This window comes from Fundulus heteroclitus, chromosome 11, assembly GCF_011125445.2.
Source record: "Fundulus heteroclitus isolate FHET01 chromosome 11, MU-UCD_Fhet_4.1, whole genome shotgun sequence".
Taxonomy (NCBI): Eukaryota; Metazoa; Chordata; class Actinopteri; order Cyprinodontiformes; family Fundulidae; genus Fundulus; species Fundulus heteroclitus.
Window position 1 is genome coordinate 168,606 of NC_046371.1, and position 70,189 is coordinate 238,794.

Below are 70,189 nucleotides of genomic sequence, written 5' to 3' on the forward strand. Positions count from 1 at the left end.
CTGGATGAGGTGAGCAGCAGAAACAAAGGTAAACAGGAAAACAGAACGAACCGACGAGGAATGACAGACTGCAGTGAGCTTAAGTAGTGAGGCTGACAGGTGTGCTGAATGCTGGCTGATTAGTAGCTGACAGGTGTGGATGATTACTGAACTGGAGACTGGAGCTGTATGGAAGGTGGAAAGTGTCTAGAGTCTGTGCATGATGCAGCAGACAGGCTGAATCATGACAGAGATGCACACAGAACACCACTACGGCCTGTGTATGATGGCCCTTTCAGAGTCCTTGAACCAGGTCCTAAACATTTTCTTTTAGATTTGGGAGGACGTAAAGAAACTGTCTGTGTTAATAAGCTCAAATCCGGTCATGTCCTGGCGGACGATCAGGTGGTAACAGCCCAAGATCCTCGCAGAGGAAGACCTCCCTCCACCGTTTTAATGGACCGCTATCCTCCCTCCAGAGATCCTCATCTGTCGGAGCTCGACCCGTCTTCAGCCCCTCCTTGTCGCCCTCGTCCTCAGGCACAGATGTCCCAGGATCATTCTGCAGGGTCCAAGTTCAGCCATTTTGGACGTTTGTTGAAACCAAGGAATCGGGCTTAATTTTTTGACCCTACTGAGTGTTCGGGGGGTGGGCATATGTGGCGGACCACTAGGGGGCTCCACTCTCACTCAGTGTAGAGGATGTAGCGATTTTAAAATATGTTTCTTCGCTGTTGCTCTCCCAGTGAGTTCTGCCACCTGTGAGAGGAGTTTTTCCAAGCTAAAATGAGTGAAAACCTACCTCCGGTCTACTATTACTGATGGACGTCTTAGCAGTTGAGGGATGCTAAGCATTGAAACCAGATGGGCAAAGGCTTTGGGCCTTGATGCATTTGTGGACTATTTTGCAAGAAACCACAAACACAGAATACTATTATAGAAGTGTTACAGGATTTGGTATTGCCAGTGCAAGAGCATGAGAGATTGCTGAAATGAAAATGTGACTGTAGGTCTCGTAGTATAACACTCCATGTACAACAACATAAACATATACCTACACAGATAATAAAATCTTATTACATCCAAGTGAAAGAAATGTTAGTGTACAAAAACTGTTACTGATGGTTTATTGTTCTCATGTGCAGTATGTGAAATATTTTGAATAGAAATAATTTTTGTTTCATTGGTGCTCTAAATAAACAAAATTGTCATTTTTTTCATTCTTCTTTCTGTGCCCCCGTGAAAAAACAGTGGCTCCACCTTGACCCCCTGGAAGTTTTTTCCTAGAACTGCCCCTGATTAAAACCAAACCACATCAGTATTTCATTATTAAAGCCTAAATGTTAATGATAATAATCTTACAGAGTCTCATATTTTTCACTATTATTCAGATGTAGACTTTATGATCACATAACCATCACTGCTTACGACAAACCCAATAAGTGGTTACATCCCTGATTTTCCCCCCTAACTTGCTGGTTCACCTGAATTTCTCCACTGTGTGAAAATATTTTTTTTTTCAGTTTTTACTATGTAAATGTGTAAATATCATAAGTGACCTTAGGAACATGAACTCTGTTGAGAGTTTAACAAATCCGCATTGCGTTAAAACTGCTTCATGGATGTGGTAGCATCCTCTTCAGTTTGGACAAGAGCTTCTTGATTTCTGTGGACTGAACACCATAAATGATGGGGTTCAGGCTGCCAGGGATAATGTGGAAGAAGATGGTGCAGAGTTTTCTGAAGTCTGAGTACTGAGGGAAGCGGTGCAGAGTGATGATAGACATCCCGTTGAACACCATAATGAGAAACACCACCAGGTGGGTGCTGCAGGTCTTCAGGGCTTTGCTGTTCAGAGACTTGTTCCTGCTGGTCAGACAGACAACAGTGATCCTGGTGTAGGTGAGGACGATGCTGCCTATAGACGATGTGAACAGAACCACGGTGAAGGTCAGGCCGTAGATGTTATTGATGACCACGCTCTCACAGGACAGCTTGAACAGTGAGGCGTTGTCACAGTACGGGTTAGAGATCAGAGTCCTGCATCGGTTCAGCCGTACGGTCAGACCCAGCAGAATCCCGACCAGAACAAAGGCCACCCCCCAGGCAGAGACGGTCAGCTTCAGCACCATTCTGTTGCTCATTATTGCAGAGTAACGCAGAGGATTACAGATGGCCACGTATCGGTCAAAGGCCATGATCATGAGCACCGTGTGGGAAGCGGTGCCAAAAATGTGTGTAGTAAAAGCCTGAGCCACGCATTCATAGTAACTGATGAGACGCTCAGAGGGAGGTCGTAAAATATCTGCAAGAACACGCGGCACCATGATGGAGTTACCTAGAACATCATTAAATGGCAGGTTACAGAATAGCAGGTACATAGGCTGATGGAGGCTATTATCAAAGATAATCATAAAAGCAATTCCCACATTTGCAACTATAATAAAAACATACGAGAATAAGAGAAAGACAAACATGAGTTGTGGTGAATCATTAGAGATGCTTAAGCCCTCCAGTTGGAGAGTCAAGCTGTTGTACGTGATGTTTTCCATGAATATGAAAGTTCAGGCACCATAAGGGAACCCTTCAAGCTACAAACCGTCCTCTATTCTGAACACAGGTGCTGTCGGTCATCCATCCTGTTAGAAACAATCCTGACACGAGTGACGAAACATTTTCAGTATGTCAAATCTCAGCTTCAGTATGACTCCCTTTAATGTCCCTGCTCAATGCTGACAGAGTTCTCACACCCAGATGATTCAGTGATTTATAGACAGAACTGCAGCTACAAAGACGTAATCATGCATGAAGCAATTATGATGCAATGTAAATGAAGCACAATGAAAACAGTATGTAAAATGCTGCTTTTAATTTATTACACACACAATGATTTATTGTCGTGTATTCTGTTAGATGACAAAGCTGCTTTTACAAAGTTTTACATCAATGTAGCAGAATAAGAGCCATATATTTTCTTATACTATGAATGAGGTGCAGTGGATGTAAAATAGTCTACCCCATCCTGTTGAAATGTCAGGTTGTGTTATGCAAAAAATGGGACCATAATAAATTATTTTATCAATGTGACTCATATTCTATCCACTTTATTTTCGAACGCGTAAGTAAATATGGGTCCAACTTCCGTTCTTTTGTGCGCCACTTCCATTTTAGCGCTTCCCTAGGCCAACTACCATTAGCCTGACTGAAATGATAAACTGTCGCAGCAACATTTCCAAAAATTGCAGAGCAGTTGAAGTGACAGGTCAGGGCCACAGCCTCAAACTATTTATGACTGAGATGATGACATGAAGAAGTGGCCTCATATAACGTACGAGGACATTTTAAACCATTTTGGGTTGTCACTTTGTGCAGACGGCTCTGCAGTGCGACTTTACCGAGGCCAACCTCCACAATGGAAAAGTTGGATCGGTGTTAATAAATCACACCATCGATGACCTGTTATTCATGAAGGCTGATGTTTGTTCATGCCATTGCCAATCTGACCTTCACTCTGCTGGATCCTGACTACATCAACCGGCTCTACCGAGACGGCTGGAGTGCTCTGGTGTTGCGGCTCCAGGGGAAGTCCTTCAGTTATGCAGCGGTGATCTTATGGAAGGTAGAATAATTAATCAGAACTTGTTATGATTAGATTGCTGGTCAGTTAAAATGACAAAGATAGTAGTGCTAAATTTTTGGGATTGAACCTGAGGTTATAATTGGATATCCAAACGTTCAAACGACTGGCTTGAAGTTTATTGTGGTCTCAAAGCTGTTGTCCCTGTCCCTGAATGGCTTAGCACCTAAATCCATCACAGACTTGTTATCAGGGCATCAACCCTCCAGCCTGCTCTGCAGAACCAGAACCAGAACCAGAACCAGAACCAGACATGGAGAAGCAGCATTTAGTTCCTATGCTCCACTGATCTGGAACAAACTCCCAGAAAACAGGAAAAGTGCTGAAAGCCTGAATTCCTTTAAATCAAGATTAAAACACATTTGTTCAGGATTTCCTTCAACTGTTCTAGTTAAACAACTGTTCTCTCTCTGTCTCTCTCCGAGGTCGGTCGTGTCTTTCTCTCTCTGCAGCTTTTACCCCCCCCCCCCCCCCTATCCTGCTTTGCTTTGCTATGTCTTGTCTTCTGAGCACTTTCTTCGTATCAACCGAACTCTGAAAAACATGGATCTGGTAAGCTGGTCTCTCAATACTATTGATAAATTTTTTTCGACGGGTAGGCAACGGAAGGGGGACCCGTCTGGTCCTGATTTGACTTATTTTGTGAGATACACCCTAAATTCCTGGAGGAAAACGGTGTGTCTTTCGACCTTGTCATTCCTGGACGTTTGAAATTTTCACATTGGATTAAGGATACTGGGATCTCTACTTATTGGTTTTTGTGGATTTTTGAAGTATCGGCAAATACAGCGGATGTCGGAGCCATTTGGCCTTGATCAGGCTGCCGGCTGCATGACGCGCTCACTCTGGCTGTGAACGGACAAACCTGGCAGGTGAATGGAGCCAAGCCGAAAAGCTGGCTGCGCTGGAACGCAGACTGACTTTGGGGTTGAACTCAAGGGGAGATGGGATAAAATCTGGGAGTGAAGCGCGAAAAAGCCCAATAATTTGGAAAATTGGATTTATGTGGAGCCAGCAAAAGACTTAAAAGCTGACAGGAAAGGCAGTGCAGCTTGTCTCATAACAAATAACATATTTGGATTCCCTCCCTATCTTCTCCTGGATTGTTATGACGGAGTGCCCAGAAAAGCCCCCGGCTACCCCCCTCCCCCGCTGACACCTGAGGATGCTTCTCTGAACTGTGGGTCGGCTGATAACATCAAGGACAATGGCCTCTGGAGAGTGTTCACGGAGAAAAACACTTTCGCCCATACACACACGCATAACTGATACTCATAAAAACTGATGAATTACACTCACGCGACAGGTCTCAAATGTTTACCTTCTGCATACATGTTGTCTTGTGTTTATTTGTGCTTTTGTGCTATGAGGGTTTTTTTGTGTCGGTTGTTTGTCTCTTTATAGGTGAGAGCATAAATAGGCAAACATCTGTCTCTTTTTTTTTCTCCCTCCCCTCTTTCCCCCATGTTGTTGCTCTTTCTTCGAGAGTTTTCAAGGCAGCGCCTAGGGACCCCGTGTAAAGCGGGGTCTGGGGCAGTTTGGGGAACGCACCTCACGGCTAGCGCTCATGTAGCAGCGGCCGACTGTGTGTGTTCCTGGCAACGCAAGGCCTCAGTCAATCGTTCCCCCAAAATGTTTGTTAAGTGTATGTGATGGACGGTTGTACTGGAACTGAAATTTCGATTGTAATGCAAATTGCAGTTGACTAATAAAATTGATTGATTGATTGATTGATTGATTAAAATGTTTTACTGAACCATCATTAGTTCAACTTTGTAGTCCAACTGTTTTTAATATTTGCTCTTTTGTTTGTACATTTTATTCCTACTTTTTATTTTCCTATATTTTAATCATGTAAAGCACTTTGAATTGTCTCTGTACTGAATTGTGCTATATAAATAAATTTGCCTTGCCTTGCTTTCTTGCAACATGACAGGTGCAAGCCTGTCATGTTAAAATGTAAGTTAGCTTTAGAAAGAAGAATGAAGTAGCTTTATTTATATTTTATTTGTTAGGGTAACCGTGTTAAAGAGCTGGGGAGAAGGAAGTAGGGGGCGCCTCTCATCCATAGCTCTTGTACACGGTCGATGATTAAAACACTCCTGCTCCACGTAAACATTTATTTTACACCAGTTATTATAACAACCTCTAACTGTACAAATGATCCTGGTCTTCCTCAAAGTCATAATGACGAGTCATTTGGAACAACGTGTTGTTGCATTAGCCGCTTTTCAGCTAGCTAGCCAGTGACAGGAAATGAGCGACCGGAAGTCTCGCACAAAAATCTTTTAACTCATTGTATCCATATTTCCATTGAAAATAAGGTGGATACAGTTGAATGAAAAACAAACAAACTGATCTATTAGGAATCAGTTGAAACTGTTTGCATTAATTTTCAAATGTTTCAACTAGTCATTTAGTCCCAGCATTCTGTTTTGTTGTGTTCACAGCTTCCATCAGTTACAGAAAAACAACTTTATGCCCATGATTCAGCTTAAATACCTGTTGCTCTCCTAATGGAAGGCTGATGAAAACATTTCTATAGTTTTGCTGACATAGCTTGGCAACACAGATGTGTTTTCAGGGAGGAAGGTTAGCTACTTGAACCATGTTTATCCTTTTGGTATTTACTGCTATGCTAGTGAGCAACTGTTACTGTAATTAGGCAAAAAGTCAGTCGAGCCTCCTCAAGAACCTGGTGATAGCTAGTGATAGTTTGCACCTTCTTCCAAAAGGTGGCATAGCCATGGTTGCTTTGATTTAGGGGTGGTTAACTAGGCATAAATCTGGATCCATAGGAACATTCTACGCCTTTCCTACGATTTTTTGGCCTTTTCCTTGGTTTTGCAACAAAATGATGTCTGAGCTTCTTGGACAATTCTCTTGGCTGTATTTGTGACATAGATTGTCACAAATACAGGTAATATGAAGTTAGTCCAAATGAAGGTAATATTCTTATATTAAATAACCAGCAGAACAGTTAGCTTTAACAAGTGAACTCCATCAAAAACATACCCAGTGGGTGTGCTCCAATGGCGCAAGGGTGGTGAGCATGACCCATGTATGGAGACCTTAGTCCTCTACGTGTCTTCTCCCTCTCTTAAACCTCCATTTCTGTCAGCTTACTTTGTAAAAATGAGCTACTAGTGCTACAAGAAAAAATCATGCTTAAAGTCAAAGCTCCTGGACCTGGCATGTTCATTGCAATACTCTACAAAGAATTGTGGTCACTGCTAGCCTCCATTGTACCAAAGAGATTTATGAAACCTCAACACTCCCTCTAAATATGAAGTGATCCAGCAGGGATTTTGTCCTCAGGTCTGATAAAGATCCTATACTATTGTCCACCATCACATATGAATGCATCCAATGTTTCCAATTGCATGACTGACCAGAGCATTAGGTGAACAAAGCCTGGATTAGTGAGACTGGGGCGCCCTCCAGGAGCTAAGCCTGGTTGGGTAACCTGCCGCCGAGTGCCTGGAGGTTGAGCTGTGGCTCCTGGGACTCTGCCGGACTCATCCCAAACAAACTACAGGATGGCCCCTCTATGTGGGCCCACTACCTACAGAGAGGGACATTGGGATCAGGAGCAAGGCAAGTTGGGTGTTAAGGATGGGGCATTGGGTTGTTAACCCGTGGCGGTGTCACCTCACTGATAAATAAGGAGCCAGAGCTGTTGTGTGAGCCTGAGGGGAAATAGTTGGACTCACCTCTATGTGAAGCTTGAGCTCTGAAAGTCAGCTCCTGGAGAGGGGCTGGACTCGCTCTTACTCCTGAGTTGCTCAGGGAAATAGGTGCTGGGTGGGAGTGGGGACACTCACAAGCCTCCGGATGAACTTCTTGACTTTGGAGTTTTAAGCAGTGGGCGAGATGATCACCTATTTTGACTTCAAGAGGGAAGGTTCTGCCTGTCTGTCTGTGTCTGTGCTTATGCATTGGACATTTAACATTTCCCTGCCTTCTTTGAGTGTCTAGATAGTGTCCTGGAAAGGGTGCCATCTGGGGATTCAGTAGTGCTCCTGATGTGATCAGGAGGAATGGCTTTCTTGATCTGAACTTGAGCAGTGCCTTGTGTTGTACTTCTGTGAAAAGCATGGGATATCCATATAAACACCATATTTGAGTACAAGGTAGTGCATAAGTGTACTTGGTACCGGGCCAGCTTGGATCAAAGGTTGATAATCTATTTTGGAATTGTATGATCAGATCTGGTTATTACATCTTGGACAACATTGGTAAGCGATGGACAGAGCTGTCAGCCCATCACGACCTGGAAGTGAGCTGGATCCGGTGGCAGAGGAGGCTGCTGGACAGACATTGCAAATCCAAACAAGTGGTGAGGGGGAGCTGTGAACATTGGGCTGAGGTATCTGTGCGAGCTATTTTCAATTCACACTTCACAGAGATTTTCTCTTATCTTGAAAGGGAAGGAGGGGACATGGAAACAGAAAGGCTCTTCAACCACATAAATATGCCACCTGTGTGATGCGCATGCTGTACAGAAACAGTGCATCGCACCCACACAATGGGCCAATGTGCATGATGCGACGTAAACGTTGTTTTCACATGCTCCCACGCTAATACAATTGCTTATAACCACACACAAGAAAAGACACTGTACACTGTACTTCCTATACTCCCAGGTCCAGGTACCGATACCCCAGGGGGGCGTCCAGCACCCTAGACCACCGAAGTGATCCCTAGTCATTTTAGTTAAATTTCCCTAATGTAGTAAAGAAGTTTGATTGAGTTACGTTTGACTTGAAGTTGAAATATTTCTGCTAATAAATTCTTTTGAAGAGAAGTTGTTACTGATTCATTCCATATGTGTGCATGGTTTGCTATTAGAGAATGCCAGAGCTCAAATCCCTTTTTCACCTATTGCCCAAATATCAAAGTCAAACTGGGCTGATGTTCACAAAACAAAACCTGACAGAATGAGTTTTTGAAAAATCAAATATTGAATAACTTTATTAGCAATTAATTGCAAAGTACACTTATGGGATTTTATTGTTTATGTTTTTTGATCCATTTATAATACTGAAATATGACTAAAAAGTCAGTTTAAACAAGTTTTGTGATGTTTGTTTGCTCCTCATGCTAATAGCTAATAGCTAAAGTTAAGAATAGTCACAGTTTGTTGAAACACATAATGTTCAGTTTGTTTGTTCAGCAACTGTTTAACAATGCCATGAGCAGTTGTCTAACATTAAAAAGAAACAATATTGATAATTGGTATTTTGTGGAAGATACTAATGAACTCATTGTTGTTAGCTACAAGTCACGCCAGATAAGCTTCCACTATAACTTCCTGTTCGTCGATCGTCTGTCTCTTAAAGTTTTCCTTTTGCATTTAGTTACTAATTCAAATGTATTATTTCCAGAGAAATAATTACATAATACTAATAATCAAATTTGGCTAAGCACTCTTTAAAATATTAGTTTTTCAAATAATGTAATATCTAACTATTATTATTATTATTATTATTATTATTATTATTATTATTATTATTATTATTATCTATACCTGTTGTTCTAAATTAGTGAAAGGGAATTTAATTTCACACCCATTTATTTTGGTTCTCTAAATTAAACATCTCCAATGAACTTTAAAATTATTGAATCATTTTTATGGTGAGCATTTTGAAGCACTTGAAAAAGCTTTTCGCTTATGTTTGACGGTAAATGAGTCTTTTAGTCGCTCGCCGTATCGATCACAAGTTTTAACTGACATGAAGTAAGGCTGAGGCAGCATTGTAGCAGAAATGAGAAATACTGCCAGGTGTCAGTTAGCAGTCACTTTTGTGCAAAATTTGCAATAAACTCAAAATTATGCATTGAACATTTTTGGATCTGATGATTTTGTGTTAATTTCCGCAAAATCAACAGCTCTAGAGTGACTGTTCAGATACACAATCAGCAAAACTTCCATTAGAACAATTTTAATGATAGAGAGGTTAAATGGTAGAGAGGCAACTGTGGCTTGATGGGTTGAGTAGTTGTCTTGTAAGGTTGTGGGTTTGATCCCAGCTTCCCCTTGTCACATGTCAATGTGCCCTTGGGCAAGGCACTTAACCCCAACTTGCCTACCGAGCTGCATATCGGTGTAAAAATGTATGCGTCAGTGAGTGAATGTGGTTCTAGTGTACAGTGCTTTAAATGGTCAGTATGACTGGAAAGGTGCTATATAAGTTGAGTCCATTCACCATTGTAATCAAATGTCCTTTGGAACAAGACATTTACATAAAAAAACATCTGCATTTTAAAACATTCCTTGCTTAAAACAAAGAAACCTTAGGATCCGTGCAGCAGAAGTAAAAAAGCAGGTTTAAAAAGGCATTTGAAACACCAGAACTGGTTAGTGTCATGAATAAGGACACAGTAAAAAAGAAAACAAAGCAGGTCTTCAAAAAAAGCTGTTATATAAGGCTTCCTCTTCAACAGCTTCTGAGGCTGTTAACTGCTGCAGTGGGGGGCTTGGGATTTGGATTTGTTTTGCAGCTACAGAAACGTTTCAGTCATTGAGTCACACATGAACTCCTCTGTGTCCCAAAGTAGTTTTAAATGAAAATAAAGGAATAATACTTCAAACCTTGCCAAGAGGACTCCAGATTAATGTTTCACTTGCATCAAATAGTTGTTGGATCTTCTGGTGACTTTGCTCTCCACATCTTACTGATAACATCATGTAATAAATATGAAGGCAGGAGTTTGGCTCAAACAAAATTACAAATTACAAAATACAATTTATTACAGCTTTGGAAAGGAAAGTGCTTTCATACCATCCAAGATGTCTTTAAGATGACATCAAAACTTTATTGGAATAAAACATCCTAGAAAAATATTTCCGTATCTCTTTGGACTGCATGCCATAAATGATGGGATTGAGAGCGCCAGGAATGATGTGATACAGGACAGCAGCAATTTTCTTCTCTTCTGAGTACTGAGGGTAGCGATGCAGAATAATGATGATGATTCCACTGAAAAACATGATCAGATAAACAAGCAGATGAGTGCTGCAGGTCTTCAAGGCTTTACTGTTCAACGTCTTGTTCTTGGAGGTCAGACAGACAACTGTGATCTTAGTGTAGGTGACAACCATGCTGCCTATTGATGCTGTAAAGAGGACCACAGTGAACGTGAGGCCATAGACGTTATTAACAAAAATGTTCTCACATGAGAGCAGAAACAATGCAGCGTTGTTACAGTACAGGCTTTGCATAAAAGTCCTACAACGGCTCAGCCGCACGGTCAGACCCAGCAGAATCCCGACCAGAACAAAAGCCGCTCCCCAGGCACCGGCTGTCAGCTTCAGCAGCATCTTATTGCTCATTATTGCAGAGTAACGCAGAGGATTACCGATGGCAACGTATCTGTCAAAGGCCATGATCATAAGCACGGTGTGGGAAGTTGTGTTAAACATGTGTATGATGAAAGCCTGTAGGACACACTCATAATAGCCGATGAGGCGTTCAGAGGGAGGCCTCAGGATGTCCAGAAGCAAGCGAGGAAGCACAACAGAGTTCCCTAAAACATCGTTTGCTGATAAATTACAAAACAGGAGGTACATGGGCTGATGAAGGCTCCTATCAACAAAAACCAAAACAGCAACCCCAACATTGGCAACAATAATAAACAGATAGGAGAGAATAATAAAAAGAAACACAGCGTATCTAGACTCCTCTGAGACGTTTAAACTCTCCAGCTGCAGCGTGAAGCTGTTGAAGGTGTAGATTTCCCCTGACCTGAAAGAAAAAGATTATGGATGGAGAAAATCTGCTCACAATCATAAAGATCTTTTTTCCAGTCTGGAAAAAATAAACTTGTACATAATTGTCAGAAAAGTAATTACTTGTTGTTCATGACCATCCTGGAGTCTTTGAGACCATGTGTGGGGGTGTGGTAGCAGAAGGTGTCCATCGTAGCAGGTAAAACCAGAAGACAGAAGAAAAACAGGTCTTAAAGGTAAATCAATAAACTATTTTAGTTTTGGCACATAAAAGTCATTTTACTTTCAGCTCCTTAAGATAAGATAAGATAGTCTTTATTGATCTCACAATGGAGAAATTCACTCGTCACATCGGCTCATACAAGAAGGTGCAGAGTAGGGAAGGTGCATTCAATTATATACAGTGAGTCTTCATATATACAATGGATCAGAAAGAATACCAAAAAAATACAAAAAAAAGGAAATAGGAATGGGCATATGATGTCTCATTTACATTCTTAGTGGTCTATATATATATATATATAAACATATCTATATACTTAAATATATACATATATCTATGCGCCTACTTACATACGCACCTACGCGTATGTACGTGCATATACATTGTATACATTTGTACATACATACATACATACATACATACATGTGGGCTGACTTATGTTCAGGTGATGATAGCAGCAGAAGTCACTACATCAGGATTATTGCACGGGTTGTAGGACAGTGTATTAAATAGATTATTGCACATTGGTTATTGCACGTTAATTATTACAGTTATGGTCACAGTTATAGTGCAGCATTGTAAAATCTTGTAGCAGCAGGAATAAATGACCTACGGTAGCGCTCCTTTTTACAGACAGGGTGTTTTAGTCTGGCACTAAAGGAGCTGCTCAGCTCCTCTACAGTCTGGTGCAGGGGGTGGAAGGTGTTGTCCATGATGGATGTGAGCTTGGACAACACCCTCCTCTCAGCTACTTCCTCCACAGAGTCCAGAGGGCAGCCCAGGACAGAAGTGGCCTTCCTCACCAGCTTGTTCAGTCTCTTTCTGTCCCGCTCTGCACTGCCAGGAGCCCAGCAGACCACAGCGTAGAGGAGGGCTGAGGCCACCACAGAGTCATAAAAAGTTTTTAGCAGAGGCCGGCTCACTCCAAAGGACCTCAGCCTCCTGAGGAGGTGGAGCCGGCTCTGGCCCTTTTTATACAGGGCGTCGGTGTTATGAGTCCAGTCTAGCTTATTGTTGACGTGAACACCCAGGTATTTGAAACTCTCCACAGTTTCTATGTCCTCCCCCTGGATGTTCACAGGTGAGTGTGGTGGGGGTCTTCTCCTGAAGTCGATCACCATCTCCTTGGTCTTACTGGTGTTTAAGCACAGATGGTTCTTCTCACACCAGTCCACAAAGTCCATGATGACCGACCGGTACTCCAGCTCGTTTCCCTCAGACACACAGCCCACAATGGCCGAGTCGTCAGAGAACTTCTGAAGGTGGCAGCTGTCCGTGTTGTAGGTGAAGTCCGAGGTGTAGAGGGTGAAGAGAAACGGAGACAGGACGGTGCCCTGGGGGGCCCCGGTGCTGCAAAGTGCCACCTCTGACTGACAGCCGTGCAGCCGCACGTACTGAGGGCGGTCAGTGAGGTAGTCCATGGTCCAGTCAGCCAGATGTTTGTCCACCCCAGCGTCCTCCAGCTTCCCCCTCAGTAGCACCGGTCTGATGGTGTTGAAAGCGCTGGAGAAGTCGAAGAACATGACTCTCACAGCGCTCCCGGTGGTCTCCAGGTGGGTTAGCGCCCGCTGCAGCAGGTAGATGATGGCATCCTCTACTCCGATGTTGGGCTGGTAGGCAAACTGCAGCGGGTCCAGGGTGGGGCTCACCACGGTGCGCAGGTGAGCTAGGATGAGGCGCTCCATGGTCTTCATCAGGTGGGAGGTCAGGGAGACTGGTCTGAAGTCGGCCGGTTCCCTGGCGTGCGGCGTTTTGGGAACCGGTACCACACAGGAGGTCTTCCACAGGGTGGGCACCACCCCCAGGCTGAGGCTCAGGTTGTAGATGTAGCTGAGGACCTCACAGAGCTCATCTGCACAGGTCCTCAGCAGCCTGGGGGGGATGCCGTCCGGTCCTGAGGCTTTCCTTTGTTTCAGCCTCATCAGCTGACCTCTCACCTGCATTGGTGTGATTGTGAGGGGGGAGGAAGGTAGGGCTGAAGGTGTGGATGGGTCAGTCGTTGATAGGAGTGGCGGTGGGGGGGATGGTAGGTCTCTGGAGCGCTGGTGGTTGGAGACATGTGGAGAGTTGAGGGCAAGGAGGGGGCCAGTGTGGGGGGAGTCGAACCGAGTGAAGAATGAGTTCAACTCATCTGCAGTCTTGGTGTCTCCATCTGCAGTCCTGCTGGTCCTCTGCCCGAAGCCGGAGATGTTCTTCAGACCTCTCCACACATCCCTGACGTTGTTCTGTGCCAGCTGCTCCTCCATCTTCTTCCCATAGTCCTTCTTTGCTGCCCTGATCTTCCACTGGAGCTCCCGCTGGACTCTACGCTGCTCCTCTCTGTCCCCTGAGTAGAAAGCCCTCTTCTTCTGGTTCAGGAGGACTTTCAGCTCAGGGGTCACCCAGCGGGGGTTGTTTGGAAAGCATCGTAGCCGTCGTGTAGGCACAATGCTCTCCACACAGAACTTCATGTAGTCAGTGATGCATTCAGTCAGGCTGTTGATGTCCTCTCCATGAGAGCTTTGAAACATGCTCCAGTCTGTGGTTCTGAAACAGTCCTTCAGTCTCTCACTGGCTTCATCTGACCAAACTTTCACTGACTTCTTCTGTGCCTTTTGTCTCCTCACCAGTGGAATGTAATGGGGAAGCAGATAGACGAGGTTGTGGTCTGAGCGTCCCAGAGGGGGGAGGGGGGCGGAGGTGTAAGCGTCCTTAACGTTAGCATAAAAAAGGTCCAGCGTTTTATTGTCCCTTGTTTTACACGTGACGTACTGGGTGAGCGTGGGGAGGGTGGAGCGGAGGGAGGCATGGTTGAAATCCCCTGTGATCAGCAGGAGAGCGCGGGGGTGCTGTGTTTGCAGATTGTTTACAGCGGCGTGGATCCGCTCACACGCGGCGGCGGCGTCCGCGGAGGGAGGGATGTAAACACAGAGCATGATCACATGGCCGAACTCTCTCGGCAAGTAATAAGGTCTTAAGCTCACTGCGAGAAGTTCAACATCCGAGCAGCATATCTGCTGCTTCACGTGAACATGCGCCGCGTTACACCACCTCTCATTCACAAACACCGCCAGCCCTCCCCCTCTCTTTTTTCCGCTCCCCGCAAAAGTTCTGTCCGCGCGGATAAGTTTAAAGCCGTCCGTGGAGATCACTGAGTCCGGGACAGATCCATCTAACCACGTCTCCGTGAAGCACATAATGCTAGCGTCTCTGTACTTACTCTGGAAACGGGTTAGAGCTGCGAGTTCCTCCATCTTGTTCCGTAAAGATCTAACGTTTCCCGTGACAACCGATGGTAAATAACCTTTCCTCCGCTTCGTCCTCCCGCCCCGACATCCTCTCCGCCTCCTCCGTATTTCTGCGGGGATGTATAGTTTCTCAGCGTGGTGATGAACGGGGGCCGCAGCGCGAGGAGTCACGTAGTCCGAGAAGCTGGTTCCTCGTGTAGATCAAGGGACGCTCGGAGTTGCGGACAAAGGGATCTCCACTCGCGGCATCGAAATGTGCCGAAAGTAACAAAAATATAATCAATAGAGTCCCAAAAGTTGGTTTCTTCAGGGCATCCAGGCTCAGAATACCCGATGCGGTATTCAAAAATATACATGCAATCCAGAAAACACAATAAAAAGGAGAAAGTAGGAAAAGAAGGGATACCGCCGATGTGACTGGCTGCTGCCTGCGCAGCGCCATCTTGGAAAAAAAAAAAAAAAAAAAAAAAAAAAAAAAAAAAAAAAAAAAAAAAAAAAAAAAAAAAAAAAATCAAATAAAAATAAGTTTGAAATTAACGGTGCTCTGTTATCTGTTCACTTCCTAATGTCTCTGTCAGGAATCACATCCCTGAGCTTTTATGACTGCTGAGCTTCAGAGGAAGTTGTTTTCCATTGCCCCACAGAATATTATGGGATGCATGAGGAAGGAGGAAATCTCACAACCAATCCACCGGGTGGAAACCTTTTTCACTGAAAATCATTTTTTGTAGGAGGAAATTTTAGAAAACCAAGAAAGGCTCTATTCTGCCTCAGCTTCTTAAGATGTTAGTGTCTCCCTGTTTGTTGGTACCTTTTAAAGAACACTTTTGTTTAGATTTTTACAGCTAACACAACAATTTATTGTACAAACTGAAATATATCTGATGGTTAAGGCCTGGAATACAGTGGATGTGTGATGTCCACAGTCTCTTGTTAAAATGCCCTGTTCTGGTGACTTTTCTCTCTTTCAATTACTTGCAATATGTGCACTTCAACAGAAAAAGAAAGAGTTATGTTTTAATTCATTTTCAGCATTCAGTGGGAGTTTATTCACAATATTTTCCCTCTCTGCCTGAAGAAGTTTTCAAATCTCTCGAGGACATTTCTTTTCCGCAGCTCTTTAGTTCTTTAGTTCTGAACTCTGATAGTTCATTGCAAAACGCAACTGTACTTAACGTGAAGTCAATCTTCGGCTCTCTAGCGGATAATCAATTGTGTTGGGATGGAACTGATGGTACACATATTTTCATCCCCTTTTCATAAAGTCTGAAGAAATGTAAGTCCAAAGCAGAATACTGCTACCACCATTGTTCCCTGTGGGTATGCTAATGTTTAGAGATTTTAGATCAGGTCTGGATGTTGTCAGGTGAATCACGTTCTCTGTGATTCTGGGTGAGGTTGCTGAGTTTTAAAATATTGGAAATTTGTCACATTAAAGGGAGAAAAGATCTCAAATAATTTGTGACCACCCACAGCAAAACCAAGTCTCCCATTGACTTTGAGGTATTTACAGATTCAGAAAGATTGTACTTTAAGCTATCCAACGACAAAAGAAATGGCTATTTGAAAGTTGGCACTCTGTAAAAAAGATTATGGAGAAAACAGGCCTCAAAGTTTCTTTAGAATCACCTTCAGCCAGGCGGGTTTTAACAAAAGCTGCTCGACAAGCTCTACTCAAGCCTATACATCTGAAGAATGTTCACCTTGGCAAACAGAAAACATGAGCTGGTCTTTCTCAGCACAAGGAACTCAGACTTTTAGTAAAAGGACTCCCCTCACCTGAAACCTTTTACTATTTGTCAGGGTCTGGGAGACTTTGTTCTTCTGTGTGGTAATGTTCTTCCTCCTCCACTAGATGGCGTCCAGCAAACATGGTGGCTGGGTGAGACTCAGGTGTTCTCCATCACAACCTCATTAGCAGGAGGATAAGAGGAGCCAGCTACCAGCACTTCCTTACCAAAGTGTTGACTAACAGTTGTAACTCTAGCCTCTGAAACTCCTGGTATTTGTGCCTAAGCTTTGACTCTGTTAGCCTCATGCTTTGTTTCCCATATTCTAGCCTGTGTGCTCCTGATCTGTTCCAGTTCAGTTTCCCAGTGTTCAAACCTGCCTGCAAACCTTCCAGAAGATTTCCCAGTTCTCCAGTCCCAGCTGGCACTATGTGGCCTCAATCCTCCTGCGATCGTGCCCTGCTCACTCACTCTCTCCACCGTGCTCCCCTTCTCAAGACCCTGATCCATTTCACCAGCCTACTTGAACAGACCACGCTCATTGCTCCCTGGTGGATCTCCACCTCATCCCCAGTAAGAATTTGATTCCTTCATTTCTGCAGTATTCCAACAAGTCCTTTACTGCTCATTCTTCTTTAAAGCTTCTGCTGCCCCCAGTCTGAGCTCCCATTTCTGAATTCCTTACAACTCACAATGTTTCAATAAACCTTTTAAAAACGGTGTTGATTTCCTGAGTTCTGCATGTGGGTTAAATCTTTGGCATAAACCTTGACTCTATTAACTATAAACCTTTGTCTTCATCTAGACAGTTCTTCCCATTTTCCTTGGCTGTTGTTCACATACCAATACAAGCCAGTTGGGAAAAACACGCACATCCTCTCATCATTAATGGGACATTTAACAGCACAAACCTCTCTAATGAACTTGCAAAATACAGACAGCGTAGTGTTCCAACAGATATACAAACACACTGAACCACGGATGCACCGTCTTAGATAATGTGTCACGCTGTGCCATGTGCAGCTATGGGGCTCTCTGAGGCAAAGGCAGTGGCTCAGTCAGAGGACATCAGGCCTGGTTTGATGGAACAGATTAGAGCGTTTTTGAAGCTGCAGCCACTGATCTGAATGGGCTAACTGGCTTTGCATGTATCAGTCTTTGTGAAAACATGCGTGCACAGGCCAAGACCTTTTGAACATAAAACCATAAACCAGGGTTTATTTCATGTCTAAGAAAGCTGTGTCGACCCAAGGCAGAAGCTTACAGCAGTGGAGTCCAGGAACAAAATGTCCAAGGAGAACAGGCAGCTGACTATAACTACACAGAGAAGCTAAAAAAACAGCTTCTCAGTTAATGACTCCACTAGAAACACTGTGGCCTACAAGAGGCTGTAAGCCCTAACCTGACTCTGGCAGATGACTTGAACATCTTCTGCAGGTTTGAAAAGCAGCCGTTCACACCTCCCAGAAACTCGCCCACATGTCACTCTGACACAAAAGCTCCTTGCATAATCAGAACCAGCTTTATTTGCCAGGTATGTGTACACACACAAGGAATTGGACTTTGGGTTTTACAGCGCTTACTTAGACAATAATACATCAGCACAATAATGCAGTGTTAAAATCAAACTATCTGCAGTATAGAAAACACATATGAGCAGACTATAACCAAATGGACAGATGGAGGCAGTAATGCAAAGGGTTGTGATTGAAAATTTTAATCTACTACTGTACTTGGTTATTGTTCACGAGTGATGGTAGGATGGAACGAGGGCTTCATCTGCTGTGATGCTGTTGCTGCTCTGGCCTGTTGTGGTAAAGTAAGAGCTGAGCCAAAAAGAAAAACTCTCCATTTACCACCCCGTCTACAGTCTGGCCCCTTACTTATAGTCATGAGGTCTGGATCAGGACCAAAGGAATGAGATCCCGGATACAAGCGGCTGAAATGAGCTTCCTCTGGAGAGTTGTCAGGGTGAGCCTTAAAGGGTGTGCGAGGACCTCTGTTATCCAGGGAGAGCTTAAAATGCTTCCTTGTGTCTGCTGTGGGGCTCGAAAGGCCATGTGATTTTACAATGCATCATGGGATACGGTCACCATTTTCTGGGGCAACAACTTTTGTTTACATTGCTGATTCGGACTCTGTGCTGTGAGAGATAGAGACGCAAAGTGTTAGACCGTATTATAGAGCTAAGCGATGGACTGTACTGAGAAAAGCTAGACGCGTTTCTGAACGTTTGTTATCTAGAAAACATTTCTCGGATCAGTGGGATTGATCCATATGAGCATGATAACTGGGCAAAAGATTTAGAACACAAAAGTATTTGTATATGCCGTTAAAGGTGAGCTTTGGTTGTCTCAACCCACTGTAAAACAGCTGCATTGTCCCCCAGAGCAGACACAGACTCAGAATAGACTCTGGGAGCTTTAGACACTCTGTTTTTCTGCCCCATTCATGCAACAATTAATAAAGTGGTGGGTGAGTGAAATTCCCTAATTTCCCTTCTTTAACTAAGAGCTGAAATTTTTTTCCCTTAACATAATGGAGGAGGAAATATTATTTCCATTGATGTCACTATTCTGTACATATCAGAGATAGCAGATCTTCAACAGGTCCCTGGAGTGGTGTGAGGCTCCCTCCTGCCTCGAACACTCCACCATCATCCCAGCTCCTAAGAAATGCACAACTACAGGATTAAATGACCACAGGTCTCTCGCCCTGATGTCTGCTGTCATGAAATCCTTCGAGGAACTTATTTTGAAGCATCTGAAGGAGATCACAGTCCACCTGCTTGACTCCCAGCAGATTACTTAAAGGGCGAACAGGTCAGCGGATGATCTAGTCACCCTGGAACTAAACTTCATCCTGAAACATCTCAACCATCTATCAATGTTCTCCAGGATCCTTAAGTGCAGCTTTCAACACCATCAACACAGACTTCTTTCACAAGAAGTGTTATGAAGATACGAGTGTTGGCCTTCACCTCTCAGTGGATCATATGCTTTGTGTTGTACATACAGATGTAAGGCTTATTAGGGTAAATTGTAATGACAATAAAGATTATTGGTTCTTCTTCTAAACTCTATAATCAACATTTAGAACAGAGAACTGACAATATGGAAGGAAGAGCAATGCAGTTAAATAAAGCTGTTAATTAACGTCATTACTGTTAATGAAAGGTTCCACAATATCAGCTACAGGCACTGAAACCTCTTTTTAAAGGTAGGAAGAGAAAATAATATAAACTTTAAATATAAAAGTTTAACAAACAATAAGCTGAGAAAGGGAAAGTCCTACAATTATGCTCCCAGTGAGATATTATATGTTCTCTTAAATATTTTGACTGTTTATCAAGAAGCCCATAACAATTTTAAATATGGCATCTTGAAGATTTATCTGTTTTTATTGATTGTGAATAAAAACAATTACAATATTGTCTTATCATGAGCTACCTCGTCACCATTTTTCACAAATAAAGTGATTTTAATAAACAGATTTACTCTGGCAGAGAGAGTCAGTTCTTGCGGCAGGTTCTGGTAGAAAACTGCTGAAAGATGCTGGTCCGTAAGTCCCTACTGACCAGCCCATAGATGATAGGGTTGATAGCTGGGGGGATGATGATGAACAGGATGCTGAGGAACTTCTTCATGTTTTGGGAGGCAGAAGGAAATCGGTAACTAACAATTATGACTAATGAAGCTATTTGATAAAACACATAAACAACAAGGTGGGATGTGCATGTCTGGAAGGCCTTTGAACGGATGCTGCTGTCGGATTGGCCTTGTTTAAGACAAGCACTGAGTATTCTGAAATAGGAAAACGCGATGATGATGAACATGCCCGTGCTCACGGTCCAGGTCATGGATAAACCTATAAAACAGAGAAAGGGATGATCTCACAGATGGTAAATAAATGTCCTATTAGTGACAGAGATCGAAGGTGCATCAGAGCATGTTTTCATGTGGCGTTAACTCTCATTGTTTGATGCTTTTCAGAACTAAAATGTGGGTTTCATAAATTAAAAATCGTTTATTTGCACTGACCATAGATGTTGCTTATGGGGGTCGGTGTGCAGGCCAGGTTCATGATGATCCGGTTGCTGCAGTAGACGTGTTGGAGGATTCGGCCACACAGCGGGACGTTCATGTGGAAGGAGAAGAGCACAGCGATGAGCAGCAGGGCCACCATCCAGGCCAGAGCGCAGCAGCTGTGCAGCCGGGCTGAAGTCATGATGGAGTGATACCTGAGAGGTTCACACACCGCGATGTACCTGCAGGGAGACGCTGCTGTCAGAGCTTGCAGGCCAAAACTACTGCCCTGGTTATGTGGCTGTATATTCCCGTGGCTTTAGAAAATTAACACTTCGCTCTCTGAGTACGCAACATAACAAGCAAGACAAATGACACAGAGCAGTGAAATGTTTGTATTTCAGTATGTTTCAAAACACTAAATAGCCTAATATGAATGTAATTTACTGGAAGAACCGATTCAGCTCCTTACCTGTCATAGGCCATCACTCCCAGAATAGTCTGCATTGCAACACCATATGTGTGCACACAGAAGCCCTGAGCAATAGCTGGGAGGTAGGAGATGTTCTTCTGCCCCGTTAAGAAGTGCATCATGAGGTGAGGAAGCACCGCTGTGGCCCCCAGCAGGTCACAGACCACCAGGTGACAGATCATTACAAACATGGGTCTGTGCAGGTTCCTGTCCATCACAATAACACAGATCACCACACCGTTCCCCAGTAGCACCACCATGTAGGCACACAGGGCCAAGAAGAACAAGAATGGACCTTGTCCTGGTGGAACATCAAAACCCACTAGTTCAAACACAATCGGCTGTTTGAGGGGAGCGCCCATCGTTAGGTTCTCCATCCAAAGCAGTGTTGCAGTGTTCCTGTAAAAGGTCAGAAAATGACATCATCCTAAAAAGGTTATTCTTAAAGTATAAAAAAACTAACAATGTTGGACTTAAAGCAAAACAATCAGTAATAAGGTAATATAAAAAAGTAAAATAATTGTTATATTCACTAAAAACAGCTTAAACAACAGCACCTGCAAAAGAATCAGACCTTAATGTCTGAGCAACCACATCAACAGAGAGCCATGGGTAACATCAACTACTAACGAGCACACAGAGAGTCAACCTCTGTTGTTAGAGCACTGCTGGTTGAGTAAAGTGTGTTGCCCTTTTAATGATTTTACTTTTTGTCTAATACCCCCCCCCCCTTCAGCCGTATGGAAAGGTACTCAGTCCCACACTACCTGCAGCCTATCTATTGGCATGCCAACGATACTTTGTGATTACGTCACAACTGAGAGGCAACGTGTACATTCAACAACATTTTAAACACAACCTGAACTTTTATGTTGTTTTGCTAAAGTAACTGTCACTATCCATCCACAAGTCCACTGATTATTATGATCTTTCTCATTTATAGTTTTTTTGATGTTATTACATAGCTTTCAGTGATATTTGTTCTTTGGTCTGCTCAGTGCCTTTAGTCAGTCCAACCATCTGGAGAAAACAACAAAATGAAGGAGCCTGTCTTGGAGTTTGAGGGCCGAAGTGAGACAATGTCATCCTCTCCAGCATGCCTGAGGATGCAGACAGAGGCCATGTGACAGTGTGTCTCTAGTAGCAGCTGAATGCTTAAAGAACATGCCTGAGATCTACAGTAGCAACATTTGAAAGTTTCAAGTAAAAATATTTGTGAGTCAGAAACATAAACAGCTAAACAGGATGTATTTTAGAGTGAAGGACCAAGTTCAGAAAGAGATCCCAGATATGCCGTGAGGCCTTTTCCTGTGAGGAATAAACTCATCATCGAGTTAGCCTCGGCAGCAAAGGCTAGCTGTTCAGAGACAGGATTATCACCCCAAAATTTTGCCGAATGGAGATTGGATTTTAATAGGGGACAGTAATTAGTACATAGGTGAGGAATATTATAAACTAGTATTTTAAGATTGCTTATACAAACTAACCCCTTGTGCTACTATATTTGCTTTGTTTTTTTCATATGTTTTGATAATTTCATTGTATATTTATGTTCAATAGGTAATTATTTTCTTTGTGATTATTATTATTAGTAGTACTGTGTGGCTATATTAATTAAATCCTTTTGTGTTTAATGTTCTGTTCTTTGAACATTTGCATTTATCTCTCTCATATTACAGCTACTCCTAATCCCCTAGATAATCTACCTGAATTCAATGTCATTCTCCACTCATCCCTCAGTATTTCAGCTGCTGGTTTTTCCTTGTTTCTTGCTAAATCCTTCTTTTACGATGCCTGTTTTCCACAAGCTGCTGTCCCTGTTATTATTCCCTGTGGGTTCTCCTTATTTTTCAATTTTTTCAATTCAATTTTATTTATATAGCGGCAATTCATGAAACATGTCCTCTCAAGAAACTTTACAAAGTCAAATTCAATCAGATTATACAGATTGGGTCAGATTATACAGATTGTTTAAAAAAAATCCTATATAAGGGAACCAGTTGATTGCTTCAAAGTCTCGACAAGCAGCATTCAGTCCTGGAAAAGCGTAGAGCCACAGGGAGAGTCGTCTGCATTGTACATGGCTTTGCAGCAATCCCTCATACTGAGCAAGCATGAAGCGACAGCGGAAAGAAAAACTCCCCATTAATGGGAAGGTAAAACCTCCAGTACATCACCTAATGTACTGGAGGTACTACAATTAGTACGTCACCTACCGCGATATGTACGTTTTGCACCTCCAAAAAATGCCACTTTTTATAAGATAAAGTTAAAATTAATATAAAATCTGTTCCCAAATATTCCTTCCAGGATTCTATTATGAAATTAGAAAAATATTTTGTGGAAATTGAAAAGAGAGCACCATCATTTGGTTTGGGAACATCAGCACACTCGTACAAAAGTCGGATGAACGAATCGCAGGATTTTGCATAGCGTTTGTACGCCCGCTTTGCGATAACACGCACACAATCACTTTGTATGTCTAATGCCGTACGCTGACCAATCATTTGGCTGGCGGCTGTACAAAAAAAGGCTGAGTTTTGTACCGAGTTCCCTGAACTAAGGATTGTGACAGAACAATAGGGGGCGTGTCATGCAAGTGGGAGGCAGTAAAATTAAAAAAGATGAAAAAAACTATGCCACACATTTATTAAAATTTATTTTCCAGAAACGAAACGAAATGTTAAACACATGTCATTACACACCATTGCAGGCATATTCTGAGCTTGTGTTTACATGACGTACAATCTTAAAACATTAAATGCCTCACACAGTGATATGATAGACAATGGGAAACCACTTTTGGGGATAGATTCTTTTTGTTTTCTTTAATTGATTTCTTTTCTTTGCCGCCCCAGTTCACCTGTACCAAAAACCGCTACTGTTTGTATATATTTATTATTTTATTTTATTTTAGAGGGTCGGTGCATATCATTTGAGGGGGTGACACCCCAGTGTGCTACCTTGTGGCGCCATGCATGGAGAGCATGATGAAACAGTGTCTTACTCCTTTGATAATAATTTTTCCATAACAAATTAAAATCCTTTGATATGGTGTCTTTCCCACGGCCAAAACTGAACAGGTCAAAAACTTATCTAAAAGGAACAAATCATAAAAATCTAATAAAAATCAATACGGCTCACCTTGAAACAAAAAATAAAATAAAACAATTAAATGTGGTCTATTAAATATAAGTTATCTCCCTCCACTTTGTTAGTTAACTAATTGATTTCCGATAATCAGATTGATTTATTTTGTCTCACATAAACCTGGCTACAAGAGGACTACGTTAGTATAAATGAGTCAACTCCCTCTACCTATTCAAATTTCCACATTTCCAGATTTACGGAAAGAGGATGGAGGAGTAGCAACCATCTTTCAGTCTTATTTATTAATTAGTCCCAGGCCAATTAATTACTACAGGGTTTTTTTGAAAATTTAACCCTCAGTTTCCCTCATCCGAACTGCAAAGCAATAAAACCTCTTATCTTTGTTGTTTTGTTGCGACCACCAGGCCCTTGCTCTCAGTTGTTGGATCATTTTTCAGACTTCTTATCTGATTTGGTGTTAAACACTGACAAGATAATTAAAGTGGGGAATTTTAACATTCATATCGACACGGAATGTGATAACCTTAGTGGAGCCTTAAAAACTATCCTAGATTCAATTGGTTTTGCTCAAAATGTACATAAACTGACACACTCTTGGCTTCATACTTTAGGGTACGGGGGGGTCGTGGCCGAGTGGTTAGAGCAGCATGCTTGCAGTCAGAGAAGGATGCAAGTACCCGGTTCGATCCCCAGCGCCGGCACTCTGGGTCCCTGAGAAAGACCCTTAACCCCCAATTGCTCCCCGGCCACTGCTCCCCAAGGGTGATGGGTTAAAAGCATGGGTGATGGGTTATGGGTCCCCTGACCCCTGCCTCTGTGCTCGGGGAAGGTGGGTCTTCGGTTCTCCACAATCACTATCAAGCTATTTCCTTCTGGATAATTTTCACCTAAACTAGTGCACTCTCGCAATCTCCCACAGGTGCTGGGTCCCAGGTATTAAATGTTCACTTATATACAGAAAGGCTATAATTTATTTACTTTCTTTTACTTTTTTTTTTAGGTATCACATTACACATGTCAGCTTAAATAATAATACATATGATTTAGCAATGGTATCAAGGTGTTACACGATTGTATCTGTTGCTTTATGTCTGTTGGTTGTGCTGTTCTTTTTGTGTCTCTTTCCAGGTGATGGAGCAGACAGAGGACGTTTTATCATTCTCTTCCTTTTATCTCTTCTTTCTTTCACCTCTTCTTTCTCTTTTTTTTCCTCTTCCTGTTTTTCTTTTACTCTCCTACTTTCCCATTGTAGTGTCCATATAATTTGAAATTCTCCCTGCAGGAATCACAATAAAGCTATTTACACGCACAAATCAAGCGGAGCATTATGGCGAAAGCTGTTTGCTCCACTTGTGAAAGTAAAATCTGTCGAGCTCTATTTGGCATTAAGATATCAATTTTTCTTGCCACATTGCTAGACAGGACACTGGGGAAAAAAAAAAAAAAAAAAAAAGCAGAGAACAAATTTCGTTGTAATGTATGTTTCAATGACAATAAAGATGATATTACTATTACTAGACCTTGTACTGACATATGGCATTGATTGTGAAAAATTAACAGAATTTTTCAGTAGTTTTTTATAACCTTTGAGATTAATTTAACTCAGTTCTTCACCCCTAAAAGAGGGTTCCATTATTGTAGATCTTTATTGGATAATGCTGTATCAAACTTTAGAGTCTGTCCCCCTTTTAATATCGTCAGTATTGCAGAAATATGCTGCAGATAGCAGCAATGTTGTTTCTTCCCATTCACCAATAGATGCCCCTGTTAACGGTGTGACTTCCTCATTGCATTCTGCATTAGACAATGTAGCTCCCTTGAAAAAGAAGGTGATTATTCACAGGAAGCTGGCTCCCTGGTTTAATTCAGAGCTGCGTTCCTTGAAGCACAATGTCAGGAAATTGGAGAGAAAATGACGCTCTACACATCCTGAGGAATCCTACCTAATCTGGAAAAACAGTCTACTGTTGTATAAAAAGACCCTTCGCAGGGTTAGAGCAGCATATTTTTCATAATTTATTGAGGAGAATAAAAATAATCCTAGATTTCTTTTCAGTACACTTGCCAAATTTACTCAGAATCCCAGCTCCGTTGATTCATCCATTCCCTTAGCTCTTAGCAGTAGTGACTTTATGGGATTCTTCCTAAATAAAATTCATTGCACTGAAAATAAAATAATTGGCATCCTCCCAAACATGATTACCTCGTCCTCAGTAAGTTAGGCAGCATTGGAGGAATCTTTAGAACCTGCACGGTGTCTGAACTGTTTAGAAGCAAAAGAGCTATCTGAGCTCTAAAAGTTTAGCTTCATCTAAACCTTCTACCTGTATGTTAGACCCAATCCCAACCAAGTTATTTAAGGAGGTATTCCCTTTGATCAGTGGTCCTATTTTAGACATGATTAATCTATCCTAAATTGTTTGATTATTTTAGATGCAGTTTTCTGTTATTGTTTGGGATTTTTCTGTTTCATACCCTTCTCGTTTCCTTCCATAGTCACCTTCCCTGCTGCATGTATTTCTGCTGATTATGTCGCACCTCTTTGTTATCCACATAATTATTACCCTGCATATTTAAGTTTCTTGTTTCTGTTCAGTCTTCACTGGATCCTTAGTCAGCCTTTGTTAACCTTTGTTAATCTTATTTTCAAAAGCCCATCATATTTTAATGTTCATCCCTTTAAAGGGTTTACAGTCTTCCCCCCTTTGTAATAATGCTCTTAATGAGAAATCTGGAATGACTACTGATGACCACTGCCTCAATTTGGACTAATTTGTTGTGGCAGGGGATGGAGTTCCTCTTTGATGTTAGTTGATGCTCCTTCATCACCCCGATCCCTAACCCTAAGCTGCCACCCTTTGAAACTAAGGACTGTTCCTCTCTCCAACCAGGCCCATGTCACATTTTTCAGTCTTTTACTTGTTGCAGTCTTGGAGAACCTCTTGGGTATTATTGGCATGGTGTGAGCTGCACGCCAAACCTCATCCCCACATATGAGATGCGGGTCTGAGCGGTCTGGTCTCAGTCTGTCCATGATGTTACTGCACAGAAGACGCTCCCAAGGGACTGCTTCATCATCCAAGCCATCAGGACATTTGAGGTCTGAGTGTGTTGAAGGGCTCTTCTATGTGATGAAAAAAGTCCTCAACCAACTCATCAGCACCCTGTGCAGCAGCTCTCAAAGCCCTGCTGTTCATTCTGGTGGGAAACTTGTTTCTTCAGCGCGCCACGGAGGGCAGTGATGGGATTGTGACTGGTGCAGTTTGCTGTTGCTGCACCTCAGGGCCCTGAGCCAGTGCTGATTGTGTAGGACGGTGTTGTTAGGTTGCAGGGTAGCAGTCCAGGTCTGGATTGACCATCATCAACCTGGAGGCTCGTCTACAATCTGTGTTTAAAATACAAAGTAAGGATCAGGCCTTGGATTCAATAGACTTCAATTCAACTTCAAGCCTTTTTATGGCCTAACCCTGACCCTATCCCTAACTTTTATGGGTTTATACCGTACCCTAACCCCAACCCTAATTGACACCTTAGTGCTAAACCTGACCCCCCAGTCCAGAAAAAGTGATAACCAAGAAAACATCCTGACTTTATATCAAAGTCCTCACTTTGGTGGTAAAATACAAAGAGATGTTCTCACTAAGCACCAATTACAAGAACGCACACACACACACACACACACACACACACACACACAATTACAGAAAACTTTAATGAGGTGATCAAGGTTATTTGTTACCATGGCAACAGATAATTATGTTTCTTTGTTTTTCTCTGTTTTAATCCCTGAAGGAACTGAAAATGAGTCCCACTGGTTTTCTCCTGATTTTGTGTTCTTAATTTACCATTTTGAACAAATGACCTGAGGTAATTTGGCCTAATTAAAGTTTCTTATATCCAAAAAAAAAAAAAAAAGCTGGCAGCACCTTAAAAAAGCAGACTGTTGAACTCAGGTTTAGCTCAGGTGTTTCAGTAAAATCAGTTTATATTCAGACAGGAGTATGGTCGTTTATCAGGCATTTTGTAGAGTGCAGATTAGTACTTGTTGGAGTTGCTTTGAGCTTTAGATTCTTAATGTGAAGATAACGATTTTTAAGATATTTCAGGTGTTTATGGATCCATGAGATGGAGCTGCTGATGTCTGAAAGCCCCAGAGGTCTGTATCTTATTTTTATTATCTGTGACACTTTGAATACAAGCTGATGCAGACTCAGCTGCAGCTAGCTCATGTTTTTATAAACTTTATTTAACATCCTGATTAGAATGAGAATTATTAACATTTATTTTCTTGGTTACTGATTTATTAAGTTAACCAGATTTTAAGAAAGGAATATTTTGACTTAAAACCAGTAGACGTGTTTGGATACATGTTCTGAGCTAAAAGAGGGAATTATTGTCAGAAATCTAAACTGTTTAGTATGATTTCAGAAATTGATCAACCTGGAATAACAGAGTTGGGAGGATGTGATCGATGCATAAAACTGATTTATGCAAAAACTGACATAAACCTTATTTAAATACATCCATCTCTCAGTTTTAAAAGGTGGAAAGGGTTCAGGTCCAGCTAATCTTGGAAAAGAACAGCTGCAAATATAAAGACTTTAAAATAATTCTTCAAGGATTTTTAAGTTGTTTTCAAAGTTAGCAATGAGATTAGGAAAACACCAGTGATCCTAAAACATGTTTTTCTCTAAAAAAAAAACTGTTAAACTTGATGTTTCAGATCAGCCTGGAATACCAAACTGATCTGAAACAGATTCTAACGACTCATTTTGTCCCAAAATTTAGTTCTACAAAGTGTAAAAAAAATCTGGTGTATGAATAATTTCAGTCTTATTTAAATTAGAGTACAAGTACATAACAAAAAATGGGGATGGAAATTAAAAATCTCCACATCTGAAAGTTTCTTATTGAACTGATTGAGTAAAGATATTCCAATAAACTCTGCTTACATCTAAATCATTCTGCATTTCAACCGATAACTTCAGCGGTGTGATGAAAGTTTGTTTTCTAAAAAAACACATTTTTATTTAGTGAAAGGTTCTGTGTAAAATTGCTGAACTGCACTGATTTATGTTTGTTGATCTGCTCTGGATTATTTGTCATTGAAAGAAAGAAACAATATTTGCTTATGAACCCATTTGGTCTTTTCATTTTTTCAGAAGATATTAATTTGCCTTGTAAAATATTCTTCAATATTTTTTTAAGTTGTATGTAAAAAAGAAAAAATACAAACCCAAAATAAAACCATGATTTTATTACAAAAGCATAGAAATAATACATGATTTAAAAATCTATTAATGTATATTTATGTTACCAGTAAAACCTCCTGTCTGAATCTGATTTATGCTGCACTAATCTGGTTTTAAGTTTGTTAAAGGTGAATTTCATGCATTTTTCTGTGCATTTACGTCTCTATCATAAATACACAGGAAAAAAAAGTTTCCTCAGATGGGAACCTTTTTAACCAATCTGTCTGCATGATTTGACTGAATTTGACTTTGGAAAGTGCTTTTAGATTACATGTGTTGTGAATTTGTGCTATATAAATAAAATTAAATAGAATTGAATCTGCTGGTGAACCACAGCTGGGAAGTATGCTAACGAAGATTCAGAGCCGGTTTGCTTATTTTCCTAAAAAAGTATCTAGGATGCAAAATAAGATGAAAACTCGTCACTAAATTTTAACAGAATTATTGTGTCCGTCATCATGTTTAAAAGCTTTAGGGGCTTTGAAAAATATGCTGTGTAAACATTTAATTGCGATCCTAACGAGTGGGAGTGCAGAGTTAACCCTTGAGGTTCAGCTCAGGTCTAATTGGTCCAGTTTTCTTCTGTACAGCCTGCATTTCATATTTCTCACACATAAGACAAACTGTTCATTTGATTTCTCTGGATCATCTCTGATTTCTGAGCTGAAATCTTAAGTTAGTTTTTCCAACAAAAGTAAAAAACAAAACAACTGGACTTTTTCAGAAGTTTGAAGACGTTTTGGTTTTTCTAAAGTTGGAAACGTCAAACTTCCTAAAAAAAGTCCAGTTATTTTGATTTTTACTTTTTTTGAATAACCATGACCCGGATGACTGAGAACCTTCACCAGCTGTCTTTGTTGGATTTAATTATTTTTTATTTTCCTTCTTCTTCCTCCTCTCCAGATGCAAACCAGCTGTTTTTTAGCCCCAGATCCAGCACCATCAATGGCACCAGCGAGCATGCTGACGTCACCTTTTTCATCATTCAGGGCCTTGCTAACCTCACCGAAAACAAGATGATCTTTTTTACCATCCTGCTGCTGGTTTACATCATCATCCTGGGAGGAAACGGCCTGATCATCTTTGTGGTAAAAAAAGATTTCTCAGCTTCCTGTTCTCAGTCTGAAGAGCCCATCATCATTCCTGTCTCTGTGTCTCCTGCTGCAGACCCTGAATGACCCGAAGCTTTTCTCTCCCATGTATTTCTTCCTCCACAACCTGTCCTTCGTGGACGTATTGTTCACCACCAGCATCATGCCCAACATGCTGGCCGGCTTCCTGGTGGACCAGTTGACCATCTCCTACTCAGGCTGCTTCCTACAGATGTACTTCTTCATCGGGCTGTCTGTGACCGGCCGTGCCATCCTAACCGTCATGGCCTATGATCGTTACGTGGCCATCTGCAACCCTCTTCGCTACACCGCCATCATGACCCGGCCCGTCCAGGTGCTTCTCGTTGTAGGTGCCTGGGGATTCGGGGCTCTCTGCACTCTGCCGGCCATTACCATGGCCCTGCAGCAGCGTTATTGTGGCCCAAATGTGGTCCGGCACGGCTGGTGTGACCCATCTTCTGTTAGGCGTCTGGTGTGCGGTGACACGTCAGCGGATAACATTGTGTCACTTACCTCTGCTCTGGTGGCCCTGTTGACCACCGGAGTCCTCATCCTCACCTCCTATGTGCTCATTTCTGTGGCCATGTCCAGGATGGGTGTTGCTCAGAGGCTGAAGGCTTTGGGGACGTGTACCGCCCACCTGACTGTGGTGTCCTTCTCCTACAGCGCAGCCTCATTTATCTACATTTCCTACCGAGTGGGAAACGTTTCAGCAGAGGTATGAAGTTCAGACAGTATGTAGTATTGGGATCAATGGTGGAATAGTGGTTGCTGCTCTAGCCTCAGCAATGATGTCCTCAGTTTGAATCCAGAAACATGCATGTTGGGTTAAAAGCTCACATAATGTCAGGTGTGAGTGTGTGAATGCATGGTGTCTGGACTCCTGTCCATCACATTTACTGGAAACAAGTTTCTGAAATATCCCATCAAACCTCTGCCTGATCCGTTCTAGGAGACAATGTCCCGGTACCGGACAGTAGAACTCTGGTTCTTCCTTCTATGTGAAGCTCTGACACGTTATTCTGAGTGATAACACCATGATGGGCTGCTTTCTGACCCACACTGGGATCCTGGACCTGTGTTACACAGCAAGACTTCATTAACTGGTCTTCATACTCACAAAATCTCTTCAAAAGTTAAATTTAGTTCATAGAATTGTCTAAAATGCAATTTTATGAGTTGCATGTTCTCCTGCATATATAGAAACCCGTAACGCAGCGTAGTACTTAAAGGGTACAGACCAGGATGACTTAGTGCTGCTCCTTCGATGGGAGATGTGTAGTGAAAAATGCCTTATTAAACCAGAGGGAAACAGGCTCTCCCACAGTACAAATTTAACAAGTAGTTGTCAAGGCTTTTAACACTGCGAAGAAAAGGACTAAAATTAGTTGTGTTTGTGCCCTGTGATAGACTGGCGACCTGTCCAGGGAGACCCCGCCTATCGCCCATTGAATGCTGCAGATAGGCTCCAGCACCCCTCATGACCCCAGCAGGGATAAGCGTGTCGGAAAGTGGATGGATGGATAGTTGTGTTTGTTACTAACTAACTGATACTATTCACGATGACAAACATTTTAGAAAACTTGGGAGTGCTTACACTACAGAGGATTCATGTTTCACTATGATTTGGAATCTGACCTCCGGGTTCAAAGTGCTAACCATTACGTCGTGGAACGATTCACGCTGCTGTACTTAACATGTACAATTTGCTTTAACTTGTTTACACTTGTGAGTTGCACCATCTTGCGTAGACAAACTGAACATACCATGTTCACAGAAAATCTGCTAAACACATTTCCAATCCATCCGAGAGATCAGATTGTTCTGTCCTACAGTGGGGAGAGCAAGTATTTGATACACTGTTGATTTTCCAGGTTTTCCCACTTGCAAAGCTTGAAGAAGACTGTAATTTTTATCATAGGTACTCTTCAACTGTGAGTGATGGAATCTAAAACAAAAATGATTTTTAAATAATTAATTTCCATTTTATTGTGTGAAATAAGTATTTGATCATCTATCAACCAGTAAGAATTTTGGCTCTCACTGACATGTTAGTTCTTCTTTAAGAAGCCCTCCTGTTCTCCACTTATTACCTGTATTAACTGCACCTGTTTGAACTCGTTACCTGTATAAAAGACACCTCTCCACACACTCAATTAATCAGACTCCAGCATCTCCAAAATGCCCAAGACCAGAGAGCTGTGTAAGGACATCAGGGATAAAATTGTAGACCTGCACAAGGCTGGGATGGGCTACAGGACAATAGGCAAGCAGCTTGGTGAGAAGGCAACAACAGTTGGTGCAATTATTTGAAAATGGAAGAAATACAAAATAACGGAAAATCTCCCTCGGTCTGGGGCGCCATGCAAGATCTCACCTCGTGGAGCATCATTGATCTTGAGGAAGGTGAGGAATGAGCCCAGAAATACACGGCAGGACCTGGTCAATGACCTGAATAGAGCTGTGACCACAGTCTCAAAGAAAACAATCAGTAACACTCTACGCCGTCAAGGATTAAAATCCTGCAGTGCACGCAAGGTGCCCTTCCTCAAGCCAACGCATGTCAAAGCCCGTCTGATGTTTGCAAATGACCATCTGAATGATCCAGAGGAGGAATGGGAGAAGGTCATATGGTCTGATGAGACAAAAATAGAACTTTTTGGTTTAAATTCCACTCGTCATGTTTGGAGGAAGAGGAATGATGAGTACAACCCCAAGAACACCATCCTAACCGTGAAGCATGGCGGTGGAAACATCATTCTTTGGGGATGCTTTTCTGCAAAGGGGACAGGACAACTGCACCATATTGTGGGAAGGATGGATGGGTCTATGTATCGTGAAATTTTGGCCAACAACCTCCTTCCCTCAGTAAGAGCACTGAAGATGGGTCGTGGCTGGGTCTTCCAGCATGATAACTGCCCAAAACACATAGTCAGGGCAACTAAAGAGTGGCTCCGTAGGAAAAATCTTAAGGTCCTGGAGTGGCCTAGCCAGTCTCCAGACCTGAATCCAATAGAAAATTTTTGGAGGGAGCTTAAAGTCGGTGTGGCCCAGCGACAGCCCCGAAACCTGAAGGCTCTGGAGGAGATCTGTATGGAGGAGTGGGCCAAAATCCCTGCTGCAGTGTGTGCAAACCTGGTCAAGAACTACAGGAAACGTCTAATTTCTGTAATTGCAAACAAAGGTTTCTGTACCAAATATTAAGTTTCATTTTTCTGGTGTATCAAATACTTATTTCACACAATAACATGGAAATTAATTATTTAAAAATCATGCATTGTATTTTTCTGGATTTTTGTTTTAGATTCCATCACTCACAGTTGAAGAGTACCTATGATTAAAAAATACAGTCTTCTTTAAGCTATGCAAGTGGGAAAACCTGGAAAATCAACAGTGTATCAAATACTTGTTCTCCCCACTGTATCTATTAAATGATCTGTTGAAATACTGCCTACCAATGCAGTAAGAAGCAGGTTCTGTCAGGAGTGGGACTTGAACCCACACCTCCAGGGAAGACTGTGACCTGAACACAGTGCCTTAGACCTCTCAGCTCACCTCCAACACTATGCAGCGCTAAAGGTTTCTCAGGCATTTTCCTTCTTCTAATTACAACACAAATGAATGAGTAGTTGTCGCACCTGTTCACTTATGTGCGGTGATAATAACTAACATTAGTTATGTATGCTTCCAATGGGCTCACCACCTGTCAGGGGGGCCAAAGGGGTCGGGTGCATTGTACAATGGGTGGCAGTCGAGGGCGGGGACCTTGGCGTTCCCATCCTCGGCTGCAGAAACTGGCTCTTGGGACGTGGAATGTCACCTCTCTGGTGGGGAAGGACCCTGAGCTAGTGCGCGAGGTATAGAGGTTCCGACTAGAGATAGTCGGGCTCACCTCGACGCACCGCTCTGGCTCTGGAACCAGTCTCCTTGAGAGGGGCTGGACATTCTTCCACTCTGGAGTTGCCCCTAGTGAAAGGCGCCGAGCTGGGGTGGGCATACTTGTTGACCCTCATCTCGGTGCCTGTACGTTGGGGTTCTCCCCGGTGAACGAGAGGGTGGCCCCCCTCCCCATACGTGTGGGGGGACGGGTTCTGACTGTTGTTTGCGCTTATGTGCCAAACAGCAGTTCAGACCCACCCTTTTTGGAGTCCTTGGAGGGGGTACTGAAGAGTGCCCCTCCTGGGGACTCGTTCTTCTGGGGAACTTCAACGGTCACGTGGGCAATGACAGTGGGACCTGGAGGGGCGTGGTTGGGAGGCACGGCTCACCTGATCTGAACTCGAGTGGTGTTCTGTTGTTGGACTTTTGTGCTCGTCATGGATTGTCCATCACGAACACCATGTTCAAGCATAAGGGTGTCCACATGTGCTCTTGGCACCAGGACACCCTAGGCCGCAGTTCAATGATCAACTTTGTTGTTGTTTCATCTGACCTGCGGCCGTATGTCTTGGACACTCGGGTGAAGAGAGGGGCGGAGCTCTCCACCGACCACTACCTGGTGGTGAGTTGGCTCCGATGGCGGGGGAGGAAGCCCGTCAGACCTGGCAGGCCCAAATGTATTGTGAGGGGCTGCTGGGAACATCTGGCAGAGTCCCCCGTTAGACGGAGCTTTAACTCCCACCTCCGGGAGAAGTTTGAACACGTCCCGAGGGAGGCGGGGGACATTGAGTCTGAATTGACCATGTTCTGCGCCTCTATTGTTGAGGCGGCTAGTCGGAGCTGTGGCCGCATGCTGTCGGTGCATGTCGCGGCAGCAACCCTCGAACCCGCTGGTGGACACCAGCGGGTTCGAGGGAAGCCGTCAAGCTGAAGAAGGAGTCCTATCAGGCTTTATTGGCCTGTGGGACTCCGGAAGCAGCTGATGTGTACCGGCAGTCAAAGCGGCAGGCGGCTCGGCTGGTCGCCGAGGCAAAAACTCGGGCGTGGGAAAAGTTTGGAGAGGCCATGGAGAAGACTTCGGTATGGCTTTGAACTGATTCTAGTCCACTACCCAGCATCTCAGGAGGGGGAAGCAGTGCAGCACCAACACTGTTTATAGTGGGGGTGGTGTGCTGCTGACCTCGACTCGGGACGTCGTGTTTCGGTGGGCAGAATACTTCGAAGACCTCCTTAATCCCACTAACACGTCATCGCGGAAGCAGAGCCTGAGGACTCTGGGTCGGGTTCTCCCATCTCTGGTGCTGAGGTTGCCGAGGTTGTTAAAAAGCTCCTCGGTGGCAAGGCCCCGGGGGTGGATGAGATTCTGAGTACTTTAAGGCTCTGGATGTTGTGGGGCTGTGTTGGTTAACCCGGCTCTGCAGCATTGCGTGGACATCGGGGGCAGTTCCCCTGGATTGGCAGGCTGGGGTGGTGGTCTCCCTATTTAAAAAGGGGGACCGGAGGGTGTGTTCCAACTACAGAGGAATCACATTCTTAAGCCTCCCTGGTAAGGTCTATTCAGGGGTTCTGGAAAGGAGGGTCCGTCGGATAGTCGAATCTCGGATTCAGGAAGAGCAGTGTGGTTTTCGTCCTGGCCGTGGAACACTGGACCAGCTCTATACCCTCAGCAGGATTCTGGAGGGGGCATGGGAGTTTGCCCAACCAGTCTACATGTGCTTTGTGGATCTGGAGAAGGCATTTGACCGTGTCCCCCGAGGGATCCTGTGGGGGGTACTCCGGGAGTATGGAGTACCGGACCCTTTAATAAGGGCTGTCAGGTCTCTGTACGACCGGTGTCAGAGTCTGGTCCGCATTGCTGGCTGTAAGTCGGACTCGTTTCCGGTGAAAGTTGGACTCCGCCAAGGCTGCCCTTTGTCCCCGATTCTGTTCATAACTTTTATGGACAGAATTACTAGGCGCAGCCAAGGTGTTGCGGGGATCCGTTTTGGTGGCCTTAGGATTGCGTCTCTGCTATTCGCGGATGACGTGGTCCTATTGGCTTCATCAGGGCGTGATCTACAGCTCTCACTGGAGCGGTTCGCAGCAGAGTGGGAAGCGGCCGGGATGAAAATCAGTGCCTCCAAATCCGAGACCATGGTCTTGAACCGGAAAAGGGTAGAGTGCCTTCTCCAGGTTGGGGAGGATGTGCTGCCCCTAGTGGAGGAGTTCAAGTATCTTGGGGTCTTGTTCATGAATGAGGGGAAGATGGAGCGGGAGATCGACAGGCGGATTGGTGCAGCGTCTGCTGTGAAGCGGGCGCTGTACCGATCCGTTGTGGTGAAGAGAGAGCTGAGCCAAAAGGCCAAGCTCTCAATTTACCGGTCGATCTACGTTCCTACCCTCATCTATGGTCATGAGCTTTGAGTCGTGACTGAAAGAACGAGATCCCAGGACACGCTGGAGGGACTATGTCTCTCTGCTGGCCTGGGAACGCCTTGGGATTCCTCCTGAGGAGCTGGCCCAAGTGGCTGGGGAGAGGGACGTCTGGGCCTCCCTACTGAAGCTGCTATCCCTGCGACCCGACCCCGGATAAGCGGAAGATGATGGATGGATGGATATGTATGTTTCTCACTAACCAATATAATTCACTGGATTCAAAGTCCAAAGAGCTTCCCATTAAACCATGGAACCCTTCTCTCTACTATTTATAATCATATGAGTTTTTTGACAGTCATGACACATTTAAACTTTTGAATTGCACCTTGGCATTACATCCCAAATTGTGTAGATGTATAAAAAGTTCAATATGTCACCTTCACAGAAAATCTCTTAAACACTGGCAAGTAGATTTCAATCCATTCCAGCTTGGCAAGTTCTTCTGGCAGCCTAGAATAGGTATGAAGCTTTTGGTAACTCAAGGTTAAGTAGAATTTTGTCTCTGAGTACCCTATAAGCCCTACCTGGATCTGTTAGGGTTGAAGGGATTTTATGAATTTGTCATAGAGAGCTGATTTTTACTAATCTTGTGTGGTGGCTTGAGCTGAATGGATTCTGTGACTTTGGTCTCTCTAGATCTCTAGATCTAGATCTTCACTGTAGATGTGAGGGTCTCCTCTCAACACCTGAGAAACTGATTCACTGACCAATGAACTCAAGGAAAACTATGAATAACTGTTGATGTTCAAACAGCTGCAAAATAAATGTACTCAGCGACTCATGTTGCTTTCTTTATCAGCGAGATGCTGCTGAATAACAACTAAAGGTCTGTAAGGTTAAATCATTACAAAATGGATGGAAATGACTAAAACCAAAAAATAATCAGAATGACTATGAGAATGAAAGCTGACTGTAACTTAATTATCTACTTGAAAAACAAGTAAGAAAAATCTCCAACAGCCTTTAAAAGAGAAGCGAACGTTCCTTTTGCTTATTGTCACTGCAGTGAAATTTCTTTTTGGCCACTCCAGCTAAGAGTACACATAAGAAAGACAAACAAGTAAACATTGAACAAGGGTTACAGTTTTTTTCTCATATCATTTTTGAGAAACAAAAAATAAAAAGATGATGATTAATTTAAAGGTTTGTATGAACTAGTTGTCCTTTGTGATCCACAGACCATAAGGGTAATAAGGTTTTTATTGAACAATGATGATCTGAGGCTTCGTTCACGGGAATGTGTATTTAGATATTCTGAGATGATAGTGTGCAGTAGGTAGTAACATTCAGGTGAATGTAATGCATGACAGAAAACAAGTCAAAGCGTGTCTGATTCCAACATGGAGCCGCTTTATGGGTCTTTCGAAGCTTCTGTTTAGGAACCTGATGCATCACCATCAGTTTAAGACGACTGCAGAGCGTCAGTCCTCCCTGTTCACTGAAGCATTTATTCTCCTTCTGCAGGTACGCATCATTGTGTCCGTGCTGTACTCCGCTCTGACGCCCTTCCTCAATCCCATCATCTACAGTCTGAGGAACAAGGAGCTGCGAGACGCCATCAGGAGGATCGGGACGAGGTTCCGACCGGCGGTCATGTCTGCACCAAAGAACATCCAGACTGTGACCTGACAGGGTATTAATCCCCCCACCACCACCACCACCTTAGAGGAAAGCCTGATGTGTTAGGATCATTTAGTGTCTTCGATGGGGTCACCCAATCAGCTCAAACTGTGCTTCTGCTTCACACACCTCCCAGAACATCTCACACACTCCTCAACCATCTAGGCTGCACGGTTCCTGCCTCCATCTCCTCACTGCTGCTGCTGCTCATTAGCGCCTCCAACATCCACAGACGTCACAACCTCCTTCCTTCACAGGCTGGAAGACATGATGAGGGCCTGAGATGTTCATCGCTCCATGACCTGTTGAGCAACCTGGAGCAGGATCACTGAGCTCAGAACCTAGACACCAAACCTAGACGTTTCTCTGTTCCTTAATAAAGATTTATGTATAAACATTCAGTCTGAGTAAACATATATTTCTTTCGGTTTTCCTCAGACATCAACCCTCAGTTATGTCACAGACAGAGTGGCTGCATTCTGGTTGCAGTTGGAAAAGCAAACAATGATCTCAGTGACCAGGCTGACCTGCATTAGCTATGCAAGTCAGGAACAATGTGTTTCTATTTTATACAGTTAAACACTACAGAGACGTAATCGTGTTCAGCTCTTTATGTTCATCCTTGGTTTATTGAGACGTTTACTCTGCTTAAACCTAACAGGTTCCTTACCAGTGTCATGGTTGAGTTCTGGTTTGACTTTATTTTTCTGTTATTTTCATTTTTCATCTCATGTGGGTTTGGTTTGACTTTATTTATTGTTAGTTTTCATTGTCATCAGTTATTTTCTGTCATCTTCACTTCACCTCCTCTGCAGTTAGTCACACCTGCCAGCCACTAATTAGCCAGACTCACTTCACCTGCCAGCCTCCCTACTTAAGCCTCACTCTGCTGTCACTCCTTTGCCGGTCCGTCATCATTCCACACCTCTCCATGCCAGTCCCCGTTTTTGCCTCGGTAAGATTTGTTTTTTTGTTTAAGTTATGCTAACCTGACTAGCCGCCCTGGAGAAGCTCAGCTCTGTGTCCTGGTGTCTCCAACGAACTGCTAACCTGTTGTGGCTACGGGGCTGCTAGCCGAGCAGTAATGAGCATTCCCGGCTGCCTGGAAGATCGTGACTCTTTTTCACTCCGGGCCGTCAGCTCCTGCCATCATCTTCACTCCGGTTCTGTGCTACCTGCTCCTCTGGCCTCATCAAACCTCCATCCATCAACCTTGCAATAAAGACTCTTAATTTTAGTCCCGTGTGTGTGGTTCTGAGTTCATCCGTAGACAAATCGTGACAACCAGCAGTAGAAAATTGGGAGAAAGTACTAAATAACTTCCAGGAAAGTTTCAGGAAAATGTCTGATAAGTTTAAGGAAGTACAGCCTGTATTGTCACGAGCCAACATTTTTTTTCCTATTTGCGAGCTGGCCATTTAAGCTTCTGAGGACAAATCCACTCCAGCATCTCTAAAACTAGACAGGCACCCACTGTTACACCATAAATCTCAATACTACATACTGTCTGAACTTCATACCTCTGCTGAAGGCATTTTTAAAGATTTATTTCAACAATGGAACTGGTAAGATAAACTTTATTGATCTCAGAGTGGAGAAATTCACATGTCACATTTTATAATCACGCTCTTAAAATCAGTGAAGGTGCCGAAAGGAGGATAAGGTGCATCAGGTAATGTATATACAGTGCGCCCACATATATACAGCAGATTGGGAAAAAAAAGAAATAAGAGATCTAAGGTGACTTTTATACATGTGGAATTGACATACATTAAAGTGGTACCAGGTAAAAAACAACAGTGAGGTAGTGAGATAACTCTTATAGCTGAAGTCACTTATTTTACAGGATTATTGAACAGGTTATTGCACAGTGTGTTAAATAGTAATTGCACAAGTTATTACAGTTATAGTGCAGCATTGTAAAGTCTGATGGCAGCAGGGATGAATGACCTGCGGTAGCGCTCCTTTTTACAAACAGGGTGGTGAGAATCAGGAAATCTCTGGCGGTCTGAGCAAGAACCTCTGAGAAGGGAGGAGACGGGTTAGTGAAAGAGTCAATGACGACAGAAAGGCTCACATGAAAAGCATCTAACCTTATCAGAATCCAAACCGGTAGCGTGATCCTGTCGGTCAGTTCCTCAGTCCTCCACAGGAGAGTCCTGCAGAACAACTGGCAGTGCAGGATTTAACGGGACGTATCATGCTTTGTAATGTCTTCATTTTTACACTGAAATCATTCAGTTGTCTATATAAAGTGGAAATGCAAAGCTTTGGTCTGAATTTCACGTTAATTTACCCCCACAGCCCCTCGTTCTCCCCTTTCTGAGCTGCGTCTGAGAGCAACTCATTTGGGTGCCGTCTCTTTAAGTCACCATGTCCCCCTCCAGGTCGCAGAGCGGTCCCCCACCGCGAGGACAAGATTCATTGGAATTCATGTTGCAACGACGAATAAAGACGATTATCATAATGTAATATTATCCTGTAATACTTATTATGAGGACATTTCTCTTCTTGATTAATCGCTATTTAAAAAACTAAAGTCTCCAAATGTGTGAATAAACTGCAGGTCTGGATGCTGTCACATCAGGTTAAACTCTAAGGAAATGCATGAACATGCTTTGCTATTATTATTTAGGGATTAAAAGTGAATCTTAGCAGTCCAATTGTGATTATTAACAGAGATGTTTCAGAGTCTGGACCATTCAGAGGTTATTTACATGCAATAGTTCTTATTCTATCATTTCCCATCTGCCACCGTATTCTTGGTAAACATGATGAAAATCTTCTGGCGGACAGCTTTGATCTGCAGTCCGTAGATGATGGCGTTCATAGCGGGAGGAACCACATGGAACAAGATAGAGGCCCACTTCCTCTGATCCGATAAGTCGGGAAAACGGTGAAGAAGTACGATGGCGCCTCCTGATGCAAACATGATGATGTAGAGGATGAGGTGAGTGGCACAGGTCTGCAGGGCCCGGCTGTTCTTACTCCGGCTCCTGTTGGTGAGACACACCATGGCGATCCTCAGGTAGGTGAGTACGATGCTGCCGAGCGAGGAGCCCAACAGAACCACCGTGTACGCGAGGCCGTAGATGTTGTTGATGACGACGTCCTCACAGGACAGTTTGAACAGCGAGGCGTTGTCACAGAACGGGTTGAATATGACCGCCCTGCACTGGGACAGCCGCACGCTGAGGCCCACGAGGACCACCACCATCACCACGGCCACGGCCCAGGCCGACACCGACAGCTTCACCACCGTCCTGTTGGTCATGATGGTCGGGTAGCGCAGCGGGTTGCAGATGGCCACGTAGCGGTCGAAGGCCATGATCATGAGCACGGTGTGGGCAGCACTGGCGTGGACGTGAGCGCAGAACGCCTGCAGGGCGCAGCTGCTGTAATGGATGTACCTGCGTGAGGTCGGCGTGAAGACGTCGCTCAGCAGGCGAGGGACGATGGCCGTGGCTCCCAGCGCGTCGTTGGCGCCCATGTTGCAGAACAGCAGGAACATAGGCTGATGGAGGCTCCTCTCCAGGGTGATCATGGTCATCAGGCCAATGTTTGACAGCATCACGAAGACGTAGATGAGGAGGAGGAGGACGAAGGCTGGGATAGAGGACTGGGGGGTGACCTTTAACCCCTCCAGGAGCAGCATGCTTGGACCTAAAGTGTTGTTTTCCATAAAGCATGAGGTTTGATAACGCCTGGAGAATAAAAACACCAATTATTAAAATCAGTATTATGTTTCAGCTCAAACTCCACAGTCACATCTGTAGGAAAGGAGGCGACATGAAACTTAGCAGACCTATGAATCCATTAAGCTTTTGTCCTTAATGCTGCTCCTCCTCTGCCTTGCTGGTTAGGGTTAGGGTTAGATCAGTTAGTTACTTTGCATTTTGGACTCTAGCAAACCCAGGTTGTTGGTTTCACCAGATAAGTCAGGCTGCCACCATCTGTTTAGACGGCACATTGAGGACCAGGTCCATATCTGCCGCACCTGTGCACCACGGCTCAGCTCACACACCTGCCACAGAGACTGCAGCAATGACCCAATAAAACCTTTAGTCCTTTTAACGCAACACTCTGAACGACTGACCATGCTGACGAGCATCCTCTCACCACAGCACACAGGTTGCTTGAACGTCAAGATGAAGCCAACGGCTTGTCCTGATGTCACATTACCTTTTCTGGTAATTACCCGAGGGGCACTGATAGAAATTTTAATTTCCAGCTCCTCAGTTCATCTTTAAAAGCGGAGAAAATTAGCAAGAGGGTGGAGTCACAGATAGTGTTGCCTCTGAAGCTGCAGAACGCAGTTCGTTCCTCACCTTTGAGCCCAAAATCCCTGTTTAGAACAGGTGCACATCAACAGAGACACAAATAGGTCAAGAACGAGAAAATCCTCTAATTTCCCCACATTTAGACCTGCATGCAACACATTTAAAAACACACCAGCAAGATGTAGACAGGGCAGCTTCAGTGTTTCTCCAGGTCTGTTGATGTTAAAGCAGACTCAGTAGGGACCCAAACATTAATCTGTGCTGTGCGAAGAGACTTAGGCATTGTTAAATCAGTTTGGTAGGGAGAACAGATCAGATGACAACATCCGTAAAACTTTTAACAACCATCTGCTAAAAAACACTTAAACAGTAACACAGATTTTATCTCATTCTAGAGTTAAACCAGACGATGAGCCAGGGTGTTGCATCACACCGAAGGCAGATCAAGCTCTCATAGCGAGAGTCAATCGATGTAAAGCAACAGGAAACACGAGCATCTGTTAAACGATCTTTAAAATGCAGCTTCTTTTCCTGAAAGATGTCCAGTTACTCCCCTCAGATCCAGACCGGGTTGTGGAAACACATAAGAAATGAATATGAAAAATCTTTCTCTTTTCCTTTACTAAACATTTGTACTAAGATGTATTCAATAAGAGCAAAGTGGAATTGAAGTCAGCTTTTTTGTATATGTGAGAGGCTTAGCAATTAAAACTGTGTTCAGATTCTGATGTTTTCTTTTAATATTAGTTTTTACATTTGAATTATTAGTAAATGTTGAGGATGATTAAAAATATGAGCAACAGAAGAAGCTGCAGATCACAAAGTGCAGAAAAAAGAACAAATCTGGAAAAGCAGCAGATCCCTTTTGAAAGTGGAGATGTTTTCAGTGCATTCAGAAGCAATAATCTTGTTTGTGATGCTTTCAATAGAGCAGATCTGACTCCGTAAAGCTGAAAAAAATCCAACTACAATAACAATGATGACACAATGATTTAATTAGAATATAACCGGGAAGGAGAACACCACCAAGAACAGCGAAGGACTTCATGTCAATGACAATAAAAGCCTGAATGATCAGAGAACAGTGATGATTGTGTCTCATACTCACTTCTGCTGACAGAAACCTCCTCCTCTGACTCCACAGCTCAGCCTGCAGGTTTTATTACATGACTGATGACCTTCTGATACTCCAGAGGTGTGTCATGACTGAACACCAACCAGTTGGTGCTGTTTGTAGAGCCAGACACCAGAAGGTTTCCAAGGAAAGACAGAATTGATGATGTCTGTTGCAGCAAAATCCCATATTGTCCCAAAATCTGTAACAGTTGATGGAAAATTGGCTGCAAGACGATGCATGTCCCATCATTTTAGGGTAATATTTAGGAATACACTTCAGCTACATTAAATTATATCAATGTTCATAAATCAATCAATCTCATGGCTTTCATCTGAAGGATAAATATTTTGTTTTCAAATTAAAGAACCAGATCTCAGTTTATTCCTCCTAGTGTTGAATCAAGCAAAGATTGTAAAAGTGAATTTATTAAAAGTTCATCAACAATACAAGAAGGATAATTATTTAATAGGCTATTGTCATTCAACATTATAAACAGTGAATACCAGAGATTGGAAACACTAATTGGCATTAAGATCTCCACCAGGCTGCAGGATGATTAAACCATAGAGGTAAAGGTCTGATCGCCCCGCTGGGCACCTCTGTTCACTTGTTTTAAAAAACAGGAACAAATATAAGACACCAACACTAAAATAAAACAAATTCTTGCCTGAGGTCGCCAACAGGGGGCAGTGTAGGGAGAGGATGACAGTCTGAACACAGCAGGAAAATGGCTTCCATTGTTAACATGGCGGAGAATACTACACGTTTTTTTTTTTGTGAACAGACCAGGATAATGTTAATACTGTTGTGTGAACACATGGAGAGGTGCACCAACACAACAATGGGGAAATGAGCTGACTGAGCAGCCAAGCACCTGGGTGAGCCGGATTATTCAGCAGAGATGCTCAGTATGCTGCTCCTGACCGTTGTAGTGAAATTAACCTCCATGATGACATCCAAAGATCTCTCTGAGGCTTCCAGGATGACGATAATGAGTCTGGTGAGGGATTTAAAGAGGTGTCAAAAGAATCTGAAATCAGCTGATCCACTGTATGGAAAATAGTCCAACATGTCCAAGTCTGGTGTTCACCTTGACAGCAGATTGCAAGACGCTAAAAGCTGTCTGTGAACTCTTAAAATATGTCATTGTGAGAGCTAAATCAGGATTATGTTACTGTTGTCATGAAAGTGGATGTCTGCACCCCCAAAATTATACCAACATCTGTCTTTCATGGGATCTGAGTAAGAGGGAACCTTTAATCTCTAAGAAAAGCATGAAAGTCAGGCTGAAAGTTTGCCAGGGAGATGAAGATTAGGACTTCTTCTGGCATAATGTCCTCTGAGTCTAAAACTTAACTATTTGAACAGAGGAAATCTTTTGAATAAACTGGATGTTGCAGAAAATAACCTTATTTACAACGTGTGAGGTAGGGAGGTGGAAGTGTCATGGTTTGGGGATGTTTTGCTGCAGCAGGACCTGGCCAGCTCACCATCATAGAGTTCTGCGTGATTTCAGACGGAGCTGGAGGAAAATGTGAGACCATCTAAAAAAACATTAACGCTGAGGCAGAACTGGACTCTGAGTCATGGTGAGGACCCAAAACATACAATCCTCCGGGTACTGCCTGAGAAATAAGAAATCAAAACTTATGGGTCGAGTTAGAGTCCAGATTCTGATCTCATTGAGGTGCTGTGAGATGACTTAAAACACGATGAACACCCAAGACACCCCCAACCATCTCACAGCTGGAAGTGAGGAGTGGAGCAAACGCTCCCCAAACCGACGTCAGAGACGGTGGATGAAGGCAAGAAGCCAACGTTCGTAGACTAGTTAACAGGGAATTTGGTGTCCTAACTTTTTCCTCAGAAAGAAAATGCATTTTTGATGAGAACCTTTGATTAATTGTATCATCTCCATCTTAGCAAGATGATGACTTAGACATCAGCGAAAACAACGTTTGTTAAGGTGTGTCAATGGATCAAGCAACTCCACAGTGGCCAGAGGAGGGGTAGCATTTCTTCACCTGGCCAGGTTTTTGCCCAAATCTTTATTTATCACTGTCCCAGTCCTGCTGCCCACAGTGCCTGAAGTCATCCACAACCCCCACACTGCTAAAACAGACCACCATCTGCAGCCTTGATGACTACCTGCCAGTTTGTCTGACACCTTTCATAATGAAGTTTTTTCAAGAATCTGATCCAACTTCTCATCACTTCTGGCCTCCCACTCAGCCTTAACCCACTCCAATTTGCATACAGAACAAACAGCAGATCTTCTGTCTCTGTCTCTCTCTGAGGTCGGTCGTGTCTTTTCTCTCCTCTGCAGCTTTCACCCCCCCCCCCTGCTTCTGCTGCTATGTCTTGTCTTTCTGAGCACTTTATTCATATCAACTGAACTCTGAAAACCATGGATCTGGTAAGCTGGTCTCTCAATGCTATTGATCAAATTTTTTCGACGGGTAGGCAACGGAAGGGGGACCCGTCCGGTCCTGATTTGACTTATTTTGTGGGATACACCCTAAATTCTTGGATGGAAAACGGTGTGTCTTTCGACTTTGTCATTCCTGGACGTTTGAAACTTTTACATTTGGATTCAGGATACTTGAATTTCTACTTATTGGTTTTTGTGGATTTTTGAAGTATCAGCAAATACAGCGGATGTCGGTAGCCATTTGGCTTTGATCAGGCTGCCAGCTGCATGACGCACTCACTAAGGCGGTGAACGGACAGTTCTGGAAGGTGGAGGAGCAGAGCTGAAAGCTGGATGTGCTGGAACGCAGACTGGCTTCAGTGGTTGAACTCAAAGGGGAGATGGGATAAAATCTGGAAGTGAAGCACAGAAAAGCCCAACAATTTGGAATATTGGATTTACCATTTGGAGCCAGCAAAAGACTTAAAGCTGATAGGAAAGTCAGAGCAGCTTGTTCATAACAAATAACATATTGGTATGCCCTCCCTATCTCTACTCCTGGATTGTTATGGTGGAGAATGCTCAGAACCCCCCCCCCCACCCCCGCTCCCTCCTCCCCCGCTGACACCTAAGGATGCTTCTCTGAACTGTGGGCCGGCTGATAACATCAAGGACAATGGCCTCTGGAGAGTGTTCACGGAGATATAAACACTTTCACCCAAACAGACACACATACCTGATGCTCATAAAACGGATGAATTTACACGCGACGGGTCTCAAATGTTTACCTTCTGCATATATGTTGTCTTGTGTTATTTGTGCTTTTCGTGCTATGAGGGGTTTTTTTGTGTCGGTTGTTTGACTCTTTATTGGTGAGAGCATAAATTGGCAAGCATCTGTCTCTTTTTTTCTCCCCCCCCCCTTTCCCCCATGTTGTTGTTCTTCCTTCGACAGATTTCAAGGGCAGCGCCTTGTGGACTCCGTGTAGGCGGGGTCTGGGGCTGTTTGGAGGAATGCGCCTAACGGCTGCGCTGATAGCAGCGGCCGACCGGCTGCGTTCCTTGGCAACGCAAGGCCTCAGTCAATCGTTCCCCCAAATGTTTGTTTGTTTAAGTGTATGTGAAGGACGGTTGTACGGGAACTGATGCAATGCAAATTGTAATTGACAATAAAATTGATTGATTGATTGATTGATTGATTGATTGAAACAGATCACCTGAAGATGCCACCATATCCCACCTGGAACACCAGGGAGGCTAAGCACTGTTGCTCTGTGTTGATTTCAGCGCCCCATACTGTACACTCTGTACAGATATGGCTGTGTAAGCAACAACCCTGATAATGCTGTCATCCAGTTTGCTAACAGGACCACCATGGTTGGGCTCATCTCTGGTGGTGATGAGGCAGCAAACAAGCATAAGGTCACCAGACTGGTGGGTTGATGTGATAATAACAACCTCCAAGACCATCAGGAGGAGGAAGCTCAGCCTGCAGCCTATAACCATCAGTGGGACATGTGTGGAGAGGGGGGGGAGGTGAGCTTTAAGTTCCTGGAAGTGCACATGGTTGCAGACACCATGGCAATTGTGATAAATGCCCAGTAACGGCTCCACTGGATGCTCAACCTGAGTTGGGAGCTGCTGACTGTCTTTTCTCCATTGAGAGAGTGCAGACTTACTGTATTTCTGCCTGGTTCACCAGAAGGAAGTACAGAGGGTCATCAACACCGCCCAGAAAATCATGCACCACCTCTCAGAACTCGCTTGCTCAGGGGTAAATGCAGGATGGATGGTGCACACCGAAGACATCAGGCGTTTTAGCACACCAGTACCCTCAGCAACAGTTTTTATTATAACTCTGATCAATATCTTGCTATTTTGGAGCAGACCATATGCAATGAAAGGTGAAGGTGAAGAATCAGTTGGTCATTAAACATTCACTCCTGCTTGTTCTGCAGCCATAAAACTCTAAATAAAACCAGATGCATTTTCTATATTTCTGCTTTTAGGAAAGTCAATGACTAAAAAAGGGCTGATCTTAGAGGGTTTCTTGTAATTAAATCAATGACCGAATATTAAGTAGTGCCCTAGTTTTCCTGTGACTGGGAGTCCTGCAGCCATTTTGTTTTTAGGTAGCAGAGGTTTTCTCCTTCAACCCTTCCAAGCTGCTAGACTGGTTCAGTGTCATGACCTTTAATCTTTACAATCAGAATCAACTTTGTTGTGCAACTTAGAGTGAACAACTGACTTTGGATTCCAACACTTGCATGGTGAAAAAAAAAAAAGCAGACAAGTAACAGCAATCACAACAGCAACTACAATCTAGAACAGAAAAGACTTTATTCAGGGACAAAAGGTAAGAACAGTGTGTACAGGAGCGTTTGTTCTCAGCAGAGTAGCTGGATACCCTGACTGTAAGGTGTTCATCAGAGTCAGAGCCTGGAGGTAGAAACTGGCTCTGTGTGGCTCATTTTAGCTATCAGCGCTCTGTAGCTCCGACCTGAAGAACCTGTGCAGGCCACGGATGATCCTATCTGCACCTCTAATTGTTCATTGCAGTCTGGACCCTTCAAGCTTTGTAGATGAACTGAACCACACAGAGATAGAAGAGCATCTCTGCCCATGGTCCTCCCAATCTACTACCTGTCTGTATGCAGACCCATCACCATTCTGGTCTAGCCCAATAACAGTGGTGTCATCTGCAAACTTCAGGAATTTCACAGGCAGGTCCTGAGATGTGCAGTCATCGGTGAACAGGCAGAAGAGGAGGGGGAAGATGCTCTCCAGCTTCACCTGCTGCTGGCGGTTGGTCAGGAAGCTGCTGGTCCTCTGACAGGAGGAGAGCAGCACTTTGCACCGGGTGAGCTCCTGGTGGAGGATGTCTGGGTTCGTGGTGTTAAAGGTTGAGCTGAGGTCTACAAACAGGATCCTGATGTATGTCCCTGGATGGTCGAGGTGGTGCAGGATGAAGTGTAGACCCAGGCTGAGACGTCCTCTGCCGGTCCAACAGGAGCCCTGTGATGTCTCTCAGGTGTTTCACCACCTCAAATCCAATTTTTTGCTGAAATCAGATTTTTTTACGGTCGCCATTCGTTTTACTATTAAATACAGCCGCCATCATACTTCTGTCTGAATGGTTCAAGACCACATAGCAACCCAAAGGTGCAGATAACAGAAGGCGAATGTAATTGTTTCTAGAAGTTTTGTTCAATAAAGTTTCATTTAAAAAAACTGAAATAAACTGCAGATACTGGCCAGCATCTCTCTTTGGTATTAGAAAGCTATTGAGCAATGGGAGCCGACCATATTAAGACCATATCATAGCAAGACAAAATGAGGAAGGCAGAAAGCAGCAGAGCTCCTAACTACGGCCTTTATGGATATATACATAGCTGCTGCTGTGTGGACGTGTAGTGAGAGACGGATGAAATGTGATATGACCGTTCAGACTACAGATGCTTTGAAAAATAGTTGATACTATAAGAATTGGCATAAGTGGTACAAGTCAGATTTTTATTTTTATTTTTTGAAAAGACAGGAATTTGGCTGTTCACACTGCTATGAAAAGATTGGATTTGGACCGCATTTCCCTGCAGTGTGAATGTAGCCTTAGTCAGCATGTCCTCACAGCAGCAGCTGCTCTGAGGTGATTGCTGATGTCTTTCCATCCTGGCATTGCATTAATGCACCTGGATGCTGCAGAACTCCTTCTTTTACAGCAGAGTTCCCACTGATAATGATTCCTCCTTCATCCCTTAGCACCATTAAAGGTTTTTACCTTGATCTTCATTTGTTGGTTTAGTTTCTGGTCAACAATAATTACATTGCAGTGCTTGCAGACCTGCTAAGAATTAATTTGGGAGTAAGTCTTGTTCTAAAGTTTTATTCCTGTGTACAACAACCCATCGGCTATAGCAGGACGTGTGAAGACCTATTTAAAAGTAGTCATATAACCATGTGCAGACTGATGGCTGAGGTAATAAAAGCAATATATAATAACAATAAGCATCAAGAAGAATTCCAGATCTAAGGAGTCAGAAAACTCTCATTAAGTCCAAGCAGACAGGTACTGCATGGCCACACATGTTAGCATACTGACTGTTTTGTAAGGATCTAAATTGTTATTTAGCTCCAACATGGTGATTCCCAGCAGCCTTCCTCACATCTGTGTTAGATCTCTGCAGATTATGTATCCCGATTCCTAAAGACTTGACTTAGAAACATCGCATATTGGCTGGAAATGGTTTAGTGTCCTAATCCTGAAGCTCCTGCACACCATGCAAAAATATTCAGGAGCTCTTTCACAAATCCTCTTCATTTCAGTTTCTTTACATCAAACTCTTATTTTGAGGATTTTTTTAAACAAATTCAACCAAAGAAAATGGAACAAGTTGTTTTTATTGTGAGACATTGTTAGTAACAAAGAAGCTTAAGGCCTAATTAATAGAGTTTCTTTGCTAAGCTGTTTGTTATTCAGGACTTAAGGAGTCTGAGAGTTAAGTATCTCTGGAAGCGGTCGGTTACAGAGTCCAAACTGAAACTGAGCTTTTCAGTGGAAACCTCTGACAGACCTCAGAAAGCTGAAGAGCTGTTGGTCCAGACCACTTCATCAGATTACTGCAATAGCCTGAATCCCAGGATGGAAATGTAAAGCAATGAGGGACGGATGAGAAATTCAGAACAGGACAACGGGATCCCAACAGGACCTCTGTAAACAGTTTTCCTGAATAAACACACTGAGCACATGTTTGCAGACGCACAGTTGTGTTTTTAAGACAACGAGCAAATTTTCCTGCTCTGGAAAAACTTTGACAGGAATTTCTTAATTTCTTTTGACTGAACTCCATAAATGATGGGATTCAGGCTGCTGGGAACTATGTGGATCAGGATGGCAGATATTTTCCTCTGGTCTGAGTACTGAGGGAAGCGATGCAGCGTAATTATAAAGATCCCACAGAAAAGCATGATGAGATACACCACCAGGTGGGTGCTGCAGGTCTTTAAGGCTTTTGTGTTCAGGGTCTTGTTCATACTGGTCAGACAGACAGCGGTGATCTTAGTGTAGGTGAGGATGATGCTGCCTATAGATGATGTGAACAGAACCACGGTGAAGGTCAGGCCGTAGATGTTATTGATGACCACGCTCTCACAGGACAGCTTGAACAGTGAGGCGTTGTCACAGAAAGGGTTCGTGATCAGAGTCCTGCATCGGTTCAGCCGTACGGTCAGACCCAGCAGAATCCCGACCAGAACAAAGGCCACCCCCCAGGCAGAGACGGTCAGCTTCAGCACCATTCTGTTGGTCATTATTGCAGAGTAACGCAGAGGATTACAGATGGCCACGTATCGGTCAAAGGCCATGATCATGAGCACCGTGTGGGAAGCGGTGCCAAAGACATGTGAAAAGAAAGCCTGAACAACACATTCATAGTAGCCGATGTGGCGCTCAGAGGGAGGCTTCAGGAGGTCAGACATGACCCGAGGCACCATGTACGAGTTACCAAGAACATCGTTCACTGGAAGGTTACAGAACAGCAGGTACATGGACTGATGGAGGCTTTTATCAATGCAAATCAGGACAACAATACCCACATTCAGGATCATTATCACTAGGTAAGAAAACAGGAAGAAGAAAAAGATGGGGTACATAGAAGTCTCTGTGACCTTTAACCCCTCCAGCTGGAGGGTAAAGCTGTTTAAGGTGTGATTTTCCATTGATCTGAAAGAAATCAAGACATTTTTATGAGCAGAAATAATTCCCAAAATGGATGAAAAAAGGACAACAACAAACATTCATGGTAGAAGGGCCAAACTTTACAAATATATGGGTTAATAACACAACTTCATTGATTAAACACCAGCATTCATCAGGTGAAAGCATTAAGTCCATTACCTATTATTTCTCCTCCTCCTTCTCAGACACCCAGCAGCCAGCTGACTGGAAGGAGACAACAGCTTCAGTCTCAGTTTTATAAAGCGCTGCATCCATCAGTGAGGAGAGTCTGCAGAGGAAACTCAAACCAGAGGCCATAGAGACGTCAACAAGTCATCCCCCCACACTGAAAACAGGGAACTAAAAGTAAGTACAATTTTCTGGAATTTAGTATATTTTTCCTTGATTTGAACAGCTAAATAAGACTATTTGCCAATGGGGTGAGTATTTTTACGCCTAAAATAAGACTATTAGCTATTCTGCACTTGAAATAAGATGATGAAGATGAATTGTTCCTACTTTAAGTGCAACAATCTTATTCCATTGGCAAATAGTATTATTTACCTGCTCAAATCAAGAAAAATACAAAAATTTCATGAAAATTTTACTTACTTTGAGTTCCCTTTTTGCAGTGCAAAAAACACAATTAGCTTACAGTACCTCACAACAGTGTCCATACCTCATACTCTGATTCACAGATCTAAGTTCAGCACAAGTCAGAATTTTTTTTTACTGTAACAACATGTTAAGCCAATAAATCTAATGCTGCTTTTTAAAAGATTTTTATGGATATAGCAGGGTTGTATCTATGATTTAAGATTATTTTTAACACGTTTGCAATTTAACAGTTTATTTACTTAACAAACTGGGTCGTCGGTAGTGTGTGGAAGAACTATGCAGAAGAGCCTGGAATCTCCTCCTCATGCTGGTCACCAGCATCCTTTATGTATTTACGTATACCCACTTATCTGTGCAGAGTTGCTGGGGGGTTCTGGTACAAGTTGCCTGTGGTTATTGGGCGAGTGGAAGTCACCGGTCCATCACGCAGCAGCACCAAGACACATATGGTCAGTTTGGTGAGACAGATTCACCTAACAGTCATTTTTTAGCTGGGTACTCAGAGAGAGCAGGTAAACCCCATGCAGAAAGAACCCAAGTTGGGATTTGAACCCAGGACCATCTGGCTGGAAAGCAACAGGGCTACCAACTCCACGGCATTTCATTTCATCCAGCATGTTTCTGCCAGCCTGGTTATTCTGGCAGGAAGAGCACATCCCAGCTTATCCGTCAGCTCTTGAGTGGCGTTGAGATCAGGACCAAAGGTTATTTCATCCTCTCCAGGCCCAGGTTCTGAAGGTAATCTCTAAAAAATGACTTCATTCGGTATTGATGTCTTGGGATAGTGCATGGTCACTGACTGTGGGGATATAACCTGACTCCGCCAGATAGATTTGCTTCGCATATCCATCTGGAAACCTTCCGTTGAAGTAATTTTGGGAAGGGGCGAAAATGCTGGTTAGCTGATTGGCCTATGTTGGTGATAGACGGGCCAAATAAACCAATCAGATTCGTCGTCGCTCGTAACAGAGCGACGACAAAAACACAACCACAAGCCAAGCTACTCCTGCTGCTGCAGCTAAAGGCTCGTTAGCTCAGCAGAGAAATACTCTGTAATTCCGATAAAACTTGCTCGATAGCCGCGCTAACGCTAGTTTCATCGGCTGAAGCCGCCATGTTCTTTAGACTGAACTGTCGATCTTCTCGTTGCGTCACACCTCAACCCGCCTCAAAGCCAACGCTGATTGGACGTTCGTTTGGTGAACGGCTCCAAATTTTCTTCAACGGAGAGTAGCCAGACTGATCTGCGAGTGAAACCTTGAAAGCTCGCGATGGTCTCACGAGGCTAGTGGGGATATGAGATTACCAGTGATTGCAGAATCTCATCTCAGAAGCTCTGTTAAGATTGCCTTAAATATCAGGGAGCCTTGCTCTTGAAGGGAGAAAGAAGTCATCCTATCCCATAAATTGAATGTTGTTCATTTATAGGAGGACACAACTTTCCGATTGTGAAATGTCAACAGCCACCTCAGCTGTCATCACACTGCCTGCACCAAACGTTTTTACCTGCAGTTTACGATTGCTGCAGAGCGGAGACAAACTGACACCAGTGGTACCAGAAGGTCAAAGCAAGAGTCAACAGAATAAGTCGTTTGGCATCGGGGACAAGATTTGGCAAGTTTTAGAACTTGAAACTAAAATCCTCATTTCTGCTGAAGGTGTAATTTCCTAACAAAGGTGGCACCAAATAAGAGGACTAAAAACTTTTCAACTGTAAATTATTTATTGCCAAGAGCAAACAGAAAAATGAAGGAAGAATCAACCAAACTGTGGTTGAAATTCTAAACAATAACTGACTTCCCAGATTTATTGAATAAGGAGACGGTGGAGTGATGAAGTTCCAGCACTTTTATTGAGAAACAGAGCAGAAATCACATGGATGAAAGTAATCACACCCCACGGCTGCAGTCTCCCGTCTGTCCTGTCTCTGAATATCTTCATTCTAGCGTCGCTTCTAAATACTCCACAGCAGGCCCGCAGTTAGACAAACCAGAGCCAGTCTATCCTACACAATCAGTATTCTGCATAGTAACATGCAAGCATTGACCTTGCAATCAGCAAACAGTGGATTACATACACAGCCATCATATCTCCAGAACCCTGTGTCCGAGAGGCAGCCGGTCACAGTGACTGTGGGATAAGAATCCTACAACACAAACACTTTTTTTTCTTTTCATGTAACTGTTTAACACTTTTAATCTAAACAAGCAAGAGAAATGGTAGAGAGCTTTACTAAGGCTCTATTCACAGGTATCGATACGGAAAAAGTTATGGGAGATTGGAAAGTTCCAGAAAGGGGTAAGAAGAGGACAACTGGACTCTGGTTGAACTTTTGCTATTGCCAAGTTTGAGCCCTATTTTTCTCTAACAATGGAGATCCTCCTAACGATATCAGAGGTGATTAAGGTTTAGCTAGTTCTTGTTATTCACAGTAAAATAGTCACATAAGCATTCTTTCCAGGAATAAGAGAAAACATCTGTTGTGATACGTGACCAGAACACCCCACATACACATCCATGTAAATGAAACCTTATAACGGGGGCTGTGAGGCTTGTGTTAGGAGGATTTTGCTGAATGGAAATGTGTAATTCGGTGTTTGTAAAATAAAGGTCCTCCTGATGGCTGAAGAGGGAGAAGCAGCTTTGTCCTCCCTGCGGCTCTTAAAAGTGAGCGTGTCTCTGTGTGTATTTCTGTGTGTGTGTGTGTGTGTGTGTCTCCAAGATAGTGAGATTTTTTCTGCGGCTGCAGTGGAAAAGTACTGTGGAGCAGATTACATTTATGGGTGAACGTGAAGGGGAATTTGGAAATCATTGGGGGAAAAGGTTGATGCACTAATGATGTTTGTTGAAGCGCAGGAACAGTTTGAACGAAGAAAAGTGATTTGAACTGTTAACTTTCATGGGAGACAAAACGACTGGATCTCTGTGAGTTTTGGAGCAAATTTTATTTTAGAACCTAGCCTATAAGTTAGAAAGAGGTTAGAAGTTTGGAAAAGTTGTTGGAAATCTGAGAGAGCATTAAAGATTTGCTTGAGGTAATTGAATTACAAAAAAAAAAGGAAGATACCATTTGTAAGAGCATAATTTTAATTGCTATTGCAAAATAGCATATTAAAATGCCTAAATGAGTTTTCACACTTTTAGAAATAAAATATAATTAGTGAATATATGGTGATTACAATTTTTTTTCATTGTTTGATAGCTCTAGTTATAATACATATATATGAATATTATACACCAGACTTAAATCTAGCTGATTAACAGAGAGCAGGAAACATGACACTGACAGCTTCTACTCATTGCAGGTCTTGGAAAACACAAGTAAGCAGAACTAAAAGGTAAAAGTTAAAGGTTAAACGGTAAAATGGAGCTTAATTGTCTTGGCAAAAGGACAATGCTGCTGATTTGATAGATTTTGTAAACCCTGCATCTAGTCATGAGTCAGTTTTGAAGTAATCCTCAAATGAAGCAGCTAATGTTGAGAAATCTATGACAAATGTTAATGGCTTGCATCATTTTATTATAAATACTGATGTTGCAGAAATTAGTAGAAATGGAAAGTATTAAAGGAAAATCACAGGATGGACTCCAGAGTCTTAATTATATGCAACCACATTCTCAAAGTCCCACCTAAATGCAAATGCCCTTGTTACACAGTAATTTAGGAGCCGAGGAATTCTCTCCTTGTCCATTTGGTGATATGCAACTTCTGGTGAATAAACTTCCCAGCATTGCTGCTGGTGGTAGATTGTGGCTGGCTGAGTTAGAAACAAATTTAACCAAAGGCACAAAATTGAATTTAGAGCCATTTTACGACGAAACTTTATTGTTTTTGATAATTTCTTCCTGGGCAGATGCAGTTATACAGCATTTTCCCTTATCTACTTCAGCAGAGCTTCCTAAGTTTGACTGGGATTCACAACAGCAACCGAAAAAATACATAGATCAAGCCGCAGAAGAATGGATCAAACACACAGGTGTGGATCCTAAAACAAATCAGTCCAAATTGGATGAATTATTTAGAGAAGTAGTGTTAAAAAGTGTATCCTCTTTAGTATCTCAGCTGATGAACTTAAATCCTGATATGCTTTCTGGGAAAAACATTTGATACACTATTTGCATGTGGCTCAAAGGGAGGAGAGAAAGATAAAGTTTAGTTTGTTTAGTTTAGTTTGATAGTTACTAAAAGTACTAAAATTACAGTTAGTGGAAGCAAAACAGAGTATGAGAAAGCAAATGATTGAACACAGGTCTGTCTCAGCAGTTACTTCTCATATTGATTTAACCCTGACAATCCCACCTCAGTCTCAGTTAATTCAAGGAGGGGGGGCTGCCTCCTCCTGTTTCTATCCTTCATTTAATTGCAGGTCTGTTGATCCTGGACATGGAGGCAGATGGTGATGTGGTGGTCAGTGCCGATTCGAGTTTGGAGCAACGCACTGAGCATTTAGAGCTGATATGGTGAATCTGTTAGAGCACCCATCATCTGCCACAACTGTGGGTATCTTGAACATTGGCCGTGTGATTGTGGGCTGTTGCACACCAGCAGCAAGTCAGCCTGGCATGGAGTAGCCAAGTCCTAGCATGACCTCACCTCCAGAAGGTCAGTACCCCAGCAAGGGGATAACGCTCCCATGAACAATGTTTACACACCCTGAGAAGGATGGCCAAGGCCACATGAACAGCGCAGATCCCAAGTTGTCAATGGAAATGACTGCATGAACTTTCAGCACACATTGGAGCCACATATGTCATCAGATTCTGAGTTGTGGACTGGGACTTTGTAGAACCTTTGAAGAACCTCTTACAGATACATGGTATGATAAAATTTAATAATATTTTGATTTGGATTCAGGATACAAGGAAGTGTTTTTCCTACTTTAACAAAGATATGCATTTGCAGTTTAATTGACTCCCCTTGACAACTTTATACTGTTTTTGTAACAAAATTATTTTTGTTCCAAGGAGGGAAAGAGAGTGCATAAGTAAATTTTGGATAAAATAGAAAAACAGACGGTAACTTAATGCAGATAAGTTTGATTTTAAGCCAGTTATATTAAAGGCCCTGTTAGAGTAGTAGTTTAAAAGATGGTTGTTGTGTCATGCAGGATAGTTAAGGATTGTAAGCCGCATATATCGTGTTGGAGTTAACTGGATCAGGATTTGTAACAAGTTGATAGAAATATAAGTGACTGTGCATGGGGGTTCAGTATGTGTTGGAAAAACAGTGCATGTCAAATGATGCTAAAGGGTGGATGCATGAATTTTTGACATGAGGATCATATCTATTGAAGGTAAACGGAGAGAGGAATTCATTGCAGGAGTAAAAAGGTGCTGTAAAATGACCTGATGGAGGTTTGCGTTTCCCAAGCCCTATTTCCAGTGCAAACTCAGTTGGCCCCCCAAGATATATATACGCGTGCGTGTGTGTGTGCGTGCATGCGTGTGTGTGTGCACGCCGCGCTCTGCCGCAGCACGGTTTTACCGGCGCTGCAGCAGAGGAGAGATCGCGCTGAAGTGACTTGAGTTATATTTGCCCCCTAGTAAATAAGGCAGGTGGTCATTATTGTATAAATATTAAAATATAAAAGCGTTCCAGCACATGCTGGGGCGGAGGGATACCACATGTGATGTGGTATCCCTCCGCCCCTCTGGTCGGTAACCATCCCCGCAAATTCTAAATTAAAAATTCTAAATTAAAAAATAACTTACCAAAAATCCTCGCTCTCATGTCATTTTCAAAACATTCTTCTTTGAAATGGTCGCTGCATATGACGTGTTTTTTCTCTGGCCAGAAGTTAGATGACAGATCTGGAAGGTGGAGGAGCAGAGCCGAAAAGCTAGATGTGCTGGAACGCAGACTGGTTCCTGAAGGCTTCCTTAACTTTGCGTTCTTGACGTTTTGGACTCTTCTCATATTGTGTTGCTGTTTGTTTAACTGCTCTGTTCCACTGACTTACATGTTTGATTTTTTGTGTTATGAGATCTACACTTTAATGTTACATCATGTTGATCAATATGGGTTTTATGGCAAAAAATGGAAACTGTTTGCTTCAGACACACAAAGATCTATGGTTTATGCACCTTTTTGATTTGATATAGGAAGAACCAGGATCGGATTGGCTCTAAAGATCCTTTAATATTAGCTGGTAATGATAAGACTTAGATTCAATACAGGGTTTTCAGACTCAGATTGGCCGAGAGCAGATCTCCCTGGGAGGGGGGCCTTACCAGTTTTTACTACCCCCTGGGGGGATAGCTTTTTCTGGTGTTCCCCTGCCCGCACTGAACCTCTCCTGCCTTTGCTCCTGGTGTTGTAAGTTTGGAGTGGTGGATTATTGTCCATCGTAGGGGTGAGTGGAGAAAGGAGTAGGAGGGTATTCAGGGTGGGTCAGAGTAGACGGATTCGACCTTGGTTACTGAACAGGTTTAGCTTACCATAGTCTAATGTAATTTTAAAATAATGTGCGCATAGGTACCTAAAACAGGCCTTACTTAAGGAGACAAACCCTAAATTGTAGACAAAAGCTAAATCTTTGATCTTGTGTGTTAAAGCTCTATGAAGCATTCATGTTGATCTGTATTAAAAGTTCCAGCACTACCTGGTTCCAACACGGGAACCCTTTGGGTCCCACTTTACGAGTTTACAGAAATGGTTCCTCTGTGCTTTGTTCACATTTTCAAGTGATGGGTCATCTTGTTTTGACTTGATGCTGACGACGCCATCATCAAAAAAAAAAAAGAGAGGAATGTTATAAGAATTATTATTCTGAAGTCACTATGGCCTCACACCACTCGGACAGAGGAGGCCTGGAGACCTAATGTCTGTGTATAAGATCCACTGTTTTCTGATTGCAACGCCAAATGCTGCAGCTGCTGAGGGATACTGATTGTTTACGATAGACTGTCTTTGTTTTGTCTCATGGGAAGGCCACGGTGCAGTATTAGGGGAAGCCCGAAAAGCGAGGCAGGCAGAGACAGGGCAGACAGAGACTGCAGCGGAACCGTGGGGTGCGATTACTTTCCAACTATGTGAATCTCCGCTCTGTTTCTCAATAAAAGTGCTGGAACGTCATACCACCGTCTCGTCATTTAGTAAAGATGGGAACTCAGTTACTATTGCTTAGAATTCCACCCAAAACTCCCATAACAGAGTCCTGCAGCCATTTTTGTTTTTAAGGAGCAGAGGTTTTCTCCTTCAACCCTTCCAAGCTGCTGGACTGGTTCATTGTCATGACCTTTAACCTTTATAATCAGAATCACCTTTGTTCTGCAACTTAGAGTGAACAACTGACTTTAGATTCCAACACTTGCATGGTGAAAAAAAAAACAAGCAGACAAGTAACAGCAAGCAGAACAGCAGCTACAATCTAGAACAGAAAATACTTTATTCAGCGACAAAAGGTAAGAACAGAAGCAGTGTGTACAGGAGCGTTTGTTCTCAGCAGAGTAGCTGGATACCCTGACTGTAAGGTGTTCATCAGAGTCAGAGCCTGGAGGTAGAAACTGGCTCTGTGTGGCTCATTTTAGCTATCAGCGCTCTGTAGCTCCGACCTGAAGAACCTGTGCAGGCCTGGTCCTGGGCCTGTGCAGGCCACGGATGATCCTATCTGCACCTCTAATTGTTCATTGCAGTCTGGACCCTTCAAGCTTTGTAGATGAACTGAACCACACAGAGATAGAAGAGCATCTCTGCCCATGGTCCTCCCAATCTACTACCTGTCTGTATGCAGACCCATCACCATTCTGGTCCAGCCCAATGACAGTGGTGTCATCTGCAAACTTCAGGAATTTCACAGACAGGTCCTGAGATGTGCAGTCATCGGTGAACAGGCAGAAGAGGAGGGGGAAGATGCTCTCCAGCTTCACCTGCTGCTGGCGGTTGGTCAGGAAGCTGCTGGTCCTCTGACAGGAGGAGAGCAGCACTTTGCACCGGGTGAGCTCTTGGTGGAGAATGTCTGGGTTTGTGGTGTCAAAGGTCGAGCTGAGGTCTACAAACAGTATCCTGATGTACGTCCCTTGATGGTCGAGGTGGTGCAGGATGAAGTGTAGACCCAGGCTGAGACGTCCTCTGCCAGTCCAACAGCAGCCCTGTGTTGTCTCTCAGGTGTTTCACCACCTCAAATTCAATGTTTTGCTGAAATCAGATTTTTTTACGGTGGCCATTCGTATTACTATTAAATACGGCCGCCATCATACTTCTGTCTGAATGGTTCAAGACCACATAGCAACCCAAAGGTGCAGATAACAGAAGGTGAATGTAATTGTTTCTAGAAGTTTTGTTCAATAAAGTTTCATTTAAAAAAAACTAAAATAAACTGCAGATATTGGCCAGCATCTCTCTTTGGTATTAGAAAGCTATTGAGCAATGGTAGCCGACCATATTAAGACCATATCATAGGAAGACGAAGTGAGGAAGGAAGAAAGCAGCAGAGCTCCTAACTACGGCCTTTATGGATATATACATAGCTGCTGCTGTGTGGACGTGTAGTGAGAGACGGATGAAATGTGATATGACCGTTCAGACTGCAGATGCTTTGAAAAATAGTTGAAACTATAAGAATTGGCATAAGTGGTACAAATCAGATTTTTATTTACATTTTTTTGAAAAGATGGGATTTGGCTGTTCACACTGCTATGAAAAGATTGGATTTGGAGTGCATTTCCCTGCAGAGTGAATATAGCCTTAGTCAGCATGTCCTCACAGCAGCAGCTGCTCTGAGGTGATTGCTGATGTCTTTACATCCTGGAATTGCATTAATGCACCTGGATGCTGCAGAACTCCTTATTTTACAGCGGAGCTCCCACTGATAATGATTCCTCCTTCATCGCTTAGCACCATTAAAGGTTTTCACCTTGATCTTCATTTGTTGGTTTAGTTTCTGGTCAACAATGATTACATTGCAGTGCTTGCAGACCTGCTAAGAATTCATTTGGGAGTAAGTCTTGTTCTAAAGTTTTAGTCCTGTGTACAACAACCCATTGGCTATAGCAGGACGTGTAAAGACCTATTTAAAAGTAGTCATATAACCATGTGCAGATTGATGGCTAAGGTAATAAAAGCAATATATAATAACAATAAGCATCAAGAAGAAAAGAATGTGATTATGATATAGAACATGTAAGTATATTCAGTATGACAGGGTTCCAGATCTAAGGAGTCAGAAAACTCTCATTAAGTCCAAGCAGACAGGTACTGCATGGCCACACATGTTAGCATACTGGCTGTTTTGTCAATTGTTATTTAGCTCCAGTGTGGTGATTCCCAGCAGCCTTCCTCACATCTGTGTTAGATCTCTGCAGATTATGTATCCCGATTCCTAAAGACTTGACTTAGAAACATCACATATTGGCTGGAAATTGGTTTAGTGTCCTAATCCTGAAGCTCCTGCACACCATGCAAAAAGATTCAGGAGCTCTTTCACAAATCCTCTTCATTTCAGTTTCTTTACATCAAACTCTTATTTTGAGGATTTGTTTTACAAATTCAACCAAAGAAAATGGAACAAGTTGTTTTTATTGTGAGACATTGTTGGTAACAAAGAAGCTTAAGGCCCAAATAATGGAGTTTTTTTGCTAAGCTGGTTGTTATTCAGGACTTAAGGAGTCTGAGAGTTAAGTATCTCTGGAAGCGGTCGGCTACAGAGTCCAAACTGGAACTGAGCTTTCCAGTGGAAACCTCTGACAGACCTCAGAAAGCTGAAGAGCTGTTGGTCCAGACCACTTCATCAGATTACTGCAATAGCCTGAATCCCAGGATGGAAATGTAAAGCAATGAGGGACGGATGAGAAATTCAGAACAGGACAACGGGATCCCAACAGGACCTCTGTAAACAGTTTTCCTGAATAAACACACTGAGCACATGTTTGCAGACGCACAGTTGTGTTTTTAAGACAACGAGCAAATTTTCCCGCTCTGGAAAAACTTTGACAGGAATTTCTTAATTTCTTTTGACTGAACTCCATAGACGATGGGATTCAGGCTGCTGGGAACTATGTGGATCAGGATGGCAGATATTTTCCTCTGGTCTGAGTACTGAGGGAAGCGATGCAGCGTAATTATAAAGATCCCACAGAAAAGCATGATGAGATACACCACCAGGTGGGTGCTGCAGGTCTTTAAGGCTTTTGTGTTCAGGGTCTTGTTCATGCTGGTCAGACAGACAGCGGTGATCTTAGTGTAGGTGAGGATGATGCTGCCTATAGATGATGTGAACAGAACCACGGTGAAGGTCAGGCCGTAGATGTTATTGATGACCACGCTCTCACAGGACAGCTTAAACAATGAGGCGTTGTCACAGTACGGGTTCGTGATCAGAGTCCTGCATCGGTTCAGCCGTACGGTCAGACCCAGCAGAATCCCGACCAGAACAAAGGCCACCCCCCAGGCAGAGACGGTCAGCTTCAGCACCATTCTGTTGCTCATTATTGCAGAGTAACGCAGAGGATTACAGATGGCCACGTATCGGTCAAAGGCCATGATCATGAGCACCGTGTGGGAAGCGGTGCCACAGACATGTGAGAAGAAAGCCTGAACAACGCATTCATAGTAGCCAATGTGGAGCTCAGAGGGAGGCTTCAGGAGGTCAGACATGACCCGAGGCACCATGTACGAGTTACCAAGAACATCGTTCACTGGAAGGTTACAGAACAGCAGGTACATGGACTGATGGAGGCTTTTATCAATGCAAATCAGGACAACAATACCCACATTCAGGATCATTATCACTAGGTAAGAAAACAGGAAAAAGAAAAAGACGGGGTACATAGACGTCTCTGTGACCTTTAACCCCTCCAGCTGGAGGGTAAAGCTGTTTAAGGTGTGATTTTCCATTGATCTGAAAGAAATCAAAAGACATTTTTATGAGCAGAAATAATTCCCAAAATGGATGAAAAAAGCACAACAACAAACATTCATGGTAGAAGGGCCAAACTTTACAAATATATGGGTTAATAACACAACTTCATTGATTAAACACCAGCATTCATCAGGTGAAAGCATTAAGTCCATTACCTATTATTTCTCTTCCTCCTGCTCAGACACCCAGCAGCCAGCTGACTGGAAGGAGACAACAGCTTCAGTCTCAGTTTTATAAAGCGCTGCATCCATCAGTGAGGAGAGTCTGCAGAGGAAACTCAAACCAGAGGCCATAGAGACGTCAACAAGCCATCCCCCCACACTGAAAACAGGGAACTAAAAGTAAGTACAATTTTCTGGAAATTAGTATATTTTTCCTTGATTTGAACAGCTAAATAAGACTATTTGCCAATGGGGTGAGTATTTTTACGCCTAAAATAAGACTATTAGCTATTCTGCACTTGAAATAAGATGATGAAGATGAATTGTTCCTACTTTAAGTGCAACAATCTTATTCCATTGGCAAATAGTATTATTTACCTGCTCAAATCAAGGAAAAATACAAAAATTTCAAGAAAATTTTACTTTGAGTTTCCTTTTTGCAGTGCAAAAAACACAATTAGCTTACAGTACCTCGCAACAGTGTCCATACCTCATACTCTGATTCACAGATCTAAGTTCAGCACAAGTCAGAATTTTTTTTACTGTAACAACATGTTAAGCCAATAAATCTAATGCTGCTTTTTAAAAGATTTTTATGGATATAGCAGGGTTGTATCTATGATTTAAGATTATTTTTAACACGTTTGCAATTTAACAGTTTATTTACTTAACAAACTGGGTCGTCGGTAGTGTTTGGAAGAACTATGCAGAAGAGCCTGGAATCTCCTCCTCATGCTGGTCACCAGCATCCTTTATGTAATTACGTATACCCACTTATCTGTGCAGAGTTGCTGGGGGGTTCTGGTACAAGTTGCCTGTGGTTATTGGGTGAGTGGAAGTCACGGGTCCATCACGCAGCAGCACCAAGACACATATGGTCAGTTTGGTGAGACAGATTCACCTAACAGACCGAAGTTGTAATCTTTGGGCCAGAGTCCTCAAAAAATAAACTTCTTAACCAATCACTTAATCTGGGTGGCATTAACCTGGTCCCTGGTAATAAAGTAAAAAATCTTGGTGTTATTTTTGACCAAGACATGTCATTTAAATCCCATATTAAACAGGTTTCCAGAGTTTCCTTTTTTCACCTCCGGAATATCGGCAAAATTAGAAACATTCTGTCCAGGAGCGATGCTGAAAAACTGGTCCATGCATTTGTTACTTCAAGGCTGGACTATTGTAATTCTTTACTATCAGGAAGTCCAAAAAATGCAGTTCAAAGCCTTCAGCTGATCCAAAATGCTGCAGCAAGAGTTCTGATGAAAATCAACAAGAGGGATCATACTTCTCCAATTTTAGCTTGCCTTCATTGGCTTCCTGTTAAATCAAGAATAGAATTTAAAATTCTTCTTCTAACGTATAAAGCCCTTAATAATCAAACTCCATCATATATCAGAGCTCTGATTACCCCGTATGTTCCTAACAGAGCACTTCGCTCTCAGACTCCAGGTCTGCTGGTGGTTCCTAGAGTCTCTAAAAGTAGAATGGGAGGCAGATCCTTTAGCTATCAGGCTCCTCTCCTGTGGAACCAACTCCCAGTTTTGGTCCGTGAGGCAGACACCCTGTCTACTTTTAAGACTAGGCTTAAAACTTTTCTTTTTGACAAAAATTATAACTAGTGACTCATGTTACTCTCAGCTACCTTTATAGTTTTATTGCTATAGGCTTAGGTTACTGGAGTATATCAGGATCTAATTTTCTCACTCTATTGAGTTCTACTGTTCTTCAATTATGCATTATGTGTTGTCATTTCTGCTTTAACTTTCTGTTCTCTCTCTTTTTTCTTCATAGTAGGTACACCTGGTCTGGCGTTCTGTTAACTGTGACATCATCCAGAGAAGACGGCTCACCCGCTACTACCATCTAATGTAGAACAGATTACTAGGATCAATGTGTGCTTCTGTGCTTGTTTGTCTCTCTTGTTGTGTCTCTGCTTCTGTCTTCTGTAACCCCAGTCGGTCGAGGCAGATGACCGTTCATACTGAGCCCGGTTCTGCCGGAGGTTTTTCCTTCCCGTTAATGTGTGGTTTTTCTTCCCACTGTCGCTTCATGCTTGCTCAGTATGAGGGATTGCAGCAAAGCCATGTACAATGCAGATGACTCTTCCTGTGGCTCTATGGTTCCCCAGGAGTGAATGCTGCTTGTCGGGACTTTGATGCAATCAACTGGTTTCCTTATATAGGACATTTTTGACCAATCTGTATAATCTGACCCAATCTGTATAATATGATTGAACTTGACTTTGTAAAGTGCCTTGAGATGACATGTTTCATGATTTGGCGCTATATAAATAAAATTGAATTGAATTGAATTGAATTGAATTGAATTTTTTAGCTGGGTACCCAGAGAGAGCAGGTAAACCACATGCAGAAAGAACCCAAGTTGGGATTTGAACCCAGGACCATCTGGCTGGAAAGCAACAGGGCTACCAACTCCACGGCATTTCATTTCATCCAGCATATTTCTGCCAGCCTGGTTATTCTGGCAGGAAGAGCACATCCCAGCTGATCCGTCAGCTCTTGAGTGGCGTTGAGATCAGGACCAAAGGTTATTTCATCCTCTCCAGGCCCAGGTTCTGAAGGTAATCTCTAAAAAATGACTTCATTCGGTATTGATGTCTTGGGATAGTGCATGGTCACTGACTGTGGGGATATGAGATTACCAGTGATTGCAGAATCTCATCTCAGAAGCTCTGTTAAGATTGCCTTAAATATCAGGGAGCCTTGCTCTTGAAGGGAGAAAGAAGTCATCCTATCCCATAAATTGAATGTTGTTCATTTATAGGAGGACACAACTTTCCGATTGTGAAATGTCAACAGCCACCTCAGCTGTCATCACACTGCCTGCACCAAACGTTTTTACCTGCAGTTTACGATTGCTGCAGAGCGGAGACAAACTGACACCAGTGGTACCAGAAGGTCAAAGCAAGAGTCAACAGAATAAGTCGTTTGGCATCGGGGACAAGATTTGGCAAGTTTTAGAACTTGAAACTAAAATCCTCATTTCTGCTGAAGGTGTAATTTCCTAACAAAGGTGGCACCAAATAAGAGGACTAAAAACTTTTCAACTGTAAATTATTTATTGCCAAGAGCAAACAGAAAAATGAAGGAAGAATCAACCAAACTGTGGTTGAAATTCTAAACAATAACTGACTTCCCAGATTTATTGAATAAGGAGACGGTGGAGTGATGAAGTTCCAGCACTTTTATTGAGAAACAGAGCAGAAATCACATGGATGAAAGTAATCACACCCCACGGCTGCAGCCTCCCGTCTGTCCTGTCTCTGAATATCTTCATTCTAGCGTCGCTTCTAAATACTCCACAGCAGGCCCGCAGTTAGACAAACCAGAGCCAGTCTATCCTACACAATCAGTATTCTGCATAGTAACATGCAAGCATTGACCTTGCAATCAGCAAACAGTGGATTACATACACAGCCATCATATCTCCAGAACCCTGTGTCCGAGAGGCAGCCGGTCACAGTGACTGTGGGATAAGAATCCTACAACACAAACACTTTTTTTTATTTTCATGTAACTGTTTAACACTTTTAATCTAAACAAGCAAGAGAAATGGTAGAGAGCTTTACTAAGGCTCTATTCACAGGTATCGATACGGAAAAAGTTATGGGAGATTGGAAAGTTCCAGAAAGGGGTAAGAAGAGGACAACTGGACTCTGGTTGAACTTTTGCTATTGCCAAGTTTGAGCCCTATTTTTCTCTAACAATGGAGATCCTCCTAACGATATCAGAGGTGATTAAGGTTTAGCTAGTTCTTGTTATTCACAGTAAAATAGTCACATAAGCATTCTTTCCAGGAATAAGAGAAAACATCTGTTGTGATACGTGACCAGAACACCCCACATACACATCCATGTAAATGAAACCTTATAACGGGGGCTGTGAGGCTTGTGTTAGGAGGATTTTGCTGAATGGAAATGTGTAATTCGGTGTTTGTAAAATAAAGGTCCTCCTGATGGCTGAAGAGGGAGAAGCAGCTTTGTCCTCCCTGCGGCTCTTAAAAGTGAGCGTGTCTCTGTGTGTATTTCTGTGTGTGTGTGTGTCTCCAAGATAGTGAGATTTTTTCTGCGGCTGCAGTGGAAAAGTACTGTGGAGCAGATTACATTTATGGGTGAACGTGAAGGGGAATTTGGAAATCATTGGGGGAAAAGGTTGATGCACTAATGATGTTTGTTGAAGCGCAGGAACAGTTTGAACGAAGAAAAGTGATTTGAACTGTTAACTTTCATGGGAGACAAAACGACTGGATCTCTGTGAGTTTTGGAGCAAATTTTATTTTAGAACCTAGCCTATAAGTTAGAAAGAGGTTAGAAGTTTGGAAAAGTTGTTGGAAATCTGAGAGAGCATTAAAGATTTGCTTGAGGTAATTGAATTACAAAAAAAAAGGAAGATACCATTTGTAAGAGCATAATTTTAATTAGTGTCATCTATTGCAAAATAGCATATTAAAATGCCTAAATGAGTTTTCACACTTTTAGAAATAAAATATAATTAGTGAATATATGGTGATTACATTTTTTTTTCATTGTTTGATAGCTCTAGTTATAATACATATATATGAATATTATACACCAGACTTAAATCTAGCTGATTAACAGAGAGCAGGAAACATGACACTGACAGCTTCTACTCATTGCAGGTCTTGGAAAACACAAGTAAGCAGAACTAAAAGGTAAAAGTTAAAGGTTAAACGGTAAAATGGAGCTTAATTGTCTTGGCAAAAGGACAATGCTGCTGATTTGATAGATTTTGTAAACCCTGCATCTAGTCATGAGTCAGTTTTGAAGTAATCCTCAAATGAAGCAGCTAATGTTGAGAAATCTATGACAAATGTTAATGGCTTGCATCATTTTATTATAAATACTGATGTTGCAGAAATTAGTAGAAATGGAAAGTATTAAAGGAAAATCACAGGATGGACTCCAGAGTCTTAATTATATGCAACCACATTCTCAAAGTCCCACCAAAATGCAAATGCCCTTGTTACACAGTAATTTAGGAGCCGAGGAATTCTCTCCTTGTCCATTTGGTGATATGCAACTTCTGGTGAATAAACTTCCCAGCATTGCTGCTGGTGGTAGATTGTGGCTGGCTGAGTTAGAAACAAATTTAACCAAAGGCACAAAATTGAATTTAGAGCCATTTTACGACTGAAACTTTATTGTTTTTGATAATTTCTTCCTGGGCAGATGCAGTTATACAGCATTTTCCCTTATCTACTTCAGCAGAGCTTCCTAAGTTTGACTGGGATTCACAACAGCAACCGAAAAAATACATAGATCAAGCCGCAGAAGAATGGATCAAACACACAGGTGTGGATCCTAAAACAAATCAGTCCAAATTGGATGAATTATTTAGAGAAGTAGTGTTAAAAAGTGTATCCTCTTTAGTATCTCAGCTGATGAACTTAAATCCTGATATGCTTTCTGGGAAAAACATTTGATACACTATTTGCATGTGGCTCAAAGGGAGGAGAGAAAGATAAAGTTTAGTTTGTTTAGTTTAGTTTGATAGTTACTAAAAGTACTAAAATTACAGTTAGTGGAAGCAAAACAGAGTATGAGAAAGCAAATGATTGAACACAGGTCTGTCTCAGCAGTTACTTCTCATATTGATTTAACCCTGACAATCCCACCTCAGTCTCAGTTAATTCAAGGAGGGGGGGCTGCCTCCTCCTGTTTCTATCCTTCATTTAATTGCAGGTCTGTTGATCCTGGACATGGAGGCAGATGGTGATGTGGTGGTCAGTGCCGATTCGAGTTTGGAGCAACGCACTGAGCATTTAGAGCTGATATGGTGAATCTGTTAGAGCACCCATCATCTGCCACAACTGTGGGTATCTTGAACATTGGCCGTGTGATTGTGGGCTGTTGCACTCCAGCAGCAAGTCAGCCTGGCATGGAGTAGCTAAGTCCTAGCATGACCTCACCTCCAGAAGGTCAGTACCCCAGCAAGGGGATAACGCTCCCATGAACAATGTTTACACACCCTGAGAAGGATGGCCAAGGCCACATGAACAGCGCAGATCCCAAGTTGTCAATGGAAATGACTGCATGAACTTTCAGCACACATTGGAGCCACATATGTCATCAGATTCTGAGTTGTGGACTGGGACTTTGTCACTGAGGTGTTTCTCAGAGGCATTACAGCGGTCTGCCATTGCAACACGTGGGGGAAGAGATGCTGACATCCAAGCATCTGGTGTTCTTTCAGGGTTCTTAATATTTGGAAAATCCTGCATTCTCATAAAACTGAATTGTTGTGTAAAACTGAGACCATCAGTCTGCAGTCATCATTTCATTTAGCTACACTGATCTTACCCAACCTTTGAAGAACCTCTTACAGATACATGGTATGATAAAATTTAATAATATTTTGATTTGGATTCAGGATACAAGGAAGTGTTTTTCCTACTTTAACAAAGATATGCATTTGCAGTTTAATTGACTCCCCTTGACAACTTTATACTGTTTTTGTAACAAAATTATTTTTGTTCCAAGGAGGGAAAGAGAGTGCATAAGTAAATTTTGGATAAAATAGAAAAACAGACGGTAACTTAATGCAGATAAGTTTGATTTTAAGCCAGTTATATTAAAGG

General features: G+C 42.8%; 7 protein-coding genes across 8 annotated transcripts; 1 reads left to right on the plus strand and 6 right to left on the minus strand.

Moving 5' to 3' along the window:
- Positions 1-933: 933 nt before the first annotated feature.
- Positions 934-2,669, minus strand: LOC105921146 (olfactory receptor 4E1-like). Its single transcript, XM_012856843.2, has one exon. The coding sequence runs from the start codon at positions 2,529-2,531 to the stop codon at positions 1,596-1,598; it is 936 nt and encodes a 311-aa protein (XP_012712297.2). The 5' UTR covers positions 2,532-2,669; the 3' UTR covers positions 934-1,595.
- Positions 2,670-10,384: 7,715 nt separating this feature from the next.
- LOC118564482 (olfactory receptor 146-like) lies at positions 10,385-16,725 on the minus strand. Of its 2 annotated transcripts, XM_036142640.1 has the most exons (3): positions 16,578-16,725; positions 11,472-11,496; positions 10,385-11,364 (listed from the first exon to the last, which is right to left on the minus strand). In XM_036142640.1, the coding sequence occupies exons 2-3, from the start codon at positions 11,486-11,488 to the stop codon at positions 10,416-10,418; spliced, it is 966 nt and encodes a 321-aa protein (XP_035998533.1). In that variant the 5' UTR covers positions 11,489-11,496; positions 16,578-16,725; the 3' UTR covers positions 10,385-10,415. The 2 variants fall into 2 exon arrangements, with proteins under 2 accessions (XP_035998533.1, XP_035998532.1); XM_036142639.1 differs by lacking the exon at positions 16,578-16,725 and having other exon boundaries at positions 11,472-11,606.
- A 1,364-nt stretch (positions 16,726-18,089) lies between these two features.
- Positions 18,090-21,665, minus strand: LOC105921147 (olfactory receptor 2K2-like). The gene is made up of 4 exons (XM_021313149.2): positions 21,583-21,665; positions 21,026-21,424; positions 20,569-20,795; positions 18,090-20,395 (listed from the first exon to the last, which is right to left on the minus strand). The coding sequence occupies exons 2-4, from the start codon at positions 21,400-21,402 to the stop codon at positions 20,040-20,042; spliced, it is 960 nt and encodes a 319-aa protein (XP_021168824.2). The 5' UTR covers positions 21,403-21,424; positions 21,583-21,665; the 3' UTR covers positions 18,090-20,039.
- A 6,481-nt stretch (positions 21,666-28,146) lies between these two features.
- LOC118564483 (olfactory receptor 13C2-like) lies at positions 28,147-38,754 on the plus strand. Its single transcript, XM_036142642.1, has 4 exons — positions 28,147-28,292; positions 30,292-30,476; positions 30,556-31,218; positions 38,259-38,754. Exons 1-4 carry the CDS (start codon positions 28,262-28,264, stop codon positions 38,421-38,423), a joined length of 1,044 nt encoding a protein of 347 aa, XP_035998535.1. The 5' UTR covers positions 28,147-28,261; the 3' UTR covers positions 38,424-38,754.
- Positions 38,755-40,029: 1,275 nt separating this feature from the next.
- Positions 40,030-43,838, minus strand: LOC105921148 (olfactory receptor 13C7-like). The gene is made up of 2 exons (XM_012856846.2): positions 43,803-43,838; positions 40,030-42,118 (listed from the first exon to the last, which is right to left on the minus strand). The coding sequence occupies exon 2, from the start codon at positions 42,094-42,096 to the stop codon at positions 41,152-41,154; it is 945 nt and encodes a 314-aa protein (XP_012712300.1). The 5' UTR covers positions 42,097-42,118; positions 43,803-43,838; the 3' UTR covers positions 40,030-41,151.
- A 4,738-nt stretch (positions 43,839-48,576) lies between these two features.
- LOC118564484 (putative gustatory receptor clone PTE03) lies at positions 48,577-52,146 on the minus strand. Its single transcript, XM_036142643.1, has 2 exons — positions 52,114-52,146; positions 48,577-51,939 (listed from the first exon to the last, which is right to left on the minus strand). Exon 2 carries the CDS (start codon positions 51,933-51,935, stop codon positions 50,991-50,993), a length of 945 nt encoding a protein of 314 aa, XP_035998536.1. The 5' UTR covers positions 51,936-51,939; positions 52,114-52,146; the 3' UTR covers positions 48,577-50,990.
- Positions 52,147-62,440: 10,294 nt separating this feature from the next.
- LOC105921149 (olfactory receptor 52D1-like) lies at positions 62,441-63,598 on the minus strand. Its single transcript, XM_012856847.3, has 2 exons — positions 63,566-63,598; positions 62,441-63,389 (listed from the first exon to the last, which is right to left on the minus strand). Exon 2 carries the CDS (start codon positions 63,383-63,385, stop codon positions 62,441-62,443), a length of 945 nt encoding a protein of 314 aa, XP_012712301.2. The 5' UTR covers positions 63,386-63,389; positions 63,566-63,598.
- Positions 63,599-70,189: the final 6,591 nt, after the last annotated feature.

What these genes read in the sequence shown, in the direction of transcription:
- LOC118564482 (XM_036142639.1), bottom strand. Translation starts at nt 11,539, where the DNA reads ATGGACACCTTCTGCTACCACACCCCCACACATGGTCTCAAAGACTCC. An exon ending in AGGATGGTCATGAACAACAA is followed by an intron (nt 11,365 to 11,471) that starts GTAATTACTTTT and finishes TTTTTCTTTCAG; the next exon opens with GTCAGGGGAAATCTACACCT.
- LOC118564484 (XM_036142643.1), bottom strand. Translation starts at nt 51,935, where the DNA reads ATGGAAAATCACACCTTAAACAGCTTTACCCTCCAGCTGGAGGGGTTA.
- LOC118564483 (XM_036142642.1), top strand. Translation starts at nt 28,262, where the DNA reads ATGGAGCTGCTGATGTCTGAAAGCCCCAGAG. An exon ending in ACGGCCTGATCATCTTTGTG is followed by an intron (nt 30,477 to 30,555) that starts GTAAAAAAAGAT and finishes CTCCTGCTGCAG; the next exon opens with ACCCTGAATGACCCGAAGCT. An exon ending in TGGGAAACGTTTCAGCAGAG is followed by an intron (nt 31,219 to 38,258) that starts GTATGAAGTTCA and finishes CTCCTTCTGCAG; the next exon opens with GTACGCATCATTGTGTCCGT.
- LOC105921147 (XM_021313149.2), bottom strand. Translation starts at nt 21,402, where the DNA reads ATGGAGAACCTAACGATGGGCGCTCCCCTCAAACAGCCGATTGTGTTT. An exon ending in GGAGTGATGGCCTATGACAG is followed by an intron (nt 20,796 to 21,025) that starts GTAAGGAGCTGA and finishes GTCTCCCTGCAG; the next exon opens with GTACATCGCGGTGTGTGAAC. An exon ending in CCCCATAAGCAACATCTATG is followed by an intron (nt 20,396 to 20,568) that starts GTCAGTGCAAAT and finishes TCTGTTTTATAG; the next exon opens with GTTTATCCATGACCTGGACC.
- LOC105921149 (XM_012856847.3), bottom strand. Translation starts at nt 63,385, where the DNA reads ATGGAAAATCACACCTTAAACAGCTTTACCCTCCAGCTGGAGGGGTTA.
- LOC105921148 (XM_012856846.2), bottom strand. Translation starts at nt 42,096, where the DNA reads ATGGAAAACAACACTTTAGGTCCAAGCATGCTGCTCCTGGAGGGGTTA.
- LOC105921146 (XM_012856843.2), bottom strand. Translation starts at nt 2,531, where the DNA reads ATGGAAAACATCACGTACAACAGCTTGACTCTCCAACTGGAGGGCTTA.